Here is a 72089-nt window from a genome sequence, read left to right on the forward strand (position 1 = left end):
GATGATGATGATGATGATGATGATGATGATGATGATGATGATGATGATGATGATGATGATGATGATGATGATGATGATGATGATGATGATGATGATGATGATGATGATGATGATGATAAAAAATTTAAATTTTGTCTAATCAAAATAATTTTTAATAAATAATTTAAATTTAATAAAATAAGTAGTAATTAAATTAAATTTTAATAATTATAAAATTCTATTTAATTATTTTTGTTGAAAATAATTTTCTTAAAAATTATATCTCAATATAATATAATAATTTGTAAATAGTCAATTATTTAATTTTTAAAAAATTGGGGTCTTACATCCTACTCCATTTATGAAAATTTTCATCCTCGAAAATTGATATAAGATGAAAGAAGTTCAAACTAGCTTTACTTTTGAACACAGTAGGAAAAAAAACAAAATATTTTGACATATATAAGATGTAACATATAAGGAAGAAGTTTTAAGGTCTCAACATATAAATATACTTATACAGTTTTCAAATCCAAGATATTCTTATGGCTTAAAAATATAGGGAAAAAGTTTGGCGCAAAGCGGAAGACACAAGATAGGCTCGATGCAGAAAGGTTACAAGGCAGGCTGGTATTAGAATGATGCGTATATCGTTTGCACACTGAACTCATACCAACTTTAGAGCTTCAGCTGCCTAAACTTCAACATGACGTAACTTCACCATTCCCAACCATACCATATTAAACAGATTCTCCGCAAATTACTAACAGGCACAAGTCTAACATCAACAAAACTCCTTCGCAAGAATCAAGCTCCTCAACATCCTGTGACATCACACACTTACAAACTCCACCTTTCGCGTTCGCACAACGTATCCTAAAGAACTAATATATCGCTTGCCATATCTAACGATCGCACGTGTCACCAAAACAAGTCTCAAGTCACTTAAAAGGATACAAGACCTTAGAGAAAGGACAAGCAATAAGGAAAATGTTCACCAAGATTTCTACGTTTCTCTTTGATCTATCAATAAGTCCAAAGTTACATCAGAGAATACATGAGCCAAGAAAAAGAGTTTAAACAGCACAAGAAAGAATCGCACGTTACTCTAAAACAAGCTTGAGTTACCTAAAAAGATATCAAACTTAGGAAGAGAAGAACAAAATTTATGGACGGGGTTCACAGGAATTCAAGAGAATGTTGAAGAACACTATCAGGCAGGGAATAATTCAGAATGTAAGGTTCGAAACAAGAACTTCAAAAGAACCAAATTGAATCGGAATGAGATATACATAAGATGCAAGACATGAAGCAAAAGAACCAAACCGCATCTTAAGAAACGCAAATATCTCAGGAAATTCAAGTAAACGTATACAGTTAAGATCAAATGAAAATAACATATGAACAAGGAACAAGATTGGGGAATAATTAGTTCACTTTCTAAGAAAGAAACCCCTAACAAAACTTCAAGATAAACCATGGAAGAACAAAATACGTGACCGAGCAACCCCGAGATGCAACTTCTAACGTTTTCAAAACCCGTAATTTGCATCACCTATTAATTCTATTTCGTCTATGACAATCCATTAGTGCTCTCATATGCATAAACCATCAGTGTTAAGCTGGCCAAACTTAATACCATGATGTATACAACGGTAGACTAACGGCATTAATCAGTAGACAGGCATGCATATAAAATCTAAATTCTTGTCATCAGAACAAGTCACTAAGCATGATAGACACTCAGAGTATGCAATGAAGCATAGTCAGTCCATTCCCAAGGCTCTAATCATGATGAACTGCTCTGATACCATAATGTAATACCCTAACTTATAGCACGTCATGATCGTACCAAAAGTAAGGATTTACTAACCTGTTTTCTTTTATTATGTATTTAATATTGAGCCTTTACATCGATATCGCGTTTCAGTTTTTAGGAAAAAGCCGAAAACTTTTGTTTCTATTAATTAAAATCATATATCAAAGATATCTAAGAAATATAGTCACATAGTTATTAATAATAATATAATAACTATCATACAGAAGAATTTAAATAAAATTCAGTTATAACTCATATCCCTCTGCATAAAATAAAATCTTAAATAACAAGGGCAAGGGAATTCTATAAAAGCAACTCAACACATAAATTTAACTTAAATAAAACTCCTAATCGCCCGCGACTTCAAACTGAGTCTCCGAACCTGTGTCACTGAAAGGGTGGAAGATTTTGGGGTGAGAACAAACCAATAGTTCTCAGTAGGGAATAGAAATGACGTAAAAGTAATGAAATAAAATACAAATAACTAACTTTACTCAATAAAACCATTTTGTCAAACCTTTAGAAATACTTTTTATTTTTACCTTATTACCTTCTTTAAATTTCCGAACATAAGCTAATCTCAAGCACAACTTCAGTTCCCAATCACAGAGAAACAATAACACAAGAAACAGATTAACACACAAACAAATTGTAATAAGACAAACAAGTCAAGTAGCGCAATCACAGAGAAAATATAACAAGCAAAACAAGACCAAATGCAAATGCGCAATCAATATGATGCATGTCTCTCCTAAGCAGGTCATGAGCTCATGCGTCGGTTGTCTACCCACCACCCGACGTTACTCGAAGTGAACCCCGAATATGGTTTCTTTACTGTGTCAATTAGACACCTTGGTATCACGGTTACCCGTGTCAATTAGGCCTCATCATAATAATGTGTATCACAGTAAAAAACAGTGCTATCAGTTAGGCGAACATTCCCGCATTAGCAATCTCAGGCTATCAGTTAGGCGGGCCCTTTCGCATTAGCAATTTGGCACAAAGGCCCATTCAACATACAATATGCTATCAATTAGACGGACATTCCCGCATTAGCAATCTCAGGTTATCAGTTAGGCGGGCACTCCCGCATTAGCGCTTTGGCACAAAGGCCCATTCATATTTCATTTTCATAAATCATAATCTACTTCAGTTATTTATTCCACTCATGACTTTTCATTATTCCTCCACATCACCAATTACATACTCATACCTCCGCATCACCGCTTAACTATACATACCTCCGCATCACCTTATTATTATTCACACCTCCGCATCACCACATATTCCTTCACTTATCATACCTCAAAACATTAGTTCCTAGGCAGCCAAACTTCTTTAACGTTTAATAAAAATTCCTTTCCTTAATAAATTGGATTCAAGTTATTACTTAAACAAGAAACTTTTCTCAATAGAATAAACTTAAAACATAACTTTTCCTGATAAATTGAAAGCCAAATAGAATGAGTTTTAAATCAAATTCTCTTTTGATTAACGCTTTAAGCAAAGCCTCGAAGTTTTATAAAAATTACTGCAGTATTTTCTCTAAAATTCGGGCTTTGCCACCCTTCAAGAGTCCAACCAAATCATTTTCAATCCTCAAAGATCATTCCTGATAAATCCAATAATCCAAATCCAATGCCAAATCATTTTATAAATTTGAAAGCTAACCAGGTTCAATTTCAAAATTATTTCCTACAATAAGCATGTAAATCAGATTTTTAATATGAAATTTGCTTCTTAATGTAAATACATATTTAAATCAGATTTTCAAAACAAAAATACTTTTTCGTATATTTTTTACAAAAACTTGGACAGCATCTTCCCTTAAAATTGGACTTTACCACCCATGTGGGCTCCCTCAGATTCCTAACTTCCCAAACTAATCTCAAATCCAACTCCATTCAACCATTATCAACACAACAATTTCTTTAATAACTAACTCATCATCTTTCAATTTAACAAGAACACTAATTTAATCACTTTTTCCAACCACAACTCAAACAATTCATCAATTAATCACGCAAGACATCTATAAAAGCCTAAATCAATTCAATGCTCAACACAATATCATTCGATCAAATTAACATATCCAGTAACCAATAATTTCTCAAACAAGCTTGCAACAATGTCCACCATCATTAAGTAAATCTCAATTCCACAACAATCACATTTTCACAACCTCAATACAAGCTTAATTCCACCAATTAGTCTCTCATAACAACCAAACTAGTCACATTCACATCAATAATCCATACTCAATAACATTACTATTAATATATATATATATATATATATATATATATATTTGTAATTATCCAATTAACTTTGTAGGCATTCTAAATTAAAAACGTTTAACTTTAAAAAAATAAATCCCCTATCTCCGTACGAAATCAAAGTCAACGAAGATTCTGGAAAAGTTTTTTGACTGAACTACTGAAGAAAAAAACGTCAGAAATCGTTTGTGCCTCCTAGAACTCCAATTGGCCGAACTCAAGAAGAAAAGGAGCCACGTTACCATCAACTTCCACTGAACAAAAATAACATCAACACGTAAAGGAGAAAGATATGAACACTTTTACCGGATTAAATTTTTTATTGGAGTTACGAATCACAAGAAATCAAAACTGAAAGATCAATAGAAGTCATGGTTCTCTCTCTTTCTCTCGGTCACTTCCTTCTCTCTTTTCTTCATATTAGTTCGGTGATGAAAATATTCAAATGAAGCAAAATGATGATTATTGTGATTAAAGAATAAAATGGGGCATGTGTCTATCTATATATATATATATTCGTATAAGCCACTTGGCTTTCTTTCTTTTCATTTTTCCCTTAATGGCTTCCAGGAAACTAAATGATAGCTAGGATAATAATAATAATAATAATAATAATAATAATAATAATAATAATAATAATAATAATTTTAAGTTTTGTGTAATCAAAATAATTTTTAATAAATAATTTAAATTTAATAAAATAAGTAGTAATTAAATTAAACTTCAATAATTATAAAATTCTATTTAATTATTTTTGTTAAAATAATTTTTTTAAAAATTGCATCTCAATATAATATAATAATTTATAAATAGTCAATTATTTAATTTTTAAAAAATTAGGGTTTTACATGCGCATAGGCGAAAGCACCACAATTGAATGCTTGAAAAAATAATGAAAGCTTATATTATATTGCATAATATGATTGTTGAGGATGAAAGAGATACCTATGCAGAAAATTTTGCTCAAGGCTTAGAGTATGACAATGTCAAAAATGGCTTATCACAACCACAGTTGGAAGAGAAAGATTTTATACCATACCATTAATTTCTCTAGAGAAATGCCCAACTTCATAATAGGCATCAACATCAACAGTTGAAAGAATACTTAATTGAACACATATGCCAATTTCACAATACTTGTTGTCAACTATAGAGCTTCACTATGTTTTTCTTTATATTGCGTAATTTTATAAATTAGTTTAATCTCAAATTATATATTGTGCACTATTGTTATATATGAAGTCATTAATTTTTTTTAATATTAATATTTTTAATAATATTATTGTAAAAAAAATAGTAACTATATTAATTTTAATTATTTTAATTAATTAATTAAATGGGATCACAATAGGGACTAAAGTTAGTTCTTTCTAATATAAAAGAAAGAAATGTTTTGAGTTCTATTTACTATTTATTACGCAAAGGCCGATGTTAAGTTATTTTTAATGACAAATGAGCCATAAATAAAGACTGAGACGAGTTCTCTACTGAAAATAATCTAAAAGCTTATTATAGAAAAGGTAGATTCTTCAGTGTAAAAAATACTGTCTTTCTATATGTGTAGAAATACGATGTCTGCTATCATATTATGCCAAGTATGTATGTGAGAGAACTAGAAGTGACATTTTGCAGGGAATCTTCAGATGCAACAACGCATATCACTGTTCTCATTGCGTGATGAATTTAACAACATTTTCAAATTGAATTAAGGTTTAGGTGAGTTAATTAAGGTGGGAGGCAATGGTCCTATGTGTGTTGGGCTTTTCTTTCATAAATTGTTTTAATACAAGAAAACAAGTAGGCTTGGTTATAGTAGCTTTGCGATAATTTGGTAACATGCAGTTATGGTATATACTTTAGAAATGTCTAATTGCTTTCCTTTATTTTCATGCAAAAAAAAAATTGAAATTGATTTGTAAAGTGTGGACATTAACTAATGTGAAATTAGTTTAAGTTTATATGATAATCTTTAGTGACTTCATTTGCTATCTATTATTTTTTATAACTAATAATGTTATAACAAAAAATATGATAGCATAAACTAATTGAATTATGAGTTTAAATAAGCATTATTATGGCAAAAGAAAGAATTTGGAGTAATTAATTGTTCACACAATAATAGAAGGGTGGATATGAAAATCGAAATGGAAAAGAACCATAAAATAAGCATACAATCTTTTTTTCCCCTCTAATGAGCCATCAACATGTCCCAGCCCATAATAAACCCATCCTTTTATCTAGAAAAAAAGGCCCAACTTAAAAGTCTACAATTATGCTAATATAATTACAGAAAGTTATCAGGTGTACCATTGTCTTTTATGGAACAGCGTTATTCCTAGTGTTACCAGGTAGAAGTGTATTTTTTGTCTTTTGCAAAGAATAAAATTACAATTACATCTTAGATTTTTACTAAGGAAACTACGAGCTGGGTCAGCTATTTGGGGAGAGAGCGTGTGGGTAACAACTCAACTGGATTGGACTGGGGAGAGAGTAGAAGCCAAGCTGGTATTGTGAATGAAGGCGCTAGTTAGTAATTTTGGGTCTTCCGGTGGTGTCAGAAATGGAAGACGCTAAAGGCGGGATGGTTGGTGGCATTGCAAAAGGACGGTGTCGCTGGCAGCTTTAGGAGATTTTGGACAAGGTCAACGATCATTTTAAGAAAGAAAATTCACTTCGATGTATCGAGACAAAAGGGGGTAATGTTAGGCTAAAAACCGTTGTAACTAAAGTTAGTAATAAAGACACATTAGATGTAGATGACGTTTATGATGAGGTATATACAATTTTAAAAGTTTGCTTGTAATGGGGAATGGTGTATTGTGAGGCATTGACGTGGTTTATTGAGTATGGGATTGTAGGAGAGGTGGGTAATGCTCCTAATGCGATGGTAAGTATGAGTGCGATCGGCTCTTGGTAAAATAGTGTAGGTAATTACGTAGTTAGGGGTAGGAAGCACTAATTCAGAAGATCGGCATTTTTTTTGTTCTGTGTTTGAATTCGGGTAGTGGTTTGAATGGGAGAAGTGCAGTAATGTTGGGAGTGTGCTTGCAACGGGGTCGTTAGGAAATGAAATTTGGGAAAGGTTTAAGTGGGAGATTACTCATGAGACAACAATATGGTTATTTCTTGCATGTTAAGTGTATGTTGAGTTAATGTGAATGAGCGTGAAATTGAAATTACTAGTTTAATGATAGTGTTGGAGGTTTAATATTGTGAATTGTACTTGTTTAAGTCAGGTTGTATGAAATAATTACTTGTTGAAATTGGAATTGCTGAGATATTTCAGAAAATAATCATTTCAAGAGCTGGTCAGATTGATTTTGAGCTTAGGTGGTGTGAAGGAGAGACATAGTGAATCGGAATGGAAAAGGATCCTGGATCCTGGCTAGATGGTGCATTTGCAGATGAGGCAGTATTGGATGAAATGAGTGAAAGGGTAGGGGACATTACCTTCAAAGAGGTATGTGGTAGTGAGGTTCGGTTAAAAGATCGATTTTACAATGTTGCAATGCAATGTGATTTTGCAAATAACTTCATTCATTAAGTTTGGCAATGTGGACTGAGTAGCTGAATTAATTATGTTTTCAGAAAATAGTACAAGACATGGGAATGGAAGATGATGAGGTTGAAGTAGGCAAAGGACAGTAAAGTGCCAAAAATGGAATGACTGCATATTGTGACAATAATAGCTAATGATTTTTTGTGAATGGAGTTCAAAAATCCTAAGGAAGCTGCTCGTATATATGAAGAGTACAGTCGGCAAAGGGTTTTGCCGTACGACAAGGTAAGAAGATAAAAAAAACAAGAGAGGAGAATTTGTGCGAATTACGTATTTGTGTAATAGAGAATGTTTTCAGGATAAGAAATGGCTAGAAAATCAGGATTGCAAAAGAGAGCACAAAGTTGTGACCGGTTGTGGGTGTCCTGCCGAGATGCGGATAAAGCTAAGGGTTGGCACGGGAAAGTAGTTTGTGGCACGTTTTGTGGATGACCATAACCATGATCTTTTGCCTCAAAAGTTTGTGGAGCACTTGCTCTCGCATAGGAGGATTTCGGATGTTGACATAGCGCACATGGATAGCCTAAGGCAAGTGGGGATTTTGATCCCAAAAATATATGAGTCAATTGCAGCACAAGTCGGGGGGTTTCAGCTGCGTATCATTCACCAAGCGAGACATGTAAAACGAGGTTAGGCGATAGCGGTCCTTGCACAATGGTGATGTGAATGCAGCGCTAAGGTTCTTGGAGGTGGCTTCTAGGAGAGATGAGAAAATATATTGGAGGTACGAGGTGGGGGTTGGTTAACACATGTGTGACTTGTTCTTGAGTGACGGTTTTAGTCAGGAGGATTTCAAATTATTCGGTGATGTTCTTGCCTTTGATGCTACGCATGGACAAAACAAATACAATCTTCCAGTCGTTGTTTTCTCTAGGGTTAACAATCACAATGTGTTTTTGCAACCGCAATGGTTTCAAGTAAGACACAATCTTCGTACGTATGGGTTCTAAGAATATTTTTTGAATGTATGGATGGCAGAGCTCCAAAGGCCATAATTACTGATGGGGATAGATCAATGCGAATAGCTATCCACAAGGTCTTTTTCGATGCTCATCATAGGCTTTGCGCATGGCACCTACTGAGGAATGCTACTTCCAATGTATGTATGCCGAGGTATACATCCTTGTTTAGGCACTGCATGCTAGCAGACATAGAGGTGGATGGAGTTTGAGTTGCAGTGGAAAGCGATGGTGAGTCAGTGTGGCGTGAAGAATCATGAGTGGGTGAAGGATTTATACTCGAAGAAGTTGTCGTGGGCAACGGCTTACATACGTGGAAGGTTCTTTACTGGCATTAAGACAACTTTTCGATGCGAATCACTGCATGCGAAGCTTAGGCGGTTTGTGGATAGTAGGTACGGGATTCTTGAATTCATAATAAATTTCCAACGGTATGTGGAATTCCTCAGAGACAATGAAGATAAGCTCGAGTTTCGGTCATCGTATGGGACCCCTGTCATCCAAACAGAGTTTCCAGAGCTGGAGAAATCAGGTGCAATAAATTTCACACGTGAAATTTTTGCGAGATACCGGGAGATGTTGAAGAGTTGTGTACATGCAATAGTGTTAGGGTGCATAGACCCAAGAAAACTCCTAACTGCCTTTACATTAGTTGGTGGTGGTAATTTTTCAATTACCTCCACCTTTGCTCTGTCTACCTCAATCCCCTTACTTGAAATCCGGTGTCCAAGAACAACGCCTTCTGTGACCATAAAATGGTATTTTTCCCAATTTAAAACAAGGTTTGATTCTTGACACCATTTCAAGACAAGAGATAAATGCTTAAGGCAGGATTCAAAAGAATTACCAAAAACAGAAAAGTTATCCATAAATATCTCAATAAACTTTTCAACCATATCAGAAAAAATTGAAAGCATACACCTCTGAAAAGTTGCTGGAGCATTACAAAGTCCAAATGGCATTCTCCTGTAAGCAAATACTCCAAAGGGGCATGTGAATATTTTCTTCTCTTGATCTTGAGGGTCCACTGTAATTTGATTATTTCCAGAATACCCATCTAGAAAATAATTAAAAGCATGACCAGCTAACCTCTCAAACATCTGATCAATGAAAGGCAGAGGGAAATGATCCTTCCGTGTAGCAGTGTTGAGCCTCCTGTAGTCTATGCACATTCTCCATCCTGTGACTGTTCTTGTAGGAATAAGCTCATTTTTTTCATTCTTGATCACTGTCATCCCTCCTTTCTTGGGAACTACCTGCACAGGAGCTTACCCAAGGATTGTCAGAAATAGGGTAAATAATACCTGCTTCCCATAATTTCATTACCTCTTTTTGTACCACCTCTTTCATAGTTGGATTAAGTCTCCTTTGTGGTTGCACAACTGGTTTAGCATCATCTTCAAGGAGGACCTTGTGCATACACTTGGTTGGACTAATCCCCTTCAAGTCACTAATGGTCCACCCAAGAGCTGTTTTATGGCTCTTGAGCACTGAAATAAGCGCCTCTTCTTCTTCAGGCTTTAGAGAAGAGCTAATAATCACTGGATATGAATCATTTCCACCCAAGAACACATATTTCAGAGAAGGGGGTAAAGGTTTGAGCTCAAGCTTGGGGACTTCCTCCTACTTTATTGGCGTGTTCATCAGCTCCTTTTGGGGTGGTGAATCATCAACTTCAATTAATTCATACTCAGAAATAGGATCCAGAACATCATTAAGTACCTCAGTTTCCAGTACTTCTTGAACAAATGGTTCAATAACATCTATTTTCATACACCCTTCAGAATCATTAGGGTACTTGAGGGCTTCAAAAACATTTAGGACCACATGTTCCTCATTGACCCTCAGGGTTAATTCACCCTTTTGCACATCAATCACAGCTCTACCTGTAGCTAAAAAGGGTCTACCAAGTATAATAGAGGGTTTTACCTCCTCTTCCATGTCTAATATAACAAAATCAACAGGGAAAATAAATGGTTCTACTTTAACAAGTAAATCCTCAACCACACCCACAGGTAATTTAATAGAAAGATCAGCAAGTTGAAGAGAAATACGAGTGGGTTTTACCTCCTCAATTTTAAGCTTTTTCATCACTGAAAGTGGCATGAGGTTGATGCTAGCTCCAAGATCACATAAAGCTCTCTGAATGCCGACTTCTCCAATGGTGCAAGGAATGACAAAGCTCCCTGGGTCTGGCATCTTCTCAGGAAGGTGGTGTTGAATTATGGCACTACATTCCTTGGTTAACACCACTGTCTCTTGTTCCTTCCAATTCCTCTTGTGGGTCAACAATTCTTCATAAATTTAGCATAGAGAGGCATTTGCTCCAGAGCCTCTGCAAAAGGAATGTTGATCTGCAGCTTCTTAAAGACATCTAAAAATTTAGAGAATTGCTTTTCTTTGGACGCCTTCTGAAGCCTCTGAGGATATGGCATTTTTGGCTTGTATTCAAGAGCCTTTGACCAGGTGGGATAAGTGTCAAGAGAGTCAGGAAACGGGTTGTCTGCATGTTTAGGAGGGATGTGCTCTACATCTCCCTTCTTCTCCTCTAGAGCTTCCTTTTTAACTAGCTCTTCATTGGCCTTGGTCTCAGAGCCAGCTACTTTACCACTTCTCAATTGAATAGCCTTGCAATCTTCTCTTGGATTCACCACTGTGTCACCTGGAAATGTACTTGTAGACCTATCAGGTATTTGCTTGCTTAGTTGGCCCATTTGCACTTCCAAGTTTCTAATGGAGGCTCTGGTTTCCTGCATAAAACTCCTCATCATCTCCCAATTAGAATTTTCTTGGGACTTAGAGTTTGCCTGCTAAGGTGGTTGTTGCTGCTGAGACTGAAATTGGCAGTTATTGTAATTGTTCTGTTGGAAACCGTCCTAAGAACTATTATTGAAGTTCTGAGGTCTCTGAGGTTGGTTGGTGCGCAGAAATTGTGACGGTTCCATTCCTTGGTAATGGCGCTAAAAACTCAATATGCACGTTCATAATCTTAGTTCTTTGTCACAACTTCGCACAACTAACCAGCAAGTGCACTGGGTCGTCCAAGTAATAAACCTTACGTGAGTAAGGGTCGATCCTACGGAGACTATCGGCTTGAAGCAAGCTATGGTCACCTTATAAATCTCAGTCAGGCAGATTCAATTGATTATGGAGATTTAATAAGTAAAAGATAAATAAAATATAAAATAAGGATAGTGATACTTATGTAATTCATTGGTGAGAATTTCAGATAAGCGTATAGAGATGCGTTCGTTCCTCCTGAGCCTCTGCTTTCCTATTGTCTTCATCCAATCACTCATACTCCTTTCTATGGCAAGCTGTATGTTAGGCATCACTGTTGTCAATGGCTACATCCTGTCCTCTCAGTGAAAATGGTCTAATGCGCTGTCACTGCATGGCTAATCATCTGTCGGTTCTCGATCATGCTGGAATAGGATCCATTGATCCTTTTACGTCTGTCACTACGCCCAGCACTCGCGACTTTGAAGCTCGTCGCAGCCATCCCTTCCCAGATCCTACTCGGAATACCACAAACAAGGTTTAGACTTTCTGGATCTCAAGAATGGCCATCCATGGATTCTAACTTATACCACGAAGATTCTGATTAAGGAATCCCAGAGATACTCATTCAATCTAAGGTAGAATGGAAGTGGTTGTCAGGCACGCGTTCATAGGTTGGGAATGATGATGACTGTCATGATCATCACATTCATATTGAAGTGCGAATGAATATCTTAGAATCGGAATAAGCTTAAATTGAATAGAAAAACAATAGTACTTTGTATTAATTCATGAGGAATAGCAGAGCTCCACACTTTAATCTATGGTGTGTAGAAACTCTACCGTTGAAAATACATAAGTGATAATGGTCCAGGCATGGCCAAATGGCCAGCCTCCTTTGTCTAAGGACTAAACATTCCAAAAATATCCAAAGATAAAACTCAGGATGTAAATACAATAGTAAAAAGTCCTATTTATGCTAAACTAGTTACTAGGGTTTACAGAAATGAGTAAATGATGCAGAAATCCACTCCTGGGGCCCACTTGGTGTGTGCTTGGACTGAGCATTGAGCTTTACACGTGTAGAGGCTTCTCTTGGAGTTGAACGCCAGTTTGTAACCTGTTTCTGGCGTTTAACTCCACTTTGCAACCTATTTCTGGCGTTTAACTCCAGAATGCAGCATGGAACTGGCGTTGAACGCCAATTTGCGTCATCTAAACTCTGACAAAGTAGGGACTATTATATATTGCTGGAAAGATCTGGATGTATACTTTCTAACGCAATTGAGAGTGCACCATTTGGAGTTCTGTAGCTCTAGAAAATCTACTTTGAGTGCAGGGAGGTCAGAATCCAACAGCATCTACAGTCCTTCTTCAACCTCTGAATCTGATTTTTGCTCAAGTCCCCCAATTTTAGCCAGAAAATATCTGAAATCACAGAAAAACACACCAACTCATAGTAAAGTCTAGAAATGTGATTTTTATTTAAAAACTAATAAAAATATACTAAAAACTAACTAAATTATACTGAAAACTATGTAAAAACAATGCCAAAAGCGTATAAATTATCCGCTCATCACAACACCAAACTTAAATTGTTGCTTGTCCCCAAGCAACTGAAAATCAAATAGGATAAAAAGAAGAGAATATACTATAGATTCCAAAATATCAATGAAACTTAGCTCCAATCAGATGAGCGGGACTTGTAGCTTTTTGCCTCTTGAATAGTTTTGGCATCTCACTTTATCCATTGAAGTTCAGAATGATTTGCATCTATAGGAACTCAGAGTTCAGATAGTGTTATTGATTCTCCTAGTTCAGTATGTTGATTCTTGAACACAGCTACTTTATGAGTCTTGGCCGTGGCCCTAAGCACTTTGTTTTCCAGTATTACCACCGGATACATAAATGCCACAGACATATAACTGGGTGAACCTTTTCAGATTGTGACTCAGCTTTGCTAAAGTCCCCAATTAGAGGTGTCCAGGGTTCTTAAGCACACTCTTTTTTTTTGCTTTGGACCTCGACTTTAACTGCTCAGTCTCAAGCTTTTGGCTTGACACCTTCACGCCACAAGCACATGGTTAGGGACAGCTTGGTTTAGCCGCTTAGGCCAGGATTTTATTCCTTTAGGCCCTCCTATCCACTGATGCTCAAAGCCTTGGATCCTTTTTATTTATCCTTGCCTTTTGGTTTTAAGGGCTATTGGCTTTTTCCTCTTGCCTTTTGGGTTAAAGAGCTTTTGGCTTTTTCTGCTTGCTTTTTCTTTTTCTTTTTCTTTTTTTTTTTGCCATTTTTTCTTTTCTTTCTTTTTTTTCTGCAAGCTTTTGTATTCACTGCTTTTTCTTGCTTCAAGAATCATTTTTATGATTTTTCAGATCATCAAATAACATTTCTCCTTTTTCCTTATTCTTCAAGAGCCAACATATTTAACATTCATAAACATCACTTCAAAAGACATATGCACTGTTCAAGCATTTATTCAGAAAACTGATGAGCTATTTTGGTGGAGAAACGAATCTCTCCAAAACAACACCAATCTAACCGGCAAGTGCACCGGGTCGCATCAAGTAATAAAAACTCACGGGAGTGAGGTCGATCCCACAGGGATTGAAGGATTGAGCAATTTTAGTTTAGTGGTTGATTTAGTCAAGCGAATCAAGATTTGGTTGGGTGATTTGTGATTTGCAGAATTTAAATTGCATGAAATTAAAGAGAGCAGGAAATTAAATTGCTGAATCTTAAAGAACAAGAAATTAAATGGCAGAAACTTAGAGTGCAAGAAATGTAAATTGCGGAATCTTAAAGTGCAAGAAATGTAAATGGCTCGAAATGTAAAGGGGATTAGGAGTTGGATTTGCAGAAATTAAATAAAGAAAAGTAACTTGCATCAAACAAAAGAGTAAAAGAAGGTTTGGGTTGAATCGGATCTTGAAGCAGTAAAGTAAATGAACATTAAAAGCAAGAAACAAAATGTAAATTAGGAATTCAGATCTCAGGGCCCAGAGACTAGAAAACCAAGTCTAGATCTCAATGCCTTCCTAGATCCAACAAGAACAATTGCAAGGGAATTGTAAATTGCAAGGAAAGTAGATGAGAAGCAAGTAACAGAAACGGAAATTCAATTGCAGTAAATAAACAGAGAGATCCAAGGATGAGATTGAAACAGAATTCCTTCAATTCTTCAACCCAAGATCCAAGACAAGTGTAATTGAAATTGAAATTGAAAGCAAATAAAACTCAGAGGAAGAGAATGGAATTCTCCTTCCCCGAAACTAAGAAATTAAAGATCACTCAATATCCAAAGCTCTCCGAAAACTATTATGAAAATTCTAAGAAAAAGCTCTCCGAAAACTTGAATTCTCTCCTATTTATACACTTTCTTCAAAATGATCTTCAAGCCTTGAGTTGGGCCTTTGCTCTTGGTGGAATTGGGTTGAAAGAGGCCTTGGTTGATTGCTCTTGGAGTTTGGAGAGGAACCAAAGTGAACCAATTGAACCGGGTTGGAGTTTTGCAAAAGTTGGAGTAAAAGTTTGAGCAAAAGTTAGGGGTATAACTTTTGCTCCAACTTTTCATATCAGCTACCATAATCTGCTGATACCAACATTGGTGCCAAAGTTAGGGGTCTAACTTTTGCTCCAACGTTGGCTTTACCTTGTGCACTTATGGCGCCAACGTTAGCCCAAAAGTTAGGGGTCTAACGTTGGCGTAAACTTTTGGTGGTCAGGGGTATTTTCATGTGCCAATGTTAGCCCAAAAGTTAGGGGTCTAACGTTGGCGCAAACTTTTGGTACCCAGGGAGTGATTTTCATGTGCCAACGTTAGCCCAAAAGTTAGGGGTCTAACGTTGGCACAAACTTTTGGTGCCCAGGGAGTGATTTTTAAGTTCCAACGTTAGCCCAAAAGTTAGGGGTCTAACGTTGGGGCTAACTTTTCACCCAAAAGTTTGTGCAAAAGTTTGAGGCTAACTTTAGGTCCAGCTTTTTGCTTCCTGGTTCAATTTCACTTATTCCATTGTCCTCCCTTTACTCCTAGCCATTCCTTCTTGCTTCAACCTTTCTCCAAGCTTTCTTCACCTATCATAATCAACCAAACACATCAAAGCTATGCTCAAAATCATGAGATATTCATTTTATCTTAATATGTAACAATTATGGCATCAAACCTCATGAAATTGCATTAATTTATCTATGGTTGATCAAATCAAAGGAAGCATGAAAATCTACCTAAATTGGCTTGCTTGTAGCTCAAGAAAGTGCATAATTCAAGTGAAAACAAAAGAAAAAGACTAGTAAAACTAGGCTAAGATGACTTGTCATCACAACACCAAACTTAAAGCTTGCTTGTCCCCAAGCAAGAAAAGATTTATTGAGAAGAAAGAATGAAAAGGAAGAGGATGTTCATGCTAGCAGAGTATTCTTGGTAGTTCATGGGATTTTGTGTGGATATGTAAATACTCACTTCTTATTGACTCTTAGGCCTAGAAAGTCTCCTTCAAGCTTCAAGTAACATACTGCTATGACCTCTCATTATTCCTTTATCCTTGGCTATTACTTTGTTCAAAAGCTTTATTTGAGTGTCATGTGTAGCAAGTTCATTTTCTTTTCTGTATACTTGACACATTATTCACCATGGACACTTGGCTCACATTCCCTTTTAAACATTGATGCCCAGCACCTCTTTGGGTTACTAAATGCCTTGTAGTTAGGTTGCTCTTGATAGTGGGTTTTCAGCTGATGATCCCGGATTAGTTAACCCAAGTCACCGAGTGTTGATGCACTCCAAAGAACTTAGTAATCCAAGCAGATCCTAATACAAAGACACCACAGGCATATATTCTAAGGTTCAAGCTATTGGTGTCCAGCTTTGTTTCTTTTTGTTTTTCTTTTGTTCTGTCACTTCTTTTTTTCTTTTTGTTTTTCTTTCTAACCAAGGATTTTTATTCGATTGAGATTCATAGACAGTAGGCCACTCTATACTTAGAAGGAGATATCCTGGCTCTTTATTCACTAAAAGTGAGCTATTATACAATTACACACATACCACCACTTACTTTTATTCTACTTCTATCTAACAGAGACTATCTTACTTCACATTCAAACATTTCTTTTATTGAACTTAAAGATGCAGGGGACAAAACATACTTTTTGCTAAGTGGAAGTAAACACACAAGCACACACATAGACTAGCTTACTTATTTTAAAAGAAATTTGAATTTGTTTGAACTAAATGAACACTTTAACAAGACATCAATCAAAAGTATTTCTCAACAGCAAAGGTTAAGTATAGATACAACCTATTGGTTTGCATTTCTTTTGTTCTTCTTTCTGTTGTGTCCCTTTTTGAGTTTTGATGCATAGTATCTTCAATTGGTGGTTAACTCCCAGATTTAATTCCCTGCTACTTTTTCTGATTCAACAGGTTAACTCTGGGCAAACTTTTGTGTCCTTGCTAAAGGTTATGAAATTGAGACTAAACAAAAATAGTTAAGTTGTTGAATGATCTGTTTGATTGCTTGGAACTAGCAATGTGCAGGAAGTTAGAATGAAATTTTAAATGAAGTTTTGGTGAAACACCAAACTTAGCATCCTGCATTCTCCCTTAGATTGTTTTTGGTGTGCAACACCAAACTTAGCTCCTTGCAATACATAGCAGTTATCCAACACTCTTATTGAAAAAGTTATGAAAAGAAAACTACATCAGGTTGGGTTGCCTCCCAACAAGCGCTCTTTTATTGTCACTAGCTTGACATCTTTCAATTCTTTTTAAGCGGGCTGTAGGTGTTAAACCTCTTTTTCCTTATCCCATTGTCCTCCCAAGTACAGCTTTGCTCTGTGACCATTTGCTGTGAATTGATTTTTTGTTGCCTCATCTAACAGTTCAATATTCCCATAGGGAAAAATCTTTGTCACCAAGTATGGGCCAGTCCACTTAGACTTCAGTTTGCCAGGAAAAATTTTAAGCCTCGAATTATACAGGAGCACTTGCTGTCCTGGCTTGAATTCTTTCTTTGTGATCTTCTTGTCATGCCACTTCTTAGCTCTCTCCTTGTATATCTTAGCACTTTCATAAGCTTCTAGTCTAAATTCATCCAACTCATTTAGTTGTAACAACCTTTTTTCTCCTGCAGCTCGGGGATCAAAGTTGAGGAGTTTAGTGGCCCAAAAAGCTCTGTGTTTAAGCTCTACAGGGAGGTGGCAGGATTTGCCATACAATAGCTGAAAAGGTGACTTGCCAATAGGAGTTTTAAAAGCTGTCCTATACGCCCACAATGCATCCTCTAGCTTTCTAGCCCAATCTTTTCTTGTGATTCCCACTGTTTTCTCTAGGATCTTCTTTAATTCCCTATTTGCAAGTTCAGCTTGGCCGTTAGTCTGAGGATGGTAAGGTGTAGCTACTTTGTGAATTACTCCATATTTGTGGAGGAGTTTCTCCATCTGTTTGTTGCAAAAGTGACTACTACCATCACTAACAAGACCCTTGGGCACTCCATACCTAGTGAAAATGTGCTTTTTAAGGAATTGTAGGACAATCTGTGCATCACAGGTGGTTGTGGCTATGGCTTCCACCCACTTTGAGACATACTCCACTGCTACCAAGATGTATCTAAAAGAATAAGAAGGAGGAAAAGGCCCCATGAAATCAATTCCCTATAGATCGAACAATTCTAATTCTAAGATAAAGTTTTGAGGCATCTCATTCCTTTTTGTTAATCCTCCTGCTTTCTGGCATTCATTACATTGGTGTACATATTCTCTGGCATCCTTGAAGATAGTTGGCCAATAGAAGCCACTCTGCAGTATTTTTGCGGCTGTTTTTTCTGGGCTAAAGTGTCCACCATAAGCTGAGCCATGACAATGCCACAAGATGTCCCTCACTTCACTTTCAGGAACACACCTTCTGATTACTCCATCAGAGCATCTCTTGAACAAGAAGGGTTCATCCCATGAAAATTTCCTTGCTTCATTGATCAACTTCTTCACTTGTTGCTTAGAGAACTCTTGCGGTATCTTCCTTCCCACTTTGTAATTTGCTATGTCAGCAAACCAAGGTGCTTGCTGGATCTGCAGAAGGTGCTCATCTGGGAAGCTTTCATTTATGGGCTGGGATGCATATTTGAGATGGGTTGGTAAAGGTTTCAGTTCTTGTTTTCGTACATCTTCCTTCTTGTCTTGTCTTTCATCTTGCTCAGTAGAGGTCTCAGCCACTTGTTCCTCTGCTGCCCCTTGATTTCCTTCTTGCTCTTGAAAGTTTTCTTCCAATATTTCTTCCACCAAACTGTCTATCATATCCACTCTTACATAATCCTCTTGCTCAGGAACGTGTTGCATTGATTTGAACACATTTATGACCATTTGTTCATTATGGACCCTGAAGATCATTTCTCCTTTTTCTACATCAATGATGGCCCTTGCTGTGTGTAGAAATGGCCTTCCCAGAATGATTGAGTCGTTTCCTTCTTCTTCAGTATCCAAAATTACAAAATCTGCTGGGAAAATAAACTCCCCAACCTTCACCAACAGATTCTCCACAATTCCACTGGGTGTCTTGATTGATCTGTCAGCCATGACTAGTGACATCCTGGTGGGTTTAAGCTCTTCTATGGCAAGTTTTCTCATCATTGAGAGAGGCATTAAATTGATGCTGGCACCCAGGTCACAGAGAGCCTTGTTGAGAATTATCTTGCCAATAGTGCATGAGACTACAAAGCTTCCCGGATCCTTAAGTTTTGGTGGAATACCCCCATTGAATCACAGCACTGCATTCCTCGGTGAGTAATACGGTTTCCTTCTCAAGCCAACTTCTTTTCTTGTTGATAAGATCCTTCAGAAACTTGGAATATAGAGGCATTTGCTCAAGTGCTTCAGCCAAGGGAATATTGATTTCCAGCTTCTTAAAAATCTCAAGGAACTTATGAAAATGCTGGTCTTTAACCTCTTTATTGAACCTCTGGGGATAAGGCAGTGGAGGTGTGATGCTCTTTCCTATTTGCTGCTGTCCCTGGGTTACTTTCTTTGAGCTATGTGGCTGGTTGTCCTTCTCTTTAAGTTTCTCAGTGCTTTTGTTTGGCATCACAACTTGCTCCTTAGCTTCATCGTCCTTTGCTTGCTTCTCATCCTCTATTGGTTCTTTGATGCTCTCTGCTTGTTTCTTTGTAGTGTCATTGTTGCTTATCAATGTTCTCCCACTCCTTAATTGTATTGCCTTGCATTCCTCCTTGGAATTTGGGATTGTGTCAATGGGCAGTGAGTTTGAAGGTCTCTCAACAGATACTTGCTTGGAGAGCTGCCCAATCTGCCTTTCTAGGTTCTTCAATGATGCTTCATGGTTTTTGTTTGTTATTTCTTGATGTTTCATCATTTTCTCTATCAAGGTCTCTAAGTTGGTGAGTCTTTGAGGTTCAGGTGGTGCTTGTGGTGGGTTGTGAGATGTGGTTTGTGGGTGGTAAACATTTTGGTTGGTGGAATGGTTGTTGGATTGGTACTGGTTAAGATTAGGGTAGTTGTTTTGAGGTTTTCTGTATGTGTTTTGGTTAGTCTGCTGCTGGTTGTAGTTTTGGTTATTTCTTGGGTTGTTTTGGTTTGAGTTCCTCGGCCATGGTTGTTGGTTTTGGTTGTGAGTGTCTCCCCATCTGAGGTTGGGGTGATTTTTCCATGAGGGGTTGTAGGTATCACCATAGAATTCATTTGGACTTGAATGCATGTACTGGACTTGTTCCTGCTGTTGCTCCTCTTGGATTTCTTCATTTTGCCCCCATGTGGTTGATGGTTGGCTAGTGTTAACTGCTGCAACTTGGAGGCCGTCAATCCTCTTGGTCATTTGCTCAAATTGTTGTTGAATTTGCTGCTGCATTAATTTGTTTTGGGCTAAGATTGAATCCACTCCTTCTAGCTCCATTACTCCTCTCCTTTGTGATGGTTGGCGGCCTCTTTGATGAGCAAAGAAATATTGGTTGTTGGCCACCATATCAATGAGTTCTTGAGCCTCCTCTGCAGTTTTCATGAGTTGCAAGGAACCTCCAGCTGAATGATCCAAAGCTTCCTGGGATTTCAGTGTTAAGCCTTCATAGAAGTTCTGCAGCTTCTCCCACTCATTAAACATGGCAGGGGGCATTTTCTGATTAGAGCTTTGTACTTCTCCCATGCCTCATAGATGGGTTCAGCCTCCATTTGTGTAAATGTTTGTACCTCAGCCTTCAACCTTATAATCCTCTGAGGTGGATAAAACTTTGCAAGGAACTTAGTTACCAAATCATCCCAGTTATTGATGCTGTCCCTTGGAAAAGATTCTAGCCATTGAGTAGCTTTGTCCCTGAGAGAAAATGGGAATAGCATCAGCTTGTAACTGTCAGGAGGCACACCATTAGTTTTAACAGTGTTGCATATCCTCAGGAAAGTGGACAAATGTTGGTGCGGGTCTTCAAGTGGTCCTCCACCAAAAGAGCAATTGTTCTGAACCAAAGTGATGAGTTGTGGCTTGAGTTCAAAATTGTTTGCATTGACATTTGGAGCTAAGGTGCTGCTTCCACAATGCCTAGGATTTGCAAAGGTATAGGAGGCCAAAACTCTCCTCTGGGATGGGTTGTCATTGTTGTTGTCTACTCCACCTGGTGGATTGGTTGAATGTTCCTCCATCTCTTGGAATTCTTCATCTGATTCCTCTTCTCCAACAATATTTTTCCCTCTTTCAGCTCTTCTTAACCTCCTGAGAGTTCTTTCGTCTTGTTCATGAAAATTGGGTGTGGTTCTTCTTGTACCTGACATACAAGCAGAGCATGAGAAACACACGAAACTAGTGACACTTCAATCTACTGCTAGATTGAAGTTTTAGTTAGTTTAAGCAAAAAATCAAACAGTTAGTGGGTTAATCAAAATTAAAGAAAAAGTGCTTGATCTAGATCACCACCTCACTTAATCATTGTCAATCTATTCAATCCCCGGCAACGGCGCCAAAAACTTGATGAGCTATTTTGGTGGAGAAACGAATCTTTCCAAAACAACACCAATCTAACCGGCAAGTGCACCGGGTCGCATCAAGTAATAAAAACTCACGGGAGTGAGGTCGATCCCACAGGGATTGAAGGATTGAGCAATTTTAGTTTAGTGGTTGATTTAGTCAAGCGAATCAAGATTTGGTTGGGTGATTTGTGATTTGCAGAATTTAAATTGCATGAAATTAAAGAGAGCAGGAAATTAAATTGCTGAATCTTAAAGAACAAGAAATTAAATGGCAGAAACTTAGAGTGCAAGAAATGTAAATTGCGGAATCTTAAAGTGCAAGAAATGTAAATGGCTCGAAATGTAAAGGGGATTAGGAGTTGGATTTGCAGAAATTAAACAAAGAAAAGTAACTTGCATCAAACAAAAGAGTAAAAGAAGGTTTGGGTTGAATCGGATCTTGAAGCAGTAAAGTAAATGAACATTAAAAGCAAGAAACAAAATGTAAATTAGGAATTCAGATCTCAGGGCCCAGAGACTAGAAAACCAAGTCTAGATCTCAATGCCTTCCTAGATCCAACAAGAACAATTGCAAGGGAATTGTAAATTGCAAGGAAAGTAGATGAGAAGCAAGTAACAGAAACGGAAATTCAATTGCAGTAAATAAACAGAGAGATCCAAGGATGAGATTGAAACAGAATTCCTTCAATTCTTCAACCCAAGATCCAAGACAAGTGTAATTGAAATTGAAATTGAAAGCAAATAAAACTCAGAGGAAGAGAATGGAATTCTCCTTCCCCGAAACTAAGAAATTAAAGATCACTCAATATCCAAAGCTCTCCGAAAACTATTATAAAAATTCTAAGAAAAAGCTCTCCGAAAACTTGAATTCTCTCCTATTTATACACTTTCTTCAAAATGATCTTCAAGCCTTGAGTTGGGCCTTTGCTCTTGGTGGAATTGGGTTGAAAGAGGCCTTGGTTGATTGCTCTTGGAGTTTGGAGAGGAACCAAAGTGAACCAATTGAACCGGGTTGGAGTTTTGCAAAAGTTGGAGTAAAAGTTTGAGCAAAAGTTAGGGGTCTAACTTTTGCTCCAACTTTTCATATCAGCTACCATAATCTACTGATACCAACGTTGGTGCCAAAGTTAGGGGTCTAACTTTTGCTCCAACGTTGGCTTTACCTTGTGCACTTATGGCGCCAAAGTTAGCCCAAAAGTTAGGGGTCTAACGTTGGCGCAAACTTTCGCTCCCCCTTTGTATTTCCCATATGCCAACGTTAGCCCAAAAGTTAGGGGTCTAACGTTGGCGCAAACTTTTGGTGGTCAGGGGTATTTTCATGTGCCAACGTTAGCCCAAAAGTTAGGGGTCTAACGTTGGCGCAAACTTTTGGTGCCCAGGGAGTGATTTTCATGTGCCAACGTTAGCCCAAAAGTTAGGGGTCTAACGTTGGCGCAAACTTTTGGTGCCCAGGGAGTGATTTTTAAGTTCCAACGTTAGCCCAAAAGTTAGGGGTCTAATGTTGGGGCTAACTTTTCACCCAAAAGTTTGTGCAAAAGTTTGAGGCTAACTTTAGGTCCAGCTTTTTGCTTCCTGGTTCAATTTCACTTATTCCATTGTCCTCCCTTTACTCCTAGCCATTCCTTCTTGCTTCAACCTTTCTCCAAGCTTTCTTCACCTATCATAATCAACCAAACACATCAAAGCTATGCTCAAAATCATGAGATATTCATTTTATCTTAATATGTAACAATTATGGCATCAAACCTCATGAAATTGCATTAATTTATCTATGGTTGATCAAATCAAAGGAAGCATGAAAATCTACCTAAATTGGCTTGCTTGTAGCTCAAGAAAGTGCATAATTCAAGTGAAAACAAAAGAAAAAGACTAGTAAAACTAGGCTAAGATGACTTGTCATCAAAAACAAAAAGTATTGTCACCAGATCAAAATAATTAAACTAGTTTCAAGGATGAATTCGAAACCATGTACTTCTTATTCTTTTGTAATTAAAACATTTTTCATTCAAGAGAGGTGATGGATTCATAGGACATTCATAGCTTTAAGACATAGACACTTAAACACTAATGATCATATAGTAAAGACACAAACATCAATAAAACATAAGGCTCAAAAAATCGAAAAACAGTAAAATAAATAGACAAGGAGATTAAGGAATGAGTCCACCTTAGTGAGGGTGGCGTCTTCCTCTTCTTGAAGAACCAATGGTGCTTTTGAGCTCCTCTATGTCTCTTCCTTGCCTTTGTTGCTCCATCCCTAGTGATTTTGGTGCTCCTATCCTTAGTTGCTCCCAATAGTTGTGTAGAGGAAAATGTATCCCTTGAGGCATCTCAGGGATTTCATGGTGAGGAATTCCTCATGCTCTTGTTGAGGTCCATGATCTCTTATTTTGCAGCCAAATGCTCTACTACTGAGCTATGGACCCTTGAGATGAATCTCTCCATCTCCCATGACTCGGAGGTGGAAGCTTTTGTCTTCTCTTTCCTCTTTCTAGAGGTTTCTCTGGCCTTAGGTACCATTAATGGTTATGGAAAAATAAAAAGCTATGCTTTTACCACACCAAACTTAAAATGTTTGCTCGTCCCCGAGCAAAAGAAGAAAGAAATGAGTAGAAAAAGAAGAGAATGGAGGAGATGGAGGTGTGTGAATGGTTCGGCTAAGGGGTTTTAGGTGGTTATGATTTGTGAAAAGGAAGGAGTGATGGTTGGAATTTGAGTGGGTGGGTGTAGGTGGGTTGTATGATGGTTTTGGAGGAGTAATGGAGGTAATTGGTAAAGGGTACTTGTGGAAGAGAGTTGTGAAAGGGTGCGAAGAGAATAGAAGAAGTGCTGGGGATCCTGTTGGGTCCACAGATCAAGTGGGGTCAAGGACTTAACATCCCTGCTCTAACTAGGCGTGTAAAACGCCCTTGTTGTGCAATCCTGGCGTTTAACGCCAGACTGCTGCTTGTTTCTGGCGTTAAACGCCCAAATGTAGCCTGTTTCTGGCGTTTAACGCCAGGCAGATGCTTGTTTCTGGCGTGAAACGCCAAACTGCTCTCCTCTAGGGTGTGCTGTTTTCAATGCTGTTTTTCATTCTGCTTTTTATTTTTCAGTAGTTTTTGTGACTTCACATGATCATCAATCTAATAAAATACGAAATAACAAAAAGAAAATAAAATAGATATGATTAAATAACATTGGGTTGCCTCCCAACAAACGCTTCTTTAATGTCAATAGCTTGACAGTGAGCTCTCTTGGAGCCTCACAGATAATCAGAGCAAGGTTGGAACCTCCCAACACCAAACTTAGAATTTGAATGTGGGGGTTCAACACCAAACTTAGAGTTTGGTTGTGGCCTTGATGAGCGGATAATTTATACGCTTTTTGGCATTGTTTTTAGTATATTTTTAGTAGGATCTAGTTACTTTTAGGGATGTTTTCATTAGTTTTTATGTTAAATTCACATTTCTGGACTTTACTATGAGTTTGTGTATTTTTCTGTTATTTCAAGTATTTTCTGGCTGAAATTGAGGGACTTGAGCAGAAATCAGATTTAGAGGTTGAAAAAGGACTGCTGATGCTGTTGGATTCTGACCTCCCTGCACTCAAAGTGGCTTTTCTGGAGCTACAGAACTTGAAATGGCGCGCTTCCAATTGCGTTGGAAAGTAGACATCCAGGGATTTCCAGCAATGTATAATAGTCCATACTTTGGCCAAGAATTGACGACGTAAACTGGCGTTCAACGCCAGCCTTCTGCCCAAATCTGGCGTCCAGCGCCAGAAAAGGATCCAAAACCAGAGTTGAACGCCCAAACTGGCACAGAAACTGGCGTTCAACTCCACAAATGGCCTCTGCACGTGTAACACTCAAGCCCAAGCCCAAGCACACACCATGTGGGCCCCGGAAGTGGATTTATGCATCAATTACTCACTCATGTAAACCCTAGTGACTAGTTTATTATAAATAGGACCTCTTACTATTGTATTAGGCATCTTTGATCAGTGTAAACAATCTTTGGACGTCTGGTTCTTAGATCAGAGGGGCTGGCCATCTCGGCCATGCCTGGACCTTCACTTATGTATTTTTAACGGTAGAGTTTCTACACTCCATAGATTAAGGTGTGGAGCTCTGCTGTTCCTCAAAGATTAATGCAAAGTACTACTGTTTTCTATTCAATTCTTCTTATTTCTCTTCTAAGATATCCATTCGCACCCAAGAACGTGATGAAGGTGATGATTATGTGTGACGCTCATCATCCTTCTCCTTTATGAACGCGTGCCTGACAAACACTTCCGTTCTACATGAAATAAAGCTAGAATGAGTATCTCTTAGATCTCCTAACCAGAATCTTCGTGGCGTAAGCTAGAATGATGGCGGCATTCAAGAGAATCCGGAAGGTCTAAACCTTGTCTGTGGTATTCTGAGTAGGATTCAATGATTGAATGACTGTGACGAGCTTCAAACTCGCGATTGTTGGGCGTTAGTGACAGACGCAAAAGGAGGGTGAATCCTATTCCAGCATGATCGAGAACCGACAGATGAATAGCCGTGCCGTGACAGGGTGCGTGAGCATATGATTCACTGAGAGGAGGGGATGTAGCCACTGACAACGGTGATGCCCTTGCATACAGCCAGCCATGGAAAGGAGTAAGACTGATTGGATGAAGATAGTAGGAAAGCAGAGGTTCAGAGGAACGAAAAGCATCTCCATTTGCTTATCTGAAATTCCTACCAATGATTTACATAAGTATCTCTATCCCTATTTTATTAATTAATATTCGAAAACCACATAACTGTTTTATATCTGCCTGACTGAGATCTACAAGGTGACCATAGCTTGCTTCATACCAACAATCTCCGTGGGATTCGACCCTTACTCACGTAAGGTATTACTTGGACGACCCAGTGCACTTGCTGGTTAGTTGTATCGAAGTTGTGACAATTATGAATTAAGATCAAAGCACCAAGCTTTGGAGCCATTACCAGGGATTGTTCGAGCCTGGACATCACAATTTCGTGCACCAAGTTTTTGGCGCCGTTGCCGGGGATTGTTTGAGTTTGGACAACTGACGGTTCATCTTGTTGCTCAGATTAGGTACTTTTTTTTTTTTAAATTATTTTTCAAAAATTTTTCAAAAATCTTTCAAAAATTCCTCCTTTGTTTTCGAAAAATTTTTCAAAAAAAAAAATGTTTTCAAAAATAAATTATTCTTTGGCTTCAGAATTTTTAAGAATGAATTCTAGTGTTTCATGAAGCATGTTGGAGCCTGGCTGGCTGTAAAGCCATGTCTCAATCCTTATACTCAAGAGAAGAGCTTCTTTTTCTTTCTTAGCCAATTGGCTGTTGAATGCAAGGAATGTCAGGCGTGTCATGTCTGAGTTACATACTAAAGTTTGGCTGGCTATTAAGCCATGCCTGACCCTTTGATTGGAGCTTTAGAGCATAAGATCCCTGGAATTCATATTAAAAATTTTGAATCCTTATTTTTCTTTTTTCTAAATAATTTTCGAAAAATATAAGTTAAAAATCTAAAAAAAATCATAAAATCATAAAAATCAAAAATATTCTTGTTTCTTGTTTGAGTCTTGAGTCACATTATAAGTTTGGTGTCACTTGCATATGCATCTTGCATTTTTCGAAAATATCATGCATTCATAGTGTTCTTCATGATCTTCAAGTTGTTCTTGGTAAGTCTTCTTGTTTGATCTTGATGATTTTTTGTTTTGTGTCTTTTCATGTTTATCATATGCATTCTTGAATTCATAGTGTCTAAGCATTAAGGAATTCTAAGTTTGGTGTCTTGCATGTTTTCTTTGCATTAAAAATTTTTTCAAAATATGTTCTTGATGTTCATCATGTTCTTCATAGTGTTCTTGGTGTTCATCTTGACATTCATATCATTCATGCATGCATCACATGTTTTGATCTAAAAATTTCATGCATTGCATAATTTTCATGTTTTTTCAAAAGAAAAATTCAAAAATAAAAAAAAAATATCTTCCCCTTCTTCTCTCCTCAAATTCGAAAATTTGGATTGACTTTTTCAAAAATTTTTAAAATCAAGTTGTTTCTTATGAGTCAAATCAAATTTTCAATTTGAAAATCTTATCTTTTTCAAAAATCAAATCTTTTTCAAAATTATTAGTTATTTTCGAAAATTTCAAAAAATCTTTTTCAAAAATCTTTTTCTTATTTTTACATAAAATTTTCGAAAATAACTAATCAATTAATGTTTTGATTCAAAAATTTGAAGTTTGTTACTTGCTTGTTAAGAAAGATTCAAACTTTAAGTTCTAGAATCATATCTTGTGATTTCTTATGAATCAAGTCATTAATTGTGATTTTAAAAATCAAATCTTTTTCAAAACTAATTTCTATCATATCTTTTCAAAAATATCTTCTTATCTTATCTTTTTCAAAAATATCTTTTCAAAATATCTTTTCTAACTTCCTAACTTCTTATCTTTTCAAAATTGGTTTTCAAATTTGTTTCAACTAACTAACTAACTTTTTGTTTGTTTCTTAACTTTTTCAAAACTACCTAACTAACTCTCTCTCTCTAATTTTCGAAAATATCTCCCTCTTTTTTCAAAAATTTCTTTTTAATTAACTAATTATTTTTATTTTTTTATTTTATTTCAAAAATTTTCGAAAATACTAACAATTTTTTTCAAAAACCAATTTTCAAAAATCACTAACTCCTTTTCAAAAATAATTTTCGAAAATTCCCCCCTCTCTCTCATCCTATTCTATTTATTCATTCATTAACTAACATTACTTCCTCACATCATCACCAAATTCGAACCCCATCCTCTATCTGTGTTCGAATTTCTTCTTCTTTTCTTCTACTAACAATAAGGATCCTCTTTACTGTGACATAGAGGATTTCTCTTCTTTTCTTTTTCTCTCCTCTTTCTTATGAGCAGGGACAAAGAAAAAGGCATTCTTGTTGAAGCTGATCCAGAACCTGAAAGGACTCTGAAGAGAAAATTAAAAGAAGCTAAATTACAACAATCCAGAGACAACTTGATTGAAAATTTCGAACAAATAAAGGAGATGGCAGCCGAACCCAACAACAATGCAAGGAGAATGCTTGGTGACTTTACTGCACCTAATTCCAATTTACATGGAAGAAGCATCTCCATTCCTACCATTGGAGCAAACAACTTTGAGCTGAAACCTCAATTAGTTTCTCTGATGCAGCAGAACTGCAAGTTTCATGGACTTCCATCTGAAGATCCTTTTCAGTTCTTAACTGAATTCTTGCAGATATGTGATACTGTTAAGACTAATGGAATAGATCCTGAAGTCTACAGGCTCATGCTTTTCCCTTTTGCTGTAAGAGACAGAGCTAGATTATGGTTGGATTCTCAACCTAAAGACAGTCTGAACTCTTGGGATAAGCTGGTCACGGCTTTCTTAGCCAAGTACTTTCCTCCTCAAAAGCTGAGCAAGCTTAGAGCTGATGTTCAAACCTTCAGACAGAAAGAAGGTGAATCTCTCTATGAAGCTTGGGAAAGATACAAACAGTTGACCAAAAAGTGTCCTTCTGACATGCTTTCAGAATGGACCATCCTGGATATATTCTATGATGGTTTATCTGAGCTATCAAAGATGTCACTGGACACTTCTGCAGGTGGATCCATTCACCTAAAGAAAACGCCTGCAGAAGCTCAAGAACTCATTGACATGGTTGCTAATAACCAGTTCATGTACACTTCTGAAAGGAATCCTGTGAATAATGGGACGCCTATGAAGAAGGGAGTTCTTGAGGTTGATACTCTGAATGCCATATTGGCTCAGAATAAAATATTGACTCAGCAAGTCAATATGATCTCTCAGAGTCTGCATGGAATGCAAGCTGCATCCAACAGTACTCAAGAGGCATCTTCTGAAGAAGAAGCCTATGATCCTGAGAACCCTGCAATAGCAGAGGTAAATTACTTAGGTGAACCTTATGGAAACACCTATAACTCAACATGGAGAAATCATCCAAATTTCTCATGGAAGGATCAAAAGCCTCAACAAGGCTTTAATAATGGTGGAAGAAACAGGTTTAGCAATAGCAAGCCTTTTCCATCATCAACTCAGCAACAGACAGAGAACTCTGAACAAAATGCTTCTAATTTAGCAAATCTAGTCTCTGATCTATCTAAGGCCACTGTAAGTTTCATGAATGAAACAAGATCTTCCATTAGAAATCTGGAAGCACAAGTGGGCCAGCTGAGTAAAAGGATCACTGAAATCCCTCCTAGTACTCTCCCAAGCAATACAGAAGAGAACCCAAAAGGAGAGTGCAAGGCCATTGACATAAGCGCCATGGCCGAACCTCTGAGGAGAGGAGAGGACGTGAATCCCAAGGAGGAGGACCTCCTGGGACGTCCAGTGATCAATAAGGAGCTTCCCTCTGAGGAACCAAAGGACTCTGAGGCTCATCTAGAGACCATAGAGATTCCATTGAACCTCCTTATGCCCTTCATGAGCTCTGATGAGTATTCCTCTTTTGAAGAGAATGAGGATGTCACTGAAGAGCAAACTGCCAAGTTTCTTGGTGCAATCATGAAGCTGAATGCCAAATTATTTGGCATTGATGCTTGGGAAGTTGAACCTCCCTTGTTCATCAATGAACTAAGTGATCTGGATCAACTGACATTGCCTCAGAAGAGACAGGATCCTGGAAAGTTCATATTACCTTGTACCATAGGCACCATGATCTTTAAAGCTCTGTGTGACCTTGGTTCAGGTATAAACCTCATGCCCCTCTCTGTAATAGAGAAACTGAGAATCTATGGGGTACAAGCTGCTAAAATCTCACTAGAGATGGCAGACAGCTCAAGAAAACAGGCTTATGGACAAGTAGAAGATGTATTAGTAAAGGTTGAGGGCCTTTACATACCTACTGATTTCATAGTCCTGGATACTGGAAAGGAAGAGGATGAATCCATCATCCTAGGAAGACCTTTCCTGGCCACAGCAAGAGCTGTGATTGATGTTGACAGAGGTGAAATAGTCCTTCAATGGAATGAGAACTCCCTTGTATTCAAAACTCAAGGATCTCCCTCTGCAACCATGGAGAGGAAGCATGAAAAGCTTCTCTCAAAGCAGAGTCAACCAGAGCCCCCACAGTCAAACTCTAAGTTTGGTGTTGGGAGGCCACAACCAAACTCTAAGTTTGGTGTTGAACTCCCATATCCAAACTCTAAGTTTGGTGTTGGAGAGTCTCAACAAAGCTCTGCACATCTGTGAGGCTCCATGAGAGCCCCCTGTCAAGCTATAGACATTAAAGAAGCGCTTGTTGGGAGGCAACCCAATGTTTATCTAATTCTTATTGTTTTTCATGTTTTCTTAGGTTCATGATCATGTGGAGTCACAAAATAAATATAAAAATTGAAAACGGAATCAAAAATAGCAGAAGAAAAATCACACCCTGGAGGAGCATCTGTCTGGCGTTCAAACGCCAGAACAGAGCATAGTTCTGGCGCTGAACGCCCAGAATGGGAGCATCCTGGCGCTGAACGCCCAGAACAAGCATGGTTCTGGCGTTCAACGCCAGAAATGGCAGCAAAGGGGCGTTGAACGCCCAAAATGGGCACCAACCTGGCGCTGAATGCCCAGAGTTGTGTGCAAGGGCATTTTACATGCCTAAATTGGTGCAGGGATGTAAATGCCTTGACACCTCAAGATCTGTGGACCTCACAGGATCACCTCAGGATCTGTGGACCCCACAGGATCCCCACCTACCTTCACTCACTCTCTTCTCTCTTCTCAATCATCCTCTATTCCCAATAAACACTCTTCCCTATTAACTCTCTACCACTCACATCCAAACACCCATTTTCCTTCAAAATTCAACAACTCTTTCCCACCCAATCCCACCCATATGGCCGAATACACATCTCCCTCCATCTCCTCCATATCTTCTTCTTATTCTTCTATTCTTTCTTCTTTTGCTCGAGGGCGAGCAACATTCTAAGTTTGGTGTGGTAAAAGCATAGCTTTTTTTGTTTTTTCCATAACCATTGATGGCACCTAAGGCCAGAGAAACCTCTAGAAAGAGGAAAGGGAAGACAAAAGCTTCCATTAAGGGTCTATAGCTCAGTGGTAGAACATTTGACTGCAAATCAAGAGATCCCTGAGATACCTCAGGGGATACATTTTCTTCCACACAATTATTGGAAGCAACTAAGGGTGGAACATCAAGAGCACTCCATCATCCTTCATGAAATCAGAGAAGATCTAAAAGCAATGAAGGAGGAGCAGCAAAGACAAGGAAGAGACATAGAAGAGCTCAAGGACATCACTAAGGTGGACTCATTCCTTGTTCTTACTTTTTCTGTTTTTCGTTTTCTATGTTATGTACTTATCTATGTTTGTGCCTTCATTACATGATCATTAGTAGTTAGTAACTATGTCTTAAAGTTATAAATGTCCTATGAATCCATCACCTCTCTTAAATGAAAAATGTTTTAATTCAAAAGAACAAGAAGTACATGAGTTTCGAATTTATCCTTGAACTTAGCTTAATTATATTGATGTGGTGACAATGCTTCTTGTTTTCTGAATGAATGCTTGAACAGTGCATATGTCTTTTGAAGTTGTTGTTTAAGAATGTTAAATATGTTGGCTCTTGAAAGAATGATGACTAGGAGACATGTTATTTGATAATCTGAAAAATCATAAAAATGATTCTTGAAGCAAGAAAAAGCAGCAAAGAACAAAGCTTGCAGAAAAAAAAAAATAGGCAAAAAAAAATAGAAAGAAAAAGAAAAAGCAAGCAGAAAAAGCCAATAACCCTTAAAACCAAAAGGCAAGGGCAAATAAAAAGGATCCCAAGGCTTTGAGCATCAGTGGATAGGAGGGCCTAAAGGAATAAAATCCTGGTCTAAGCGGCTAAACCAAGCTGTCCCTAACCATGTGCTTGTGGCGTGTAGGTGTCAAGTGAAAACTTGAGACTGAGCGGTTAAAGTCAAGGTCCAAAGCAAAAGAAGAGTGTGCTTAAGAACCCTGGACACCTCTAATTGGGGACTTTAGCAAAGCTGAGTCACAATCTGAAAAGGTTCACCCAATTAAGTGTCTGTGGCATTTATGTATCCGGTGATAATACTGGAAAACAAAGTGCTTAGGGCCACGACCAAGACTCATAAAGAAGCTGTGTTCAAGAATCATCATACTGAACTAGGAGAGTCAATAACACTATTCGAACTCTGAGTTCCTATAGATGCCAATCATTCTGAACCTCAATGGATAAAGTGAGATGCCAAAACTATTCAAGAGGCAAAAAGCTATAAGTCCCGCTCATATGATTGAAGCTCTGTTTCATTGATAGTTTGGAATTTATAGTATATTCTCTTCTTTTTATCTTATTTGATTTTCAGTTGCTTGGGGACAAGCAACAATTTAAGTTTGGTGTTCTGATGAGCGGATAATTTATACGCTTTTTGGCATTGTTTTTAGTATATTTTTAGTAGGATCTAGTTACTTTTAGGGATGTTTTCATTAGTTTTTATGTTAAATTCACATTTCTGGACTTTACTATGAGTTTGTGTATTTTTCTGTTATTTCAGGTATTTTCTGGTTGAAATTGAGGGACTTGAGCAGAAATCAGATTTAGAGGTTGAAAAAGGACTGCTGATGCTGTTGGATTCTGACCTCCCTGCACTCAAAGTGGCTTTTCTGGAGCTACAGAACTTGAAATGGCGCGCTTCCAATTGCGTTGGAAAGTAGACATCCAGGGATTTCCAGCAATGTATAATAGTCCATACTTTGGCCAAGAATTGACGACGTAAACTGGCGTTCAACGCCAGCCTTCTGCCCAAATCTGGCGTCCAGCGCCAGAAAAGGATCCAAAACCAGAGTTGAACGCCCAAACTGGCACAGAAACTGGCGTTCAACTCCACAAATGGCCTCTGCACGTGTAACACTCAAGCCCAAGCCCAAGCACACACCATGTGGGCCCCGGAAGTGGATTTATGCATCAATTACTCACTCATGTAAACCCTAGTGACTAGTTTATTATAAATAGGACCTCTTACTATTGTATTAGGCATCTTTGATCAGTGTAAACAATCTTTGGACGTCTGGTTCTTAGATCAGAGGGGCTGGCCATCTCGGCCATGCCTGGACCTTCACTTATGTATTTTTAACGGTAGAGTTTCTACACTCCATAGATTAAGGTGTGGAGCTCTGCTGTTCCTCAAAGATTAATGCAAAGTACTACTGTTTTCTATTCAATTCTTCTTATTTCTCTTCTAAGATATCCATTCGCACCCAAGAACGTGATGAAGGTGATGATTATGTGTGACGCTCAGCATCCTTCTCCTTTATGAACGCGTGCCTGACAAACACTTCCATTCTACATGAAATAAAGCTAGAATGAGTATCTCTTATATCTCCTAACCAGAATCTTCGTGGCATAAGCTAGAATGATGGCGGCATTCAAGAGAATCCGGAAGGTCTAAACCTTGTCTGTGGTATTCTGAGTAGGATTCAATGATTGAATGACTGTGACGAGCTTCAAACTCGCGATTATTGGGCGTTAGTGACAGACGCAAAAGGAGGGTGAATCCTATTCCAGCATGATCGAGAACCGACAGATGAATAGCCGTGCCGTGACAGGGTGCGTGAGCATATGATTCACTGAGAGGAGGGAATGTAGCCACTGACAACGGTGATGCCCTTGCATACAGCCAGCCATGGAAAGGAGCAAGACTGATTGGATGAAGATAGTAGGAAAGCAGAGGTTCAGAGGAACGAAAAGCATCTCCATTCGCTTATCTGAAATTCCTACCAATGATTTACATAAGTATCTCTATCCCTATTTTATTAATTAATATTCGAAAACCACATAACTGTTTTATATCTGCCTGACTGAGATCTACAAGGTGACCATAGCTTGCTTCATACCAACAATCTCCGTGGGATTCGACCCTTACTCACGTAAGGTATTACTTGGACGACCCAGTGCACTTGCTGGTTAGTTGTATCGAAGTTGTGACAATTATGAATTAAGATCAAAGCACCAAGCTTTGGAGCCATTACCAGGGATTGTTCGAGCCTGGACATCACAATTTCGTGCACCAGGCCTCCCAACACCAAACTTAGAGTTTGACTGTGGGGGCTTTGGTTGACTCTGCAGTGAGAGAAGCTTTTCATGCTTCCTCTCCATGGTTACAGAAGGAGATCCTTGAGTTTTAAACACAAGGTTGTCCTCATTCAGTTGGAGGACTAACTCTCCTCTATCCACATCAATCACAGCTCTTGCTGTGGCTAGGAAGGGTCTTCCAAGGATGATGGATTCATCCTCATCCTTCCCAGTGTCTAGGATTATGAAATCAGCAAGGATGTAAATGCCTTCAACCTTTACTAACACGTCCTCTACTTGTCCAGAAGCCTATTTTCTTGAGTTGTCTGCCATCTCTAATGAGATTCTAGCAGCTTGCACCTCAAAGATCCCTAGTTTCTCCATTACAGAGAGTGGCATTAAGTTTATTCCTGACCCCAGGTCACACAGAGCCTTCTCAAAGGTCATGGTGCCTATTTTGCAGGAAATTAGGAATTTACCAGGATCTTATTTCTTTTGAGGTAATTTTTGCCTATCCAATGCATTTAATTCATTGGTGAGCAAGGGAGGTTCATCTTCCCAAGTCTCATTACCAAATAATTTAGCATTTAGCTTCATGATTGCACCAAGGTATTTAGCAACTTGCTCTTCAGTAATGTCTTCATCCTCTTCTGAGGAAGAATACTCATCAGAGCTCATGAAGGGCAGAAGGAGGTTCAATAGAATCTCTATGGTCTCTAGATGAGCCTCAGATTCCTTTGGTTCCTCAAAGGGATACTCCTTATTGGTCACTAAACGTCCCAGGAGGTCTTCCTCACTAAGATTCACGTTCCCCTCCTCCTCTTTCGGTTCGGCCACATCATGTAAGGCTATGGTCTTGCACTCTCTTTTTGGATTTTCTTCTGTATTGCTTGGGAGAGTACTTGGAGGGATTTCAATGACTCTTTTACTCAGCTGGCCCACTTGTGCCTCCAAATTCCTAATGGAGGATCTTGTTTCATTCATGAAACTCACAGTGGCCTTAGATAGATCAGAGACTATATTTGCTAAGCTAGATGGATTCTGCTCAGAATTCTCTGTCTGTTGCTGAGTGGATGATGGAAAAGGTTTGCTATTGCTAAACCTGTTTCTTCCACCATTATTAAAGCCTTGTTGAGGCTTTTGTTGATCCTTCCATGAGAAATTTGGATGATTTCTCCATGAGGAATTATAGGTGTTTCCATAGGGTTCACCCATGTAATTCACCTCTGCTATTGCAGGGTTCTCAGGATCATAAGTTTTTTCTTCAGAAGATGCCTCTTTAGTACTGTTGGATGATTCCTTCAATCCATTCAGACTCTGTGAGATCATATTGACTTGCTGAGTCAATATTTTATTTTGAGCCAATATGGCATTCAGAGTATCAATTTCAAGAACTCCCTTCCTCTGAGGCGTCCCATTACTCACAGGATTCCTTTCAGAAGTGTACATGAACTGGTTATTTGCAACCATGTCAATGAGTTCCTGAGCTTCTGCAGGCATTTTCTTTAGGTGAATGGATCCACCTGCAGAATGGTCCATTCTGAAAGCATGTCAGAAGGACACTTTTTGGTCAGTTCCTTGTATCTCTCCCAAGCTTCATATAGGGATTCACCTTCCTTTTGTCTGAAGGTTTGAACATCCACTCTAAGCTTACTAAGCTTTTGAGGAGGAAAGAACTTGGCTAAGAAAGTCGTGACCAGCTTATCCCAAGAGTTCAGGCTGTCTTTAGGTTGAGAGTCCAACCATATTCTAGCTCTGTCTCTTACAGCAAATGGGAAAAGCATAAGCCTGTAGACCTCGGGATCAACCCCATTGGTCTTAACAGTATCACAGATCTGTAAGAATTCAGTTAAGAACTGAAAGGGATCTTCGGATGGAAGTCCATAAAACTTGCAGTTCTGTTGCATCAGAGAAACTAATTGAGGTTTCAGCTCAAAATTGTTTGCTCCAATGGCAGGGATTGAGATGCTTCTTCCATGTAAATTGGAATTAGGTGCAGTAAAGTCACCAAGCATCTTCCTTGCATTGTTATTATTTTCGGCCATGTCTCCTTCTTTTTCGAAATTTTCAGTCAGATTTTTTTCCAGAGAGTTGTGCTTTAGCTTCCCTTAGCTTCCTCATCAGAGTTCTTTCAGGTTCGGGATCAGCTTCAACAAGAATGTCCTTATCCTTGTTCCTGCTCATATGAAAAAGAAGAAAACAGAAAATATGGAATCATCTATGTCACAGTATAGAGATTCCTTTATGTGAGTAGAAGAAGATATAAATAGAAGAAGGAGAATCCAAACACAAGGGTGAGGAGTAGGTTTGAATTCTTAGATGAAGAGGAGTGTTAGTAAATAAATAAATAAATAGAAGGAGGTGAGGGAGAAGAATTTTCGAAAATTAGATAAAATAAAATAAAAGTATTTTTGTTTTTAAATTAGAATTAAAATTAAAAATTCAAAAATTAAGAAAGGAAAATAAAATTAAATCAAATTAACATTTAAAACAAATAGTTAATTAAAAAAATTTTGAAAAAAAGGGAAGGGATTTTCGAAAATTAGAGAGAGAGAGTTAGTTAGGTAGTTTTGAAATAGATAAGAATCAAACAAAAAGTTAAGTGGTTAATTGAAAAAGATTTGAAAATCAAATTTTAAAAAGATAGGAAGTTAGAAAAGAAGTTAGAAAAGATTTTGAAATTGATTTTGAAAAGATGTGATTGAAACTTAATTTGAAAAAGATTTGAAAAAGAAATTTGAAGAGATTTGAATTTTGAAATCAAAGTTGATTACTTGACTAACAAGAAACTAAAAAGATATGATTCTAGAGTTTAAAGATTGAACCTTTCTTATTAGGCAAGTAACAAACTTAAAGATTTTGAAAGTTTAGAACAAAATAAGAAAAAGATTTTGAAAATCAATCATAAAGTTTTCGAAAATATGAAGGAAAAATTGAAAAAGATTTGATTTTTGAAAAAGATTTGAAAAAGATAGAATTTTTAAATTGAAAATTTGATTTGACTCATAAGAAACAACTAAATTTTAAAAAGTTTTGAAAAAGTCAACTCAAATTTTCGAAAATTTATGAGTGAAAAAGGGAAAGATTTTTTTTATTTTTGAATTTTAATAAAGAAAGAGAAAAGCATCAAAAAGACTCAATGCATGAAAATTTTGGATCAAAACAAATGATGCATGCAAGAACACTATGAATGTCAAGATGAACACCAAGAACACTTTGAATGTCAAGATGAACACCAAGAACTTATTTTTGAAAAATTTTTAAGAAAAGAAAAACATACAAGACACCAAACTTAGAAATTTTTAATATTTAGACACTAAGAATTCAAGAATGCATATGAAAAATAAGAAAAGACACAAAACAAGAAAATATGAAGATCAAACAAGAAGACTTGTCAATAACAACTTGAAGATCATGAAGAATGCAATGCATGAATTTTTCGAAAAAATGCACAAATTTTAAAAACATGCAATTGACACCAAACTTAAAAATTGACACTAGACTCAAACAAGAAACACAAAAATTATTTTTGCTTTTATGATTTTATAATTTTTTGGATTTTTTCAAAAATTATTTTGGAAAAACGAAAAAGAAGAATTTTTTTTTATTTTTTGAAAATAAGAATATAAAGCTTAAAAATAAAATAAAATTACCTAATCTGAGAAACAAGATGAACCGTCAGTTGTCCAAACTCGAACAATTCCCGGCAACGGCGCCAAAAACTTGGTGTGCAGAAATCGTGACGGTTCCATTCCTTGGTAACAGCGCTAAAAACTCAATACGCACGTTCATAATCTTAGTTCTTTGTCACAACTTCGCACAACTAACCAGCAAGTGCACTGGGTCGTCCAAGTAATAAACCTTACGTGAGTCAGGGTCGATCCCACGGAGACTGTCAGCTTGAAGCAAGCTATGGTCACCTTGTAAATCTCAGTCAGGCGGATTCAATTGATTATGGAGATTTAATAAGTAAAAGATAAATAAAATATAAAATAAGGATAGTGATACTTATGTAATTCATTGGTGAGAATTTCAGATAAGCGTATAGAGATGCGTTTGTTCCTCCTGAGCCTCTGCTTTCCTATTGTCTTCATCCAATCATTCATACTCCTTTCTATGGCAAGTCGTATGTTAGGCATCACCATTGTCAATGGCTACATCCTGTCCTCTCAGTGAAAATGGTCCAATGCGCTGTCACTGCATGGCTAATCATCTGTCGGTTCTCGATCATGCTGGAATAGGATCCATTGATCCTTTTGCATCTGTCACTACGCCCAGCACTCGCGAGTTAGAAGCTCGTCGCAGCCATCCTTTCCTGATCCTACTCAGAATACCACAGACAAGGTTTAGACTTTTCGGATCTCAAGAATGGCCGTCCATGGATTCTAACTTATACCACGAAGATTCTGATTAAGGAATCCCAGAGATACTTGTTCAATCTAAGGTAGAACGGAAGTGGTTGTCAGGTACGCGTTCATAGGTTCGGAATGATGATGACTGTCACGATCATCACATTCATATTGAAGTGCGAATTAATATCTTAGAATCAGAATAAGCTTGAATTGAATAGAAAAATAATAGTACTTTGTATTAATTCATGAGGAACAGCAGAGCTCCACACCTTAATCTATGGTGTGTAGAAACTCTACCGTTGAAAATACATAAGTGATAATGGTCCAGGCATGGCCGAATGGCCAGCCTCCTTTGTCTAAGGACTAAATGTTCCAAAGATATCCAAAGATAAAACTCAGGATGTAAATACAATAGTAAAAAGTCCTATTTATGCTAAACTAGTTACTAGGGTTTACAGAAATGAGTAAATGATGCAGAAATTCACTCCTGGGGCCCACTTGGTGTGTGCTTGGACTGAGCATTGAGCTTTACACGTGTAGAGGCTTCTCTTGGAGTTGAACGCCAGTTTGTAACCTGTTTCTGGCGTTTAACTCCACTTTGCAACCTGTTTCTGGCATTTAACTCTAGAATGCAGCATGTAACTGGCGTTGAACGCCATTTTGCGTCATCTAAACTCTGACAAAGTATGGACTATTATATATTTCTGGAAAGCCCTGGATGTCTACTTTCCAACACAATTGAGAGCGCGCTATTTGGAGTTTTGTAGCTCCAGAAAATCTACTTTGAGTGCAGGGAGGTCAGAATCCAACAGCATCTGCAGTCCTTCTTCAACCTCTAAATCTGATTTTTGCTCAAGTCCCTCAATTTCAGCCAGAAAATACCTGAAATCATAGAAAAATACACCAACTCATAGTAAAGTCCAAAAATGTGATTTTTATTTAAAAACTAATAAAAATATACTAAAAACTAACTAAATTATACTGAAAACTATGTAAAAACAATGCCAAAAAGCGTATAAATTATCCGCTCATCATTGTTCCCTCCATCCAAAATTTGGGTGATTCCTCCACCCCTGATTGTATGTCTTAGAATATGGATCATTGTTGGGATTCCTAGGATCACTCCCCATGTAATTGACCTGTTCAGAAGAGGGTTGAGCATAATCATAATTATCATTTTGCACAAAATTACCTGTCATGTCATAAGAGACTTCTTGAGGTGAATTTTGTGTGTTGATAGCTGAGACTTGTATGCCACCCATCTGTTGAGTAAGTAGATTTATTTACTGAGACATAAGCTTGTTCTGAGCAAGAAGAGCATTCACAGCTTCTACTTCCAACACGCCTCTCTTCTGAGAGGTCTCAGAGTTCACAGTATTCCTGTTGGATGAGTATAAGTATTGGTTGCTTGCAACCAATTCAATAAGCTCAATAGTCTCCTCTGGTGTCTTCTTCTTGTGCAATGAACCGCCTGCAGAAGTATCTAAGCTCATCTTGGACATCTCACCCAAGCCTTCATAAAAGATATCTAGTTGAGTCCATTTGGAGAACATGTTTGGAGGGCATTGCCTAGTCAGTAGCTTGTATCTCTTCCAAGCTTCATAAAGAGTTTCACCCTCCTTCTGCCTGAAGGTCTGAACCTCCAACCTAAGCTTAGTCAGCTTCTTTGGTAGGAAAAATTTAGTGAGAAACTCAGTAACAACCTTCTCGCAAGTATTCAGACTCTCCTTTAGTTGGGAATCTAGCCATAGCTTTGCTTTATCCCTCAGAGCAAAAGGGAAAAGTATGAGTCTGTACACCTCAGGATTCACTCCATTTGTCTTCACAGTATCACATATTTGCAGAAAATCAGAAATAAATTGATTTGGGTCTTCGTGAGAAAGTCCATGATACTGGCAGTTTTGTTGCATCAGGGTGACCAATTGTGGCTTCAACTCAAAGTTGTTCGCGGCTATAGGAGGTACTACAATGCTTTTTCCATAAAGATCCACAGTAGGGACAGAATAAGAGCCAAGCACTCTCCTTTGTTAATCATCCCCATTCAGATTTGCCACATTGGCATTAACAGCATTATTATTATCCATAGTGGACTCTGCAGCCTTGTAAAGTCTTGCTTGTTGTAAACGTCGCCTGAAAGTTCTTTCAGGTTCAGGATCAAAGTCTAAGAGATGTTCTTTGTCTCTGTTCCTGCGCATAAACAAACAGAAGACAAGAAAAAAATATGGAACTCTCTACGTCAGAGTGCAGAGAATTCCCAGTGAGGTAACTTGTGTAAAATAATAAATTAAAAATACTTACTACTCAATAAATAAAAAAATTCTAAGATTTAAAGGGAAAATTAAATAGAGAAATTAAAACAAAATTAACTAGTCAACACCAAACTTAATTTCAGAAACTAAAAACAAAATTTATTAGTACTAATGTAAATATATATTATTAAATAATAAAAGAAAAAAATGAAAGAAAACGAAATAAGGAAGGGGTTGCTAATGAAAAAAAAACAAGGAAAATTTTTAATTTTATTTTTTATTTTTATTTTATTTTTTCAAAAAATAATAAAATAATATTTAAATAAAATTAAAATTAAAACGCCTAATCTAAACAATCAAACAACTAATAGTTGTTAATCACAGTCAATCCCCAGCAACGGCGTCAAAAACTCGGTGCGGAATTTCTAACCACAAACTAACCGGCAAGTGCACCGAGTCGTACCAAGTAATACCTTAGGTGAGTGAGGGTCGATCCCACGAGGATTGATAGATCAAGCAACAATAATTGAGTGATAGACTTAGTCAGGCAAACAGAAAGTAATGTTTGGGAGTTTAAAAGAGATTAAACAATATAAAGAATATTAAAGATAGGCAGATAAATAAGTTGGGAATAAAGTATTGAGAAAGCAGTTAAGGTTTCAGAGTTATCTATTCTTCCGCATTAACTTTTCTTACTAACTATTTTAATCATGTAGGATTTAATTTATAGCAAACTATATGTGACTAGACCCTAATTCCTTAGACCTTTCTAGTCTCCTCTAAAATTCATTAACTGTCAATTCCTTGGTCAATTAATTCCAATTAGAAGTTGCATGATCAAATTCCAGTTTATATGCCACAAAAACTCTAATTACCCAAAAATAAAAGGATTATATATCACGTATCCTGTTAAATCCAGATAATTAAAATTTAGGAGAATATGTTTTCAAGCTGTTGTTTAAGTAAAGAGCTTTTCCAAGTTTTACAAGAACTCAAATAGAAAGAGGGTCATACTTCCGTTCCACCCAAATTCATAAGATAAAGAGCGAAAACAATCCTTAAATTATAAATCCATACATGAATTAAAAGAGAAAAAGCAATAAAATTAATCCATAGAAATAGACAGAGCTCCTAACCTTAACAATGGAGGATTATTTGCTCATGGTTCAGAGTAGAAAATAAGGATTGTAAATTGGAATGGAATAATGTTGTGTTGGAATCACCCTGTTGGAATCCCTTTTATATCTAATCCTAATAATTTAAAATCTATTATCTAAAACTAAAATAATATATTTTCCTAAAAATAATATTTGAATTTAAATTTGAATTAATTAACAAGTCTTCAGTTGATGGGTGGGGACCACTTGTTTTGTCCATTCTGCAGCTTCTAATCTGTATTTTCTGGGCTGGAAACTGGGTCAAAACAGCCCAGAAATTGCCCCCAGCGTTTTTCTGCGTTTTCTGCACGTGGCGCATGTCACGCGTACGCGTCGATAGTCTTTTACGCGAGTCACGCGGACGCGTCGGTCACGCGCACGCGTCGCTGTGCAAATCTTCAAATCATGCGTACACATCAGTCACGCGCACGTGTCGCTCCTCGCTGCAATCTCCTTTGATTCTTGTGCTTCAGAAACTCCATCAAATCCAGCCGAATGCTACCTAAAATAAACAAAATTGCAAAAGACTCAACGTAGCATCCATATTGGCTAAAAGATAATTAATTCTTTATTAAACTCAACAAATTAGATGCAAATTCACTAGAAAAAGATAAGAAAGATGCTCACGCATCACAACACCAAACTTGAATTGTTGCTTGTCCTCAAGCAACCAAAATAAATATAGGCTTTGCATGTGAATTTGGCATCTCACTTTATCCTTTGAAGTTCAGAATAATTGGCATCCATAGAAACTCAGAATTCAGATAGTGTTATTGATTCTCCTAGTTCAGTATGTTGATTCTTGAACACAGCTACTTTATGAGTCTTGGCCGTGACCCTAAGCATTTTGTTTTCCAGTATTATCACCGGATACATAAATGTCACAGACACATAACTGGGTGAATCTTTTCAGATTGTGACTCAGTTTTGCTAGAGTCCCCAGTTAGAGGTGCCCAGAGTTCTTAAGCACACTCGTTTTACTTTGGACCACGACTTTAACCGCTCAGTCTCAAGCTTTTCACTTGACACGTTCACGTCACAAAAAAGTTACAGATGATACATTTAAGTGAAACATTAATTTCTGAGGTCATTACGCTCTTTTAAAAGGATTAGATCGCCAACTAAGTTTAAAATCTTTGTATTCTCAGTAATAATTTAATTAACTTGTGCCAATCAAAATACATAATACGAAGCAACATTTCATAAGTTTTTCACATATGCAAACCGTACATAGAGATTTAGCCTCACACAACTAAAATAAGGCCAATCATCCAAGGCATGGCTGGACTTGGTTTAGTTGCTGCAGGAGCAGCTGATTTCCTAGGTACAACTTAATAAAGTTTATACTTGACACATGAGGTGTCTTCTAGGATACTATTGACATAAACAAGGCTATGAGGTTCTAGCTTGTCCTAAACCTCGCAAAACACAATTAACAAGATGGTTCATAAGGGCCTTTAGTCCAGAGGCACAAGGAGCAACAAGTTGGAGTCATCACCTTTTACTCAAACTACCAAAATAAACTTAGTGGCGTATATACTTAATCGAAATTTTTCCCAAAATAACATAAGTGACAACAATTGGATATATGGTAGTATTAGTTGAAAGATATGACATCCAACCAGTTCGGTTGTGACCGAACATCCACCGATCCTCCTTCCTCGTTCCCAACGGACTGAATTATCTTGACAGTTGCCTTCATCTTAACAGTTTCTGCATTGGCCTGCACGGAGTCCAAAACAAAGACCTGGTTACGTTTCCAACAACAACGAATCTTTCATGGCACAAACAAGATAAGGCCACAATTCACAAAGTTTAACCAGCATACCATCGGATTGAAGATCCTCGGACTGATTCTGCCTTTGTAGAGGAGCCAATAAAGGCACCAAACCGCAATGTCCACACTGTAACCAGAATATCAAGCAGCAGATGATGGAATAATTCATTGGCAAGGATTTAGATTTAACAGTTTTCAGCAACAAAATGTCAAACAATAGTACAACATGTAAGTATCGAATAACAAAACTATGGGTGTGAGAGGAGGTGCAATGGGATATTCAACATACCCATCGACAATCGTCGGCAGACCAGCTGGGTTGTAGCACTTGCCCCAGTTTGCCGAATATGGGGTGCCATGCCTAAAGTTGACCAGATTCTAATTCAACATGACCAACTTTCTCAAAGCGCGACACTGCATTCGTGACGTGTTTCAAAGTGGGTTATTAGGCATGATGTTCATTTCAAGGTTTGCACCATTGAACATGAACGCATATAAATGTGAACCAGAATATCTTAAAACCAAATCCATGTGTGTGTCTGTATATATACATAATTTAGGCTTACAACTATACTCACAATGTGAGTCATGTTAGCCTCTCTTCTAATAATACTTTCGAGGGTTTTGTTCACGTCAAAGGCATAGACCCTTGCTTCCTTAACATCAAGAATCATCAGATACCACAGGTCTGCTGGCTCTTAGATGGGCACAAAGACTTACAATGCAGACATTATTATAAGGCAGGAGTTGGACTCAACATCTTTCAATATAAGACCTCGTTCGTATGCAATACAAGGGGAGATAACTCACATAGTGGAGATCATTCATTTCTGGCATCCAAGGTAGTGTGTATACAGCCTCCAGCCAATCCATATGAGCATCGCTGAGGACCTCATCAGAAAAAGTTAGATGGGAAGTACCATATACGCGGAGTCATCAGTTTTGAAGCAACCATTGACCCAATCATAGTGGCAGTGTTGATAAGCTGAACGTTTGAACATTCAATCGATTAGCCACGCGTACTTTCATGTCGTTTATATTTGTAACATGTTCACCGATCAAAGTGGCAACAGAAAATGTCAAATCAAGGATTCACTTACATCAGTGTGTGGTGTCCATGGGGCACCAAGGACATGAAAACCCCCTTGGGACTGCTGAACCCACTATACCGGAACAGAGTCTCCCTGCGAATGATGCGGCACAACGTTAACAACAATACATTGATAGAAATTCAATTCCAAAAGTTGATGAATTAAAACTATGGCGACAGATTGTACCGCCAATTGTTTAGGGTTCGCTTCCACCAACAATGCCACCGCATATGATGGTGGAACACAGTTCATGAATAATGAATTCCTAGCCCCATGTTCAGGTGGAAAGAGTTCTATCTCGTGATGTTAGCGTATTGGGCCTTGTACGTGGATACTTTTATTTTTATTGAGATCAAACTTAATATACTTTTGGCCCGAAAAAAGTTGGGTTTGTCTCGTGATGTTGGCATATTGGGCCTTGTATATTTATTCTTTTTCTGGCAAACAAAGGCCTTGTTCATTGGAGTTGTAATGATTGCGCACGTCTATATCACGAGCAGATACCCCTCAGTAAGTATTCCTTGACATCCTTTATTTGTTCGTGAGTTCCATACGCACTGGATCCCACTAATCCAGGATTGGTTACTTACAATGAGTGAGGTGATCCCTTTCATTAAAGGATTATAATTCTTTGGCCCTCCTATGATACCATTCATGACCCCATGTAGTGGGTATCAATGATCATGCAACTCTCAAATTTATAATAACATGCACACTCGAACCATGTTATGAAATTGTGTTTTACGGTATGGAAGTGGACCTAAGGAATCTGAGACATCATTACAACTTCACAAGATTATCACAAAACCAATTAAGAAAAACTGGTCAACACTAATGTAAAGATGACTAACTCATGTCAGACACTTTAGTCGGACCAACCAGAAAATTTAAGGACACACACCCTCGATGATAATAAAAGGGGAAAATCCAAAAAAATCAAGTTATGGATTATTTTCTATGATCTTCATGCTTTTTTGATTTAGTTCTTAGTATTGCATAGATGGTCTGAAAGTGGATAAATTCAATAACAAAAGAATGTGAGGATGGCCTTTCTTAATAATTTTATTGTGAAAATTTATTGAAACCAAGTGTGCGGTTTGTGTTTAGTAAAACAAATTTGTTGAAAAAGAATAATAATATAAAAGTAAATATCAAAATTAAGTAAAACAGAAGGGTTTTCCTTACCTTTTAATTTTGTATGTTGATTAAATTAACAGAAAATTGTTATTCATTGTGATTACTTTGATTTGTTTTATTCGAACTACAAAAATATTTAATTAATTCAAGTATTTAAAAAAAATTATGTTAGCAAAAGTTAATACCACATTCGAAACCGTTATGTACAAAGAATGTAGTTTACATATATTCAAACGTATTAGTAGATAAAATTCATTAAGTACATACATATGTCATGAGAAATACAAATACTAAACTTATAGCGATATTATTTAATTCATCTAATTATGATTTGTATAACATTATTACTTACGTAAAAATATGCATCAAGTCGTTAATTGTTAATATATTTAAAATGGAAGAAATTTCTACCTCCCGTTGATTAAAAATGTATATAGTAAATAAAGGCTAAGATATTATACATATTCTATTAATGGTCTAATTTTACTCTTTTAAAAATTTATAAAAAAAATAATTATATTAACCAAACCTGCATTTTTAATACCATAAGAATTACATGTTATGGAAAAGACATATACGTGTACTAAACAAATGAAAATTTTAATCCAAAGAAACTCTATTTTATATAGAAGTAATTAAGTGTCATCAAGTTAGTAATTTTAGTTGTTAACAATAGATGAATAATATTTGATATTATAAAGTATCAAAAGTAAAAAAGACTCATTTATCTTTCAGACTGTTTTGTTTTACTACAAATTAAAATGTTTTTTTATTTTTAAAATATTAAAACACCCGTATTATTATAAAATCTAAAATTTTTGCTGAACTCATATTAAGACACTAAAAATGGGTATTTCAAATAAATTTTACAAATATTAAATTTAGATAATTTATTTAGATTTTACGGTTATTTTTAAACTTATAAATCAGACGTATAAAGAAGGACTAAAATAAGTTTGCAGCTTTTTTATTTAATTACTATAAAGAGCAACCCAATTTACCTAAATCCCCTAAATTGATTTTGAAAACGTGAATGTTCTGAACCTATTTAAATATAAATCATCCCAGGATAACAAGGATTAGACTATATATTATACACGCTAGCCAGGGATGATTTACGCATGAATGGTCTTCATGGAATACACATAAATATCCCACCCTAATGAACTTCCCAGTTAAACATAATTCGTCCTGGGCTAGGGGATTTATTCAATTTTTAACCTAAATCTCACTAGCCTAGCACAATTTACGTGCATCTAGGTACCCCTCACTAGCCTAGCACGATTTACGTGCATCTCTATGTCCCTTAATACCCAAACACGATAAATCTGCAAAAATTCTCCCCATGATATCGTTCCACGATTTATCCTTCATTTTGTTTACTGAATATGCTAATTTGATTGGATAATGTTGTGTTCAATGTTGAATTGAATTTGGATGAACCGAGATTGAAATTAAAAATTATTGAACGAGTTAAAGTTTACTTGACAAATTGATTTCTTGAAAATTCTGATTCTTACTGATTATGTTGACAATATTACATTGGTTATTAAACTAAACTAGGGTAGATTGATTATTGAGAATCATGTTGTTCTGATATTTGTTGGAACCAGACTAGTGAATTATTGAGAAAGAGGAAACCCATAAGAGTGCTTTAAGTCTATTTTTAGGAGAGATTATGTTCGAATTTTTACAAAAATATAAGGATTTAACTAAATTGAAATATATAAATTAAGTCTTGAATGTAAAATTAATGAATTGGATACTTGATAGCTGGAGATGGATGTTTAAGTACTTGACAGTAATTTGAAAGAATTCTTGAGAAGGATAAGAAATTGTTTTAAATAATGAAAAGAAGATTTTACCTTGATTAAATGTTGAAGGAGTTTGAATAATTATAAACAAAATATTTTGATATTATGATTGATAAATGGCTGAAAATGTACTTTTTTGGTGATGCAGTGGTGTGAATGATTATGAGGTGATGTGGAGGTATGATTGATTATTTGGTGATGCAGAGGTATGATTGCTGAGTTGGTGATGCGGAAGTATGACTATGAGAAACAATAATTGAAAAACTACGAATGATGAACAAATGACTGAAAACTAATAATTATATATGAGAATTGGTTGTTTGATTGAGCCTTCGTGCCAATTGCTAACGTGGGGACGCCCATCTAACTGATAGCCTATTTCTCACTGAGATGTACTTTTCTAAGCTATAGCAAATTATTATATTATTATTTTCGGTCTGACTGACACGGATAAATCTATGATGCCGCGGTATTCTGACTGACATGGATTTGTCCATGATGATACCAGTGCCTGACTGACTCAGTGAGAAATCATATTCGGGGTTCGGCCTGGGTAACGTTGGGTTGCGGGTAAACAACCAACGCATGAGCTCATGGCCTGAATAGAAAAGGCATTCATCATATGCATTTGTGTAAATTGCTTGAGTGTTCCTGTGTTGCTGTGTTGTGTTATTTGTGAATTCTTTGTATTTGTTTGATGTGTGAATTGTTTGTATGTTTGTATTGTGTGTCTGCTTGTGTTTGTTGGTTCCTAAATATGTCAAGAATTAAGGTAACTGAGAATTGATGTGTGAACTATCTGATTTGTTTAATTGAGGAATAACTAATGAATTTAAAGTGACTATGAACTAATTTCTGTAATTGAGAACTAATCAATGTAACTCAAAATTGAGTAATGTGACTAAGATTTACTTAAAGTAACCTAATTTGAAGAAACAGATTAAAATCTTTAAAGTAATTCTTAAATAATTCTAAAGGTTAAATAAAGGGATTTATTTTAAAGTTATATAGAAATTATTTGCATTTTATTTCTTTACTCTCACGGCATTCACTTTTTTTACTGAGAACCTGCGAGGACGATGTTCTCACCCCCCTACAGAGTTTCTTTTTCAGCGACAGGTTCAGGAATCCTTGGTGCGAAGCCATGACCAAACTACAGAGCTTTATGTATATATGTATTCGTATTTTTGTATTTGGTTTAGTTTTAGATTTTATTTTTCCTCTCGTCGTTTATTGTTTTGGTTTTTAGAGGGGTAGAACTTGTATTTGAAAATTTTTGAATAAGTATATGTATATAATACTATGTGAATATATACTTATGTAATTAAGTGGTTTAAAGTAAAGACTTTTCAATTTCTTAATTAAAAATCCGGTTTATAGTCACGAAGGCTCAATATTAAATGAATATAGTATGAAATTAAAGGAGTAGAGGTAGGTAACGCCGAACTTTTAGTGCGATCATGAGGTGCTAAAAGTTAGGGTGTTACATTATGTATCCTATTCCAGGACTTATGTATGTGTGTGTGTGTGTTTTACTTCTGTATCTCGACGCTTCTTACGTTAACGTTTTGTGTGTGAATAACGGCTGTCAATTTTGTTTATCTTTTCTTCACAAGCTCCTAGTTATATTATTATTCTTCAAGTATTATGTATGTATTTTTCTTTTATGTGTCGTAATGCCTCGCCACCATTGATTTATGACTTAAGCGTAAAGCTCTATGTGGTAAGGTGTTATAGTATGTACGTATGTACGTATAAAACAAAAATGTTACCAATTTTTCAAAGTAAAGTCAATAAGGTTTTCAGGTAAAGGCTCCTACTTATTATAGTTATATATAGAAGAATTCATAATATCCTCTTCTATTTAAACAAAGGTGTTTATTTTTCTTTACATGCTCTAAGTTATATTATTTTCCTTCAAGTATTATGTATGCATTTTTTTAAGTGTTGTAATGCCTCGCCACCATTGATTTACGACTTAAGTGTAAAGCTCTGTGTGATAGGATGTTATAGTATGTATATATAACTATTATATATAGAAAAATATTTCCGATTTTTCAAAGTAAAGTCAATAAGGTTTTCAAGTAGAGACTCCTACTTATTATTATTATATATAGAAGAATTCGTAATATCCTCACTATTAGAATAGCGCAACCGAAAGCGTGACATTCTGGTGGTAAGGGTGTTACATCTAATGGTCGAAGATCTTCTTGATCATGGCATCATGAATCTTCTCCCATATAAATTTCTCCTACACAAGGAAACATTTAGCACTAGTTAATCAAAATTAAATACATAACTAAACAAAATAAAAGATATAAACTAACTAAAGTTTGAATATGTAAAGTTTTTACCACCTACTTCTAAAACAATCACTCTCTGCTCTCAGCAGGGATCTTCTTGTAGCTCGGTCATGGGTTGTTGTATATCAGCTTAATGACATTAATATTGTATATGCATTGTTATCTGGCACAAACCTATTAATAGAAAACTTAAGATTAGTAAACACAAATGTTGTTAGAACTTCAAAATAAATTGCATTTAAAACCAATTAAATAGTACTCACATCATCAAATCATCCGGCCAAATCGTCATCCATACAAGACTAGCTCGTGGCACCTCTATTTATTGTCATGTCTACCTAAAACAATGTAATTATATCATAATCTAATTGTCAAATTAATAAAGATATTTTTAAAATATAAATATAACATACATAAAGTATTTGTTTAATGAAAGAAACCTCTTAAAACTATACTTATCATCAATATAATTTATATTAATAATCTAAAACTTTTAGAATACATATAATAACTACTAAAAAATAATAGTATTCAAGATTATTTTTTCCTTAATAACTATACACATTTTTTCAATTTAATAGAATGCTAACTCACCAAAATCATCACCTCTGCCACACGCTTAAATTATAAGGAACCAAACTTATAGCATTTAATAGTATATACATTTTTACTAATTAAATTCACCCATAATTTTGAAAAACTTTTTAGATAACCTCTCCTAAAATATGGATGTATCCACATTTACGGTTGCCATAAATCCAACCAGCCTCTTAAAACAAAACTCATCATCAATATAATTTTAACATCTTGGAAAGAATAGGTAAAAATCAACATTACAATTAATTAAAACTTAACTCAAAATTTACCAAATTAAAAAGAGACATAACAAAAAATGATATAAATTAAACACAATTGAAAAAAACTCATTCCATTAACTCAAATAAAATCTTCAAGTACCAAGCATTTATAATGTAAAGCCAAAAAGATTACAAAAAGAAAATATAAGTGAAGAAATTAAAACTTGAATCTTCCAACAACCTAAGCACTCTTGTGTGTGTGTATAATTAATTAAAAAATAGAATTTAAACACAATTTAAAATAAAAAATTTCAATAAATATAAAATTTCAAATAGACTTACATTTTACAAAAAAAAATCAAATGAAAAATTAATAAATAGAAAATTAAAAAAATTAAAAAATGAAAAACCTAAACTTGGTTGTTGAGTTGCGGTGGAGGTGCAGTGGCGGTGCTCACAGTGCGGTGGCAACGTCAAGCTTCTCCCACTTCTGTCATTATTAGGTAGTGTTAGGGTTTTCTTAACCAAAAATTGACAAATTGAAGAATGGAGAGAATTTATACTAATCTAGAGGAGAAACGACGGTGGACAATGACGACGGCGACCCATGAAGCAGCGACGACGACGACGAAACCCGATAGTAACGTCTGGAACTCTGGTGGTTCGACTAGGATAATGCAGGTACATGACTCATTTCCTGCGGAGATGAGTCACTGCTACAAGGACAGGAACGATGGCCGATTGTAACACCTTAACTACCAAAGCTCACGCTTCCAGCTGCGCAACTCTGATAGCTCGGGCATTACGACGACACTTATACTATTTATATTAAAATATGAGCCTGTTTAAAACTTTAAACCGTGATACCGCTCCCAAAAATACTTTCGTTTGATAACGTACATCTATAAATACCATACAACTTACAACAACTCATAAAGAGTACATCCATATATATATACATAAATACATATAAATAACTTTACAAGCATTAACCAATACAATTCCTATCCCTCTTACAGATTATATCAAGATAAAGGCGAGGGTACAATAAACCATAACTAAAACAATACAGAGCATCACAACAACAATTAAATAAGCTCTTCGTAACTTCTGCGCCCATATCCTGAAAGGGGAAAAATGTAGGGGGGGTGAGAACATCATCCTCGAAAGGGTTCTCAGTAGAGGGTTTTTGGGAATTACTGTAATAGGATACATGAAGATAAACCGTACCAGTGATTAATAACCGTCTTATGCCTCTTTTCAAAAACAACGGTTTACAATAAAAGAGGAATCGGAAATCTTTTCTGAAAGAGGAACAGTTCAATTCTCAAAAACTCAAAAGCCTTTCAAAACGGTTTATCTATGCTGAACCAAAATAGCCTTTCATATTTTATTCCAAACCAGAAACACAAAACCAAAATCAACCATCGGTTCATCTCATTCCAACCACGGCCCTAGGCCCAAACAATCCAACCATCAACCAATCACCACAGTCCAACAGAGTCCCAGTAGCAAACACAAATAGGAAGATGCAAACACAAACAAACAGTTATTACAAGTAGAACAATTAGCAATTAATCACATAGGCAAACCAAGTATAATATGCACACCCAAACAATGTCACATAAATGCATATGATGCATGCCTGTCCCTAGTGGCTGATGATATCATCTGTCGGTTATAGAGCCAACCCGACAAGTCCTGGTAGCTAACCATTGAACTGTCCCTCTGTCGCGCATCCCCAACTCGAGTTATACTCATCATAAACTTGATCATAATCATGATCCATATCCATCACCCTCACTGGTGAATATTTACGGGGGCGAGCTCATCCGGGGCTTTCACAGTGCCCGGCCACACTTACGACATAGGGTCAACGGAGTATCAAGTCTCAACCTGGAGCACGTGGTGGCTAGCCACTGCTACTACCCAGGGAAACTCGTATCTCAGATAGTGGAAGTGCAACATTCACATTTATCAATGATTCAGCATAAACATGCAATCAATCTCATCCATGGATCAACATCCATCTCAGCCATCCGGCTCACGGTTCATTCTAGAACCAGCCAATATTCATATCATACACAGCCATTCCGGCTCACGGTTCAATCCAGAACCAATCAATATGTATAAACATACACAGCCATTCCGGCTCTCAATAAAACAGCACTTCCACATTCAAAATCATCAAATTCATGAAATCGGCATTTAAGCCATAAATCATTTTCTCAACTCATTTCACTTTGAAATCAAGTTTCAACTCTTTTCAGCCTTGGCTTTAAAGATCTCATTTCTCAAATCATCTCAGGCTCATAAGCCACTTTTACTCAAGGTAAATTCTCCTTTCAAAACAATGCCACTCTCGGCATCCTCTTTCCAAAACTTCCATAATCATGGCAAGTTAAAAGCCTCTTTGAGATATTCAAAATCACCCATCCAACAATGGGATTTTATAACAAAAGTTTCTCGGCAGAGTCCCAAGTCTTTAGGGGAGAATAACATAACTTATTTCGCCAAATTCATTTAAAATCATTAAAACATTGGCTTTCCGACTTGAGTAATAAAATAGGATCTAAGCCAAACCGAGTCATGTAATCATTTACTTCTTTCAAAGCCGTTTCCTTTACTTAGGCAAAACCAACTTCAACCCCCATGATAAACTCTAGAACGTTTCAACTGTTCAAAATTGTTTTAGTCTTGCAAGAATTCAGAATTCAAAGAGTACTTAAAACCTTTCTCAAAACATTTCAAAATGAAACTTGTCAATAGACATTCAGGTTCTTTCAAAGCCATTGAAACTTCTTTAATTGAAACCCCCAAGTCAAATTCAAAGGCATAAACCCTTTTTACATCCAAACAGCTTTAAAACACAAGTTTCATCTAAATAACCTTCTCCTGAAAGAGATACAATGCCTTTCTTAAAAAGCAAGACTAAATCACAATTTCCTCTTTATTAATTCATTTCAAAAGCATGAATCATCCTTTTCTTGATAATTCAAATAAAATAGTAGAAGTCTTTAACCCATCATTTCTCCATACAACATTCAATAAAGACTCGGATTTTATAGAAATTTTGGCAGCACCTCCCCTAAAACTTGGACTTTTGCCACCCGGTTCGGGTCCCAACTAAACCGTTTCTCATTCCTTTTCAACAGCTCAAAACCAGAAATCAATTCAAAAGCAAGCTAAAACCAACAGTCGCCTCAGTGGCATATCTCAAGGAAACCATTTCAAAATGAACTCAATGTCAACCGATTTAACTCATTTCCAAAGTTTAGAAGAATCGGTTCAGCAATAAATCATTTATCAAAGACCAAATTAATTAAAGCAACCTAGGCTGAATTTCAAGAGTATTCTATCTTTCACATCATCAAAATAATTGACTCAATCCAAACCAATCCTCAACGGATTAAACTAATATTTCAAATCTTTAAAGAATCAGCTTGAAAAGCATTCTGTTTCACAAAACCATACAACAATCTGTTCATCAAAACCAAATAATAATCCATTCAAACATATAATTACATTCATCTAGGATAATCAATCATCACATAAGGCTTATACAATCACCAAATACATTACCTCACATCAGTATCCATATGTAATAATTCCGACATATCAAATATAGTTTTTGGAAAGCGCCCCTACCTCAAAATGCAAATCCATAACCCAAACGTCTCACAGAGTCCTTTCCGCCTCAGCTCGAAATCACCGGCAACCAAAACCTCGGCTCCAAGCCGCTTTTGTAACAGTCTCAACAACTCTAATCGCAACATACAACAACCGAAACTCAATCTTATAGCAATTAACGCCACAAACCTCAGCGTGAGATAACAAAACAATAACAAAAGGGCTTTCAAATTGAAACGCCTACCGAACTGAAGAAAGAACGGCTGAACCGAAACAGCGGCAGTCTCCGAACTGGCTTAACGGCAGCCCCGGGAGCCATCCCAGGCGGCAACGGTGACAGGCTCCGGCAATGGCAACTGAAACTAACATGCAGTGATTGTAACACTTCCGAAAACTCAGGAGAACGAAACCCAATACTTAAAACCTTACCGGCAGGATCTTCCGGCGACGGCAGCGAGGTTTTTTGGCGGCAGGAGCTTACCGGCACACCCCCATGATCGGCGACGAGGCTCCTGACAGCTGCTGGGCGCAGCGGCAGGGACAACTCCGCGACGGTTCTTCTCCGGCGTGACTCTCCTTCTCTGACTCTCTCCCTTTCTCCAACGATGGTGGGTCTCCGGCGACAACACCAGCCACAACAAGGACGGCAGAGCAAGTGCGACTGGCGATGGCGCGGTTGGAGGCCACAGCGCGTACGGTGGCGACGTGCGGTAGAGGTGACGGCGACGCGACGCGACGGCAGCTGCGAGTCCCTCTCTGCACGACGCTGACGGCACACCTCTCTTCCTTCGAGTCGGGTCTGACGGCGGACTCCAAGGCGGCGGCAGGGAACTCGACGTGTTCGGCCTCCACGGCGACAACGGTGAGGAACCAGTGATGACAGGCCGGAGGACGGCTGGACGACGACGCAGATGAAGCTCCCTCTCTCTCTCTGACGCGAACTCTCCCTCTCTGTGTATCGGTTCGGCGGCGACGGCAGTGGAGAAGCCCACCGGTGCCAGCGCCCCTCCCCCTTCTCTTCTCTTCCCTGCCGCACTCAGTCCCCCCTTCCCTCTGCAGTTTCTTCTCTTTTGTTCAAGAAGAAAGGAAAGCAGCGCGTGCTACTGCTGCTGGTGAGGGTGCATTGTGGGTGCTTGGCTGGGTCTTGGGGGGAAACGGGTCAGGTTAGGGTTTTAGGGTTTCATCTGGAAAATTAGGGTTAAGGGCATTATGGTAATTTCACATAAAATTGGAAATAATATAGTAATTGAAACTCAAATTAAGTCCAACACTAATTGTATATAGGAAATACAATTTGCTCATCAATTTCACAAATTATTTTCAATAAAATGTCCAAATCAAATAATTAGAAGTAATATACTTAATTTCTTCATTTTCCAAAATAGCAGTAATAATATTTAAAATATTACTTATCTAATCCAAATCATAATCCTTATTATTTCATAACTATCAACCTTATACTTTAAATATAGAAAATAACCCAATAATTATAAAATTGGATAATAATCATAACTTATCTCAAATCCAATAAATCAAAACTTGCCTTAATTATCTTTAATAAAATAATTTCTGAAATTGAGGCTGTAAATAACTATATGATTTGAAACTTGATTATAAAAAGACTTTTCAAAGTCCTGGGTCTTACATTCTACCCACCTTATAAAAATTTTCGCCCTCGAAAATTGATACAAAATGAAAGAAATTCCATAACAGTTCACCCTTGAACACATTTAAGGAAGAAGCAAAAATATCTCAATATAATCATATATACTATTTTCAAATACTTTGATTGTCATAAGCATAAGGATGTAAAGGTAGGAGTGTGATTGCAAAGCAAACGTTACAAGGTAGGCTCAATGCAAAAGATAACATGGGTCAATCATGTGATAGTAGGGCAAGGCATCGAAGGCTATAAAACAGGATGGAGTTAAAACGAGGTGCTCAATATCCGCACACTAATCTCATATCAACCTCAAGGTTTCAACTTTCCAACTCCATCAAGCACTTTACAATCCCATACTCGATCACAAGCCTTACAAACGCAAATCCATCCGCAAGGAACAAAACACCCACAACTCATAACGTTGCACCCTATTGCTTCAACTTCCGTATACACATATTACGTATTAAAAAACTAACGCATCGCGCTACTACGTCTACAAGTCGCACGTGATATCAAAACCATTCTCGAGTCTACTCAGAAGGATACCAGATTTAGAACGGAGAGACAATTGTCAAGGGTAATACTCAGGTTTAAGGGAAGGTATCCAATTTCCAGATAACCACAGACGCTCAAGTAATGAAGTGTGCTAGAAATAAATCAATTGACAACTTCAAAGATAACCATTGGATCAAAAAGTTCAACAAGATCAATAGGAAGAAAACCAGCGCATCAGTTTGAAACAAACTCAAGCTGAGTCGAAGAAGTATACGGTTTACAAAAGAGAATATTTCAAACCCAAGACAAGGCTCACAGAACTCAAAAGCACGATTACAATACTTTCGAATACATTGTTCTTAAAAGAATCGAAAACTTATAAAAATATCACTTCGCAGTCTGAAAGAGAAGTTAAACAACAAACATCCTTCAAGAGAGTAACAAAAGCATAAACGTGGCTTTACTTCAATACAATTTCATGTTGAAGTAGATTATGTAAAGTTCCAAAAACAAAATGCACACAACTTTGGCTAAGAGCTAAAATATTTCCTCAAATATTTTAGAAAGATAATTAGATGCACAACTTAACCAAAAGCAGTTCATAAAAACTCGGAAGTAATCAAATGCTTGTTCATAATTCTCAAAATTTCATATTCAAACAAGCGTGTATAACATTCATAACAAGTACGAAAGAGGAAGTTAAACTCTTTTTAGAAAAGAAACTCCGAAGTAAAAATTTGCTTACAATTTGGTAAAGGAAATAAGTGGTGCATTACAAACGAACCAATTTCCACTAAACAAGGGAGCTTTCCAAAACCTCATTTAAAATAGCGCTTGCCAACTTTGAATTAACTTCGTCAAAATTGAACAATGGTTTCAATCTCAATCAAGCAACAGAAAATAAATTCCGTTTAATATTTCTTCAAAGAGAATTCAAAATTCTTTTAAAAGGTTCAAAATAAGACTCCAAAAGTGTTCTTGAAATCACCATCTCAGAAGAACATTCAAGAAGTTTAAGATGCACTAAAAAGGAGTCAAGCCTTGCAAGAAAGGATCTTAATTTAAAGTAGTTCAAACAAGTTCCACTAGACATGAAACATTAAACAAGTTTTAAATTGATCCAAAAGAATACAAAAGTCATAGAAAAGACAACTCAATCATTTGTAATTTCTCAAGGATAAATTTTTGACTAAAAACTCTTGTAAAGACAATGAGAGAATAAACGATGCACGAAATTGAAACAAATCAAGCTGACTCACATAAGAGTGAGATTCACACAAGAGGAAAAACCAAGATCAATGGCAATATCCACAAAATGTAAAAGATTAGTCAAAAATAAAGTAAAGTATGACATCCATAGGGATGAAAGGTTAAATAGAGAATTTAGCCTGTTCATAGGAAGAAAGCTATGAGTCCAACACTTTCAAAAGAACAACCATGGCACAAACCATATAGCATGCTAAATCAAACTCAATACAAAATAAGTTAGGTAAAACTTATCAAACGAAACTCAATCGAGACAAAAGTGGTAAATCCTTTCTTTTCAAAATCTTGAAAAATATTCAAATACATAATCAAATGAAGATGTGCATTAGAGCTATCGTAGAATTACTAGAAAGTCAAATTGTATTTTTAGTAAGTGCAGTTTCGCAAACCAGTAAAAGTACAGGCAAGGTATTAGAAAGAAATAGTTGTTAAACTGTATAAATAAATTTCAAAGTCTCATACATAGAAAAGTATATATCTAATCAACATCAATTTATAAAATCTCAAAATTGGTTGTGATCACTATCCAGTAAGAGAAAAACTGAATCAACAATTTCTCAAAGAATGGAATCAGAACCCGGAGTTAAAAGTCACAGCACATTAAGACAAGTTCAAGGCTATATCAAAGAATACTTAAATCAAGAAGAACTCAAACAGAGGAAGATAGATGCAACAAGGATCTTAAACCAGCATATGCACTTAAGGTCAAACAAGAATGCATATGGATAGAGGAATAGAGTTGAAAAATCAAACTACTTCTCAAAAGGACTAGCAAACAAGAACTTCAAGTTAGGATATAAAAGAACGGGTCGACTCGAACAAAATTCAAGACACACAACTGAATAGCCTCGAGAAATAGTTTCCAACTTTTCCAAAACCCGCGATTCGCTTTACTCAAAACTCGTATATCATCTATGATAACCCATTAGTACTTTCATTTACATATTTCACTAGTATTAAGCCGGCCAAACTTAATACCAAGAATTATGCAATGCAAGACTAACAGCGTTAATCAATAGACCGTCATGTGCATAAAGCTCTAATTTCTCGTCATTCGACAAGGCCTAATACATGACAAACACTCAGAGTATGCAACTGAAGCATAGTAAGTCCATTCCTCAGGCTCTACAGGAAGAACTGCTCTGATACCATAATGTAACACCCTAACTACCAAAGCTCACGCTTCCGGCTGCGCAACTCTGATAGCTCGGGCATTACGACGACACTTATACTATTTATATTAAAATATGAGCCTGTTTAAAACTTTAAACCGTGATACCGCTCCCAAAAATACTTTCGTTCGATAACGTACATCTATAAATACCATACAACTTATAACAACTCATAAAGAGTACATCCATATATATATACATAAATACATATAAATAACTTTACAAGCATTAACCAATACAATTCATATCCCTCTTACAGATTATATCAAGATAAAGGCGAGGGTACAATAAACCATAACTAAAACAATACAGAGCATCACAACAACAATTAAATAAGCTCTTCGTAACTTCTGCGCCCATATCCTGAAAGGGGAAAAATGTAGGGGGGGTGAGAACATCATCCTCGAAAGGGTTCTCAGTAGAGGGTTTTTGGGAATTACTGTAATAGGATACATGAAGATAAACCGTACCAGTGATTAATAACCGTCTTATGCCTCTTTTCAAAAACAACGGTTTACAATAAAAGAGGAATCGGAAATCTTTTCTGAAAGAGGAACAGTTCAATTCTCAAAAACTCAAAAGCCTTTCAAAACGGTTTATCTATGCTGAACCAAAATAGCCTTTCATATTTTATTCCAAACCAGAAACACAAAACCAAAATCAACCATCGGTTCATCTCATTCCAACCACGGCCCTAGGCCCAAACAATCCAACCATCAACCAATCACCACAGTCCAACAGAGTCCCAGTAGCAAACACAAATAGGAAGATGCAAACACAAACAAACAGTTATTACAAGTAGAACAATTAGCAATTAATCACATAGGCAAACCAAGTATAATATGCACACCCAAACAATGTCACATAAATGCATATGATGCATGCCTGTCCCTAGTGGCTGATGATATCATCTGTCGGTTATAGAGCCAACCCGACAAGTCCTGGTAGCTAACCATTGGACTGTCCCTCTGTCGCGCATCCCCAACTCGAGTTATACTCATCATAAACTTGATCATAATCATGATCCATATCCATCACCCTCACTGGTGAATATTTACGGGGGCGAGCTCATCCGGGGCTTTCACAGTGCCCGGCCACACTTACGACATAGGGTCAACGGAGTATCAAGTCTCAACCTGGAGCACGTGGTGGCTAGCCACTGCTACTACCCAGGGAAACTCGTATCTCAGATAGTGGAAGTGCAACATTCACATTTATCAATGATTCAGCATAAACATGCAATCAATCTCATCCATGGATCAACATCCATCTCAGCCATCCGGCTCACGGTTCATTCTAGAACCAGCCAATATTCATATCATACACAGCCATTCCGGCTCACGGTTCAATCCAGAACCAATCAATATGTATAAACATACACAGCCATTCCGGCTCTCAATAAAACAGCACTTCCACATTCAAAATCATCAAATTCATGAAATCGGCATTTAAGCCATAAATCATTTTCTCAACTCATTTCACTTTGAAATCAAGTTTCAACTCTTTTCAGCCTTGGCTTTAAAGATCTCATTTCTCAAATCATCTCAGGCTCATAAGCCACTTTTACTCAAGGTAAATTCTCCTTTCAAAACAATGCCACTCTCGGCATCCTCTTTCCAAAACTTCCATAATCATGGCAAGTTAAAAGCCTCTTTGAGATATTCAAAATCACCCATCCAACAATGGGATTTTATAACAAAAGTTTCTCGGCAGAGTCCCAAGTCTTTAGGGGAGAATAACATAACTTATTTCGCCAAATTCATTTAAAATCATTAAAACATTGGCTTTCCGACTTGAGTAATAAAATAGGATCTAAGCCAAACCGAGTCATGTAATCATTTACTTCTTTCAAAGCCGTTTCCTTTACTTAGGCAAAACCAACTTCAACCCCCATGATAAACTCTAGAACGTTTCAACTGTTCAAAATTGTTTTAGTCTTGCAAGAATTCAGAATTCAAAGAGTACTTAAAACCTTTCTCAAAACATTTCAAAATGAAACTTGTCAATAGACATTCAGGTTCTTTCAAAGTCATTGAAACTTCTTTAATTGAAACCCCCAAGTCAAATTCAAAGGCATAAACCCTTTTTACATCCAAACAGCTTTAAAACACAAGTTTCATCTAAATAACCTTCTCCTGAAAGAGATACAATGCCTTTCTTAAAAAGCAAGACTAAATCACAATTTCCTCTTTATTAATTCATTTCAAAAGCATGAATCGTCCTTTTCCTGATAATTCAAATAAAATAGTAGAAGTCTTTAACCCATCATTTCTCCATACAACATTCAATAAAGACTCGGATTTTATAGAAATTTTGGCAGCACCTCCCCTAAAACTTGGACTTTTGCCACCCGGTTCGGGTCCCAACTAAACCGTTTCTCATTCCTTTTCAACAGCTCAAAACCAGAAATCAATTCAAAAGCAAGCTAAAACCAACAGTCGCCTCAGTGGCATATCTCAAGGAAACCATTTCAAAATCAACTCAATGTCAACCGATTTAACTCATTTCCAAAGTTTAGAAGAATCGGTTCAGCAATAAATCATTTATCAAAGACCAAATTAATTAAAGCAACCCAGGCTGAATTTCAAGAGTATTCTATCTTTCACATCATCAAAATAATTGACTCAATCCAAACCAATCCTCAACGGATTAAACTAATATTTCAAATCTTTAAAGAATCAGCTTGAAAAGCATTCTGTTTCACAAAACCATACAACAATCTGTTCATCAAAACCAAATAATAATCCATTCAAACATATAATTACATTCATCTAGGATAATCAATCATCACATAAGGCTTATACAATCACCAAATACATTACCTCACATCAGTATCCATATGTAATAATTCCGACATATCAAATATAGTTTTTGGAAAGCGCCCCTACCTCAAAATGCAAATCCATAACCCAAACGTCTCACAGAGTCCTTTCCGCCTCAGCTCGAAATCACCGGCAACCAAAACCTCGGCTCCAAGCCGCTTTTGTAACAGTCTCAACAACTCTAATCGCAACATACAACAACCGAAACTCAATCTTATAGCAATTAACGCCACAAACCTCAGCGTGAGATAACAGAACAATAACAAAAGGGCTTTCAAATTGAAACGCCTACCGAACTGAAGAAAGAACGGCTGAACCGAAACAGCGGCAGTCTCCGAACCGGCTTAGCGGCAGCCCCGGGAGCCATCCCAGGCGGCAACGGTGACAGGCTCCGGCAATGGCAACTGAAACTAACATGCAGTGATTGTAACGCTTCCGAAAACTCAAGAGAACGAAACCCAATACTTAAAACCTTACCGGCAGGATCTTCCGGCGACGGCAGCGAGGTTTTTTGGCGGCAGGAGCTTACCGGCACACCCCCATGATCGGCGATGAGGCTCCTGACAGCTGCTGGGCGCAGCGGCAGGGACAACTCCGCGACGGTTCTTCTCCGGCGTGACTCTCCTTCTCTGACTCTCTCCCTTTCTCCAACGATGGTGGGTCTCCGGCGACAACACCAGCCACAACAAGGACGGCAGAGCAAGTGCGACTGGCGATGGCGCGGTTGGAGGCCACAGCGCGTACGGTGGCGACGTGCGGTAGAGGTGACGGCGACGCGACGCGACGGCAGCTGCGAGTCCCTCTCTGCACGACGCTGACGGCACACCTCTCTTCCTTCGAGTCGGGTCTGACGGCGGACTCCAAGGCGGCGGCAGGGAACTCGACGTGTTCGGCCTCCACGGCGACAACGGTGAGGAACCAGTGATGACAGGCCGGAGGACGGCTGGACGACGACGCAGATGAAGCTCCCTCTCTCTCTCTGACGCGAACTCTCCCTCTCTGTGTATCGGTTCGGCGGCGACGGCAGTGGAGAAGCCCACCGGTGCCAGCGCCCCTCCCCCTTCTCTTCTCTTCCCTGCCGCACTCAGTCCCCCCTTCCCTCTGCAGTTTCTTCTCTTTTGTTCAAGAAGAAAGGAAAGCAGCGCGTGCTACTGCTGCTGGTGAAGGTGCATTGTGGGTGCTTGGCTGGGTCTTGGGGGGAAACGGGTCAGGTTAGGGTTTTAGGGTTTCATCTGGAAAATTAGGGTTAAGGGCATTATGGTAATTTCACATAAAATTGGAAATAATATAGTAATTGAAACTCAAATTAAGTCCAACACTAATTGTATATAGGAAATACAATTTGCTCATCAATTTCACAAATTATTTTCAATAAAATGTCCAAATCAAATAATTAGAAGTAATATACTTAATTTCTTCATTTTCCAAAATAGCAGTAATAATATTTAAAATATTACTTATCTAATCCAAATCATAATCCTTATTATTTCATAACTATCAACCTTATACTTTAAATATAGAAAATAACCCAATAATTATAAAATTGGATAATAATCATAACTTATCTCAAATCCAATAAATCAAAACTTGCCTTAATTATCTTTAATAAAATAATTTCTGAAATTGAGGCTGTAAATAACTATATGATTTGAAACTTGATTATAAAAAGACTTTTCAAAGTCCTGGGTCTTACACCGATGGTAAAAACGGCGAGAAAGAGGGTGGAGAAGGGAGAAAATGGCGAGAGAGAAAGAGAGAGGAGAATGGGAGAAGTTACATAAGTGAGAAGGAGAATTTCTGAATTTGAATTTAGCTCAATTATACGGTCGGATTTTGCTGGCGGATAAATTCGATAGTAAGGCATTGGTTGTTGTCTAAACTCTACGTTTCACTAATTCTTATTACCGTTGAAAATTTTCGACGGTAAATCCGACACTAAATTTTTTGGCACGTAAAAAAATTTAATTTTTACGCTCCTTTTTACCGTCGGATTGAGTATCAAACTTTTGAATCCGATGGTAAGTTATTTTAGGGATGAATTTTTACTCATAACCGTTGAAAAATCCACTGCTAAATCCACCGATATTGTTTGACGGTAAGTCCAACGGTATTGAGCACATTTCTTGTAGTGAGTTTTCTTTCATTTGCTTGTGATCACTTCCATAGGATCCTCTTTTTGAACCATCTCAACGATCAAATCTTCAATGAAGGTTTAACATGTGTGATGCACATTGAATATGACTATGCACATTGAATGAGCTCACCAAATAGTTTCGAGTCTTCAACTTTTTCATCCTTGTTCAATACTTCAGGAATAGTCCTGAAACGGAATGCTTCAAGAGGATATGTTAGATTCACTAAATGTGTTTCCCTTGTCCCATGAGAAAATGTAGGTATCCACTTAACGGTGGTTCACCTTGACTTTGTTTTGTTGTTAGTTACTATGAAATGCTCATATTGTATATTTGGAACTTTGTGATGATAGACTTCCATCTATTGGCCAAGGGCTTTGGGACAAAGACATGAATCTGTCCCCCTAGAAGACATATGATAAAATTAATTTGTAAACTTGGAATACTTTTCTTAATATCTTGAAGGATCATCTCAATAGTTCTAAACTCCCTGTCTTCTTAAACCCTTATCATATAAACTTGAAATGTCTAGTCAAGTTTCCTTGGGTGCACGTCTAACACATAATCAAAATTTTCAGACATCCTTCTTGGTTATGTGACTGAAAATGGAACAGCTCCTTTAGGAGGTGGAAAAATTACTTGGAGCTATCTTTTATAGACTAATAGAAGCTAGACCACGAAATATAAAAGTGAGATGGGGTTTGGGTTCAAATTGAGATGATTATTATACTAATATGTGTATTCAAATATAAATTCCAAGTCGTGAGATAACTTTTGCTATTATTGTACATTGGATATTGTCCTATGTATCTATTTTTTTGTCTTGTTTTGCATCCACTTGTCAATTGGGAAAGAGTGACACTTGTTGTGAAATCAGCTGAGATACTTGTCAAAGAATATAACTATATATAAAAAGATAGATTAGAAAAACTATAGTAAATAGAGGTTCGAATCATCAACTTACTTATGGCCTTATTGATGACATGTCATCATGTCATATTTTTCTATACTTTTTCCTTTGTTTTCAATAGGTTTTATGCACTTTCTTGAGCCATAAGTAAGCCAATTGGGTAGAATTTTATGTTTCCTTTGATTAAACCAACCATGGATAAATTAATGCATTTTCATGAGATTTTGTGCTATAATTGTTATATATTATGAAAGAATAACAATCTCATAATTTTGAGCATAGCTTTGATGTGCTTGGTTGATTGATGATAGGTGAAAAGAGCTTTGAAGAAGGTTGAAGAAAGAAGAAATGGCAAGGAGCAGGAGAGAACAAAAAGCTTGAGCAAAAGCTTGCCTCAAACTTTAGCTCAAACTTTTGGAAGAGTTGAATTCACCCTGGATGGAGCAAAAGCTTGCGCCAACGTTTGACCTCAAGCTTTTAGGCAAACGTTGGTGCCACAACAAACACACCCTGGAGAAGAGCAAAAGCTTGCGCCAACGTTTGACCTCAAGCTTTTAGGCAAACGTTGGCGCCACAACAGCCTGAAAGGGTATACTTCCAACAAGAATAACTTGAGCTACAGAGCTCCAAATGAGGTGATTCAAAAATTAATGGAAAGTAGGAATCGAGAGCTTTCCAAGCATATATGGCACTGCATGATGGACACTAAAATTGAGGGAGAAAACGGCCCCGCAATGTGCATAAACGAACATGGTGGCAACCTGCAGTGAGGCCAACTGACCTCTGCACCTTCGACGGAGTATAACTCGAGCTGTAGAGCTCCAAATGATGCGCTTCTAATGGCATTGGAAAGTAGACATTCAAGGCTTTCCAACAATATATAATAGTATGGGGTGGACAATGCATTTAAACCTCCAGAACTGGCATTTTCGACCACGTTTGAGGCAAACTTTACCTCAAACGTTGCACACCAAAGCCAGCGACCCTGTCCTCTTCAAAGGAGCATAACTTGAGTTGTAGATGTCCAATTGAGGTGATTCTAATTGGGTTAGAAAGCTGACATTCAGAGCTTTCCAACCATATATAATAGTCTATAGTGGGCATAAAATTGGCAATATTGACAAGAGGACAAAGTAGCACCCCAAGGCTTGATATGCAACAAGAGGGATCCACGTTTGGCTCAAAGTTTGACCTCAAACTTTGGCTCAAACGTGGATGATAGCAAAATGGCCATCTGCATGATGAGTTTGGTGAATAAGTTTAAGTCAAAGTTTGCCTCAAACTTTGACTCAAGCTTTAATGGTTCATGGCCCGGTTCACAAGTGGGTTTCTTTCCAACATCAAGAGCAATCAACAGAGGCTATCTTCAACCCAATCCCATCAAGGCCAAAAGCCCAATTGACATCACTCAAAGGCACAAGAAACAATTTGATTAGGAATTTCATTTTCTTTGTAATTTGCTTTCAATTTAATTTTCAATTGTCATGTTTGTAAAAACCTATAAAAAGGCATCATTTTCATTTTAGGAGGGGAGCTTGATTAGAATAGAGGCTGGCTCCACGAGGGAGCATTAGGAATAGAGAACTCTCTCTCTTTAGTTTTTCTCTTTGTTTTGAATCTTGGGTTGAGAATTGAAGGAATTCTGTTTCATTTTCACTTTGAGATTTCTCTTGTTCTTCTTCTACAAAATTTAAGTGAATTAAGGATCTGAATCAACACTCTGTTTACTGCTTTCATCTTCATTTCTTTTGCAAATTGTTCTTTATTGGATCAAAGAAGGACTTGAGATCTAGACTTGTTTTCTAGTCTCATTGAGCCCCTGAGATCTTCACTTGTCTTTCTAGATTTCACAATTGATTTGAGTTTTCTTGCTAATTTAATTCTCTGCTACAATTTCCTTCTCTGCAATTTTTACTTTCTACTGCATTGCTTCCAATTTACATTTCCTACGCATTTACATTCTACACTTTAACTTTGAGCTTGCTGCAAATCTGAATTTACTTTTCTTGCCTTGGATCCATTGCTTTCTTTAATTTCCAGCATCCAGCCCGCCTTTACTTTTCATGCCAGTTACATTTCTTGTCATTTAAGTTTCTGCAATTTACATTGCTTGCTCTTTAATTTTCTGTCCAATTTACTTTCTGCAATTTTAAATTCATTGTCATTTACTTTCTGTTGGCTACAATTTCACATAATTCACTTCAATGATAGCTTGACTAAACTAATCACCCACTAAAGTTGATTGATCCATCAATCCTCGTGGGATCGACCTCACTCTAAGTGAGTTTTACTACTTGATGCGACCCGGTATACTTGCCGGTTAGTTTCGTGTTGGATCGTTTTTCACCCATCAAGTTTTTGGCGCCGTTGCCGGGGATTGATTTTGATCAACAATGATTAAGTGGGTGAGAAGTCTAGATCAAGCATTTTCTTTATTTTTGTTCTCTGTTCTAAGTTGAAACCAAGGTGTTTGAGTTATTGCCTCACTAAGAAATTCATCTCTGAGATATGAATTTCAATTTTCCTTGGTGTTGTGTTTTACAAAATTCAAATGGAGTTCAACTCATCTTATGATCAAACAAATTTTATGGGATATTACCCACCATCACCAATCTCTAATGGTGGCTGGGAATATCACCAAGAGAATACACATTCTGAGCACTCCAATTTATGGAGATTTGCTTCAGAGACACAAGATGAGCAAAAAAATTATATGGGATACCAACCACCACCACAAAATGATTCATATCATTATCCTCATGGTGGATGGAAGCATCACCAAAGAATGGAAGAGCATCCACCCTCACGTCCCAGTTTCTCATTTGAAAGTTCTTCATCACTTGATTATGCCTCAACACAAAGTTTCCTCCAAAATCCATACAAGTCATCCCATCAATCACACAACTCATTCCATACCCCTCAACACAACTTCACCACAACGCAACCATGTCACCAAAATTACTCTCAACCTTCATCTCTTGAATTAGCAGTTGAGGATTACCTTCAATGGTCCAAAGAACCCTTAGAAAGCCAATGCCAAGCCATTGAAATACACAGAAAACTCGTGGAAAGATACACACCAATCCTGGAAAGAAACCATCCTCAAGAAGATGAATGGGCCCTTAGAGCAAACAAGGAGGAGCTTAGAACCACTGAGCAAGAAAAATGAAGGCCAATTGATGGATATGAAGGAGAAAGTGGAAGAGCAAGATAAGGAGGCCACTGCATCAAGTGAACTTTCAATGAAGAATGAGGTGGTTGAAAATGAAACTGCACTTGAGGTGACAAGGGAAGGAGTGGAGGAGCAAGAAAGTGAGGAAGACACTCAAGAGAAGTCACCTTCAATTGAAGCAGAGAAATGCATAGAAGAAGAACTCATGGAACCACCAATTCAAGAGGCTCTTAATGAAGAAATCACTCCAATAATCACACAGCAACCATGTCTTGACATCCAAGAAGTGAAGGCAATTGACAAAAGCACCAAGAAGAGGATTGTGACCAAGATACCAAGGACAACATTCATGAGAAGGTCAACTGCAAATAATCCTCCCCCTGATCCAGCAAGCAAGATCAATCAAGCCAATTTCACAAGGAAGCTTGTTGAAAGGAGACCAAGACAGGGGACAATAACTGAAACTTCTCCCCTCTTGGAGTCATTCCTCTTAACAAACTGAAAGAAGAGGAAGAAAGTGAAGAACAACATGTCAAGCTAATGACACTAAAAGAGCACTTGTTGGGAGGTAATCCAACTGTAGGTAACATTTTTTCTCTGCTTTGTTTTCTTCCTTTGTTTAGTTTAAATTTCAATAAATTGGCATATGGTTACATTCTAAGTTTGGTGTTGCCTTGCAACAAATTGTTTTCAATATTTTTGGATGATTGCATCAAATTAAAAATGAAAGTGACACACCAAGATTCTAAGTTTGGTGTGCCACTTATTTTTCTATGCAATTTATTCAAGCAACACTACTTGTTTGCATAATCATAATGCCTCTGCAATTTTATTTTTCTCTTTTGGTTTAACATTTTAATTTCATCTTTATTCATTTACATTTTTTTTTATGCTTTCTTTTATTAACTGTGTTTGTTAATGCATCACCAAGAGAGCTTTATTCATGACAAGATTCTTGGCTTGGTGATTGTATTTAACATACAACAGTTTTATTTAGTCTTATTTCAAATAAAATGGACATAGGATTGCATTCTAAGTTTGGTGTTGCTATGCAACAAAAATTTGGTTCCCATATCTACTAGATACTTGCATCAATTTTAAGTGAAAGTGTCACACTAAGTTTGGGGTGCCACTTATCTTTTATGCAATGTATTGTGCACACCTTCTTATCTATGCAATCACAATATCTCTGTCTCTTGTGCCTTGATTGTTATCTTTAATTTTGCTTGCTTGAAACACATGTATTGCTAACATTTCATTGTGTGAGACACTCATGATCCATCTTAGCCCCATAGCCATTATTCTAATTGTTGCTTGAGGATGAGCAAGCATTCTGAGTTGGCAAGGAAAAGAGGAAGAATAGAGAAAAAAAGGACAACAATGACGAAAGATGAACTACAAGGTTGTAGAGTTCCTTTTCCTCTCATTTATTTCCAGCACTTAAATTGCAAGATTGTCTTCATCCTTTCTATTCACATGTGTGTATGAATAAAGCATAACTTGAATCTTGATTTGTAACATGTTGCTGTGGCATTATGATTACCAACTTGAGTTTTGTGAATTCAAAAGCAATAAAGTATCATGATCATAAACAAACAAGGAATTAAAGAAGAATTTAGCATGTGCATAAAAGTTTTGGAAAGCTAGTATGTTTGATTGTTGCTTAATTGCATTGGATTTTATTTAATTGAAGTTTTCATCTAGGACATTTTGTGAAATCTTTTGAAAATCATGAAAACCTTGAAGAGGCAAATACAATTAAAGCAAGAAAAGAAAAAGGGAAAGAATGAGAAAGCTGAAGGCTCTGAGTACCAATGGCAATTTATTTGTTAAGTACTTGTGGTGTTTATGTATCAAGCCAAATGCTTGAAAACAAAACACTTAGAAGTCAAGGTTAGGCTCAAAGTGCAAAAGCACTCCCTCAAAGCTCAAGGCTCTGAGCATCAATGATTAGAGAGTCAAGAAAAGAAAAGAAAAATGAGCTTAATGAAGTCCTCTAATCAAATGCTTGTGGTGCTTATGTATCAAGTGGTAATACTTGAAAACAAAGCATTTAGAAGTCGTAGCTTTGTTATCAACTCATGGGGCAAAGCACCCAAAAGGAGAAGCTAATAAGAAAATCAAAAGCTTGTTTCAAGGAAGAAATATAAGAGAAAGATTTCATAAATTGAGCTAGAGAGAAGCATCAATCATTTACATCTCTTTTGTAATTGTAGCATGCATAGAAAACTAGCTTGCCATGAACATTGAGTTGCTATTCTTCTTACCTTGGATTGTCAATCTCTATTGCATGATTCTTTTCTTGCTTGGGGACAAGCAAGGTTTAAGTTTGGTGTTGTGATGACATGTCATCATGTCATGTTTTTCTATGCTTTTTCTTTGTTTTTTTTAGGTTTTATGCACTTTCTTGAGCCATAAGTAAGCCAATTGGGTAGAATTTCATGTTTCCTTTGATTCAATCAACCATGGATAAATTAATACATTTTCATGAGATTTTGTGCTATAATTGTTATATATTATGAAAGAATAACAATCTCATGATTTTGAGCATAGCTTTGATGTGCTTGGTTGATTGATGATAGGTGAAAAGAGCTTTGAAGAAGGTTGAAGAAAGAAGAAATGGCAAGGAATAAGAGAGAACAAAAAGCTTGAGCAAAAGCTTGCCTCAAACTTTAGCTCAAACTTTTGGAAGAGTTGAATTCACCCTAGATGGAGCAAAAGCTTGCGCCAACGTTTGACCTCAAGCTTTTAGGCAAACGTTGGCGCCACAACAAACACACCCTGGAGAAGAGCAAAATCTTGCGCCAACGTTTGACCTCAAGCTTTTAGGCAAACGTTGGCGCCATAACAGCCTGAAGGGGTATACTTCCAACAAGAATAACTTAAGCTACAGAGCTCCAAATGAGGTGATTCAAAAAGCAATGGAAAGTAGGAATCGAGAGCTTTCCAAGCATATATGGCACTACATGATGGACACTAAAATTGAGGGAGAAAACTGCCCCGCAATGTGCATAAACGAACATGGTGGCAACCTGCAGTGAGGCCAACTGACCTCTGCACCTTCGACGGAGTATAACTCGAGCTGTAGAGCTCCAAATGATACGCTTCCAACGGCATTGGAAAGTAGACATTCAGGGCTTTCCAAAAATATATAATAGTATGGGGTGGACAATGCGTTTGAACCTCCAGAACTGATGTTTTCGACCACGTTTGAGGCAAACTTTACCTCAAACGTTGCACACCAAAGCCAGCGACCCTGTCCTCTTCAAAGGAGCATAACTTGAGTTGTAGATGTCCAATTGAGGTGATTCTAATTGGGTTAGAAAGCTGACATTCAGAGCTTTCCAACCATATATAATAGTCTATAGTGGGCATAAAATTGGCAATATTGACAAGAGGACAAAGTAGCACCCCAAGGCTTGATATGCAACAAGAGGGATCCACGTTTGGCTCAAAGTTTGACCTCAAACTTTGGCTCAAACGTGGATGATAGCAAAATGGCCATCTGCATGATGAGTTTGGTGAATAAGTTT

The 72089-nt window shown here is 37.1% G+C and overlaps 2 protein-coding genes, 1 long non-coding RNA gene and 2 other non-coding genes across 7 annotated transcripts in view; 1 reads left to right on the forward strand and 4 right to left on the reverse strand.

Annotated features, from left to right (window-relative positions):
* Nucleotides 1-28988: 28988 nt before the first annotated feature.
* Nucleotides 28989-29096, reverse strand: LOC112781655 (small nucleolar RNA R71). The gene has a single exon (XR_003192419.1). It is a non-coding gene; the product is annotated as a small nucleolar RNA R71 (small nucleolar RNA).
* Nucleotides 29097-36161: 7065 nt separating this feature from the next.
* LOC112780396 (small nucleolar RNA R71) lies at nt 36162-36269 on the forward strand. Its single transcript, XR_003191237.1, has one exon. It is a non-coding gene; the product is annotated as a small nucleolar RNA R71 (small nucleolar RNA).
* A 7285-nt stretch (nt 36270-43554) lies between these two features.
* Nucleotides 43555-45556, reverse strand: LOC112779281 (uncharacterized). Of its 3 annotated transcripts, XR_003190637.3 has the most exons (7): nt 45430-45556; nt 45253-45336; nt 44963-45137; nt 44731-44867; nt 44442-44566; nt 44204-44279; nt 43555-44098 (listed from the first exon to the last, which is right to left on the reverse strand). It is a non-coding gene; the product is annotated as an uncharacterized lncRNA (long non-coding RNA). The 3 variants fall into 3 exon arrangements; XR_003190636.3 differs by lacking the exon at nt 44731-44867; XR_003190638.3 differs by lacking the exons at nt 44442-44566; nt 44731-44867.
* A 6582-nt stretch (nt 45557-52138) lies between these two features.
* On the reverse strand, nt 52139-57436 carry LOC112778649 (uncharacterized). Its single transcript, XM_072228489.1, has 5 exons — nt 57425-57436; nt 55354-56024; nt 55169-55286; nt 54943-55057; nt 52139-52417 (listed from the first exon to the last, which is right to left on the reverse strand). The coding sequence occupies exons 1-4, from the start codon at nt 57434-57436 to the stop codon at nt 55049-55051; spliced, it is 810 nt and encodes a 269-aa protein (XP_072084590.1). The 3' UTR covers nt 52139-52417; nt 54943-55048.
* A 4703-nt stretch (nt 57437-62139) lies between these two features.
* Nucleotides 62140-72089, reverse strand: part of LOC112778650 (uncharacterized) — a 19520-nt gene continuing 9570 nt past the window's right edge. Inside the window, exons 4-6 of the mRNA XM_072228490.1 lie at nt 62820-63490; nt 62635-62752; nt 62140-62523 (exon numbers count right to left, since the gene is read on the reverse strand). Coding sequence (XP_072084591.1) covers nt 62515-62523; nt 62635-62752; nt 62820-63490 — 798 coding nt within the window. The 3' untranslated portion in view covers nt 62140-62514. The remainder of the gene's footprint in view (nt 62524-62634; nt 62753-62819; nt 63491-72089) is intronic.

This window comes from Arachis hypogaea, chromosome 19, assembly GCF_003086295.3.
Source record: "Arachis hypogaea cultivar Tifrunner chromosome 19, arahy.Tifrunner.gnm2.J5K5, whole genome shotgun sequence".
NCBI lineage: Eukaryota > Viridiplantae > Streptophyta > Magnoliopsida > Fabales > Fabaceae > Arachis > Arachis hypogaea.

Coding starts and splice junctions, on each gene's coding strand:
- LOC112778649 (XM_072228489.1), bottom strand. Junction 55,287..55,353: donor GTCGCCGGAAGATCCTGCCG/GTAAGGTTTTAA, acceptor ACTGCATGTTAG/TTTCAGTTGCCATTGCCGGA.